Source organism: Vigna unguiculata, chromosome 6 (assembly GCF_004118075.2).
Source record: "Vigna unguiculata cultivar IT97K-499-35 chromosome 6, ASM411807v1, whole genome shotgun sequence".
In the NCBI taxonomy this organism is placed as follows: Eukaryota; Viridiplantae; Streptophyta; class Magnoliopsida; order Fabales; family Fabaceae; genus Vigna; species Vigna unguiculata.
This window is the reverse complement of record NC_040284.1, coordinates 29,674,663-29,746,751: the sequence shown is the minus strand read 5'-3', so window position 1 is coordinate 29,746,751 and position 72,089 is coordinate 29,674,663. Positions and strand designations below refer to the sequence as shown.

General features: G+C 29.6%; 6 protein-coding genes across 6 annotated transcripts; 2 read left to right on the top strand and 4 right to left on the bottom strand.

The window, feature by feature from the left end:
• Positions 1-10,864: 10,864 nt before the first annotated feature.
• Positions 10,865-15,492, bottom strand: LOC114188752 (la-related protein 6A). Its single transcript, XM_028077385.1, has 11 exons — positions 15,063-15,492; positions 14,744-14,825; positions 13,662-13,756; positions 13,494-13,565; positions 13,340-13,419; positions 13,174-13,258; positions 12,267-12,314; positions 12,116-12,181; positions 11,900-12,037; positions 11,402-11,495; positions 10,865-11,314 (listed from the first exon to the last, which is right to left on the bottom strand). The coding sequence occupies exons 1-11, from the start codon at positions 15,360-15,362 to the stop codon at positions 11,187-11,189; spliced, it is 1,188 nt and encodes a 395-aa protein (XP_027933186.1). The 5' UTR covers positions 15,363-15,492; the 3' UTR covers positions 10,865-11,186.
• Positions 15,493-17,543: 2,051 nt separating this feature from the next.
• On the bottom strand, positions 17,544-22,424 carry LOC114187779. The gene is made up of 3 exons (XM_028076146.1): positions 22,203-22,424; positions 18,424-18,921; positions 17,544-18,327 (listed from the first exon to the last, which is right to left on the bottom strand). Exons 1-3 carry the CDS (start codon positions 22,291-22,293, stop codon positions 17,735-17,737), a joined length of 1,182 nt encoding a protein of 393 aa, XP_027931947.1. The 5' UTR covers positions 22,294-22,424; the 3' UTR covers positions 17,544-17,734.
• Positions 22,425-28,349: 5,925 nt separating this feature from the next.
• Positions 28,350-30,546, top strand: LOC114188604 (sugar transport protein 1-like). The gene is made up of 4 exons (XM_028077175.1): positions 28,350-28,479; positions 28,550-28,854; positions 29,385-30,014; positions 30,103-30,546. Exons 1-4 carry the CDS (start codon positions 28,350-28,352, stop codon positions 30,544-30,546), a joined length of 1,509 nt encoding a protein of 502 aa, XP_027932976.1.
• A 5,125-nt stretch (positions 30,547-35,671) lies between these two features.
• Positions 35,672-44,863, top strand: LOC114188846 (phospho-N-acetylmuramoyl-pentapeptide-transferase homolog). The gene is made up of 8 exons (XM_028077505.1): positions 35,672-36,043; positions 36,142-36,216; positions 37,110-37,327; positions 37,976-38,423; positions 38,715-38,779; positions 39,869-40,056; positions 41,869-42,077; positions 43,801-44,863. Exons 1-8 carry the CDS (start codon positions 35,897-35,899, stop codon positions 43,981-43,983), a joined length of 1,533 nt encoding a protein of 510 aa, XP_027933306.1. The 5' UTR covers positions 35,672-35,896; the 3' UTR covers positions 43,984-44,863.
• A 6,959-nt stretch (positions 44,864-51,822) lies between these two features.
• Positions 51,823-53,968, bottom strand: LOC114188144 (cytochrome P450 710A11-like). Its single transcript, XM_028076689.1, has one exon. The coding sequence runs from the start codon at positions 53,758-53,760 to the stop codon at positions 52,216-52,218; it is 1,545 nt and encodes a 514-aa protein (XP_027932490.1). The 5' UTR covers positions 53,761-53,968; the 3' UTR covers positions 51,823-52,215.
• A 14,358-nt stretch (positions 53,969-68,326) lies between these two features.
• On the bottom strand, positions 68,327-70,179 carry LOC114186676 (60S ribosomal protein L18a-like protein). Its single transcript, XM_028074653.1, has 5 exons — positions 69,992-70,179; positions 69,768-69,851; positions 69,547-69,610; positions 69,273-69,387; positions 68,327-68,463 (listed from the first exon to the last, which is right to left on the bottom strand). The coding sequence occupies exons 1-5, from the start codon at positions 70,137-70,139 to the stop codon at positions 68,398-68,400; spliced, it is 477 nt and encodes a 158-aa protein (XP_027930454.1). The 5' UTR covers positions 70,140-70,179; the 3' UTR covers positions 68,327-68,397.
• Positions 70,180-72,089: the final 1,910 nt, after the last annotated feature.

Here is a 72,089-nt window from a genome sequence, read left to right as displayed (position 1 = left end):
GGTGAGATAGGGACTGATGACAGGATCTTGGTGCATAGAATTTAGAAGTGGCAGATGACTAATACTGCATTGCATCACAAAATGGTAAAGCCATGAAAACCCACTACCCCCTTCCTTTCATGCAAACCATAATGATCCTTCCTTTTTCTCATCAAGAACCTCAAAGCTTTTTATCATCACACCACTCACAACAATTTCTTCTTAATTTTTCAGTATTAGTGTTTTCTGAGACTGCAAAAGTGACCGCAGAATACAACTATTCCATTCTTCAGCGTTATGTGTTCCTCACCATAAACACTAGAATTCAAATTTCACTCAAACAAAATTGTACAGCGGCAGCATTTATGTGAAAAGATGCTTGAATATGTACATTGCAAAGGGATGTGACATGTGAATTCTTCATTTCATGATGCATCCCATTATCCATCATCCTCGAGTGAGTGACATGTTCCTTTTCTAGAGACTAGCTACAATTAAATGTTCACTCCAACATGTATCCGAATATATAGTGCTTCACCAGATAAGCCCCGTCCCAATAGCTTCTGAAATTTGTGGCATTTATTGCCACTTTTCATCGAACATATGGCCCACATAATTAAACTGAGGTCTTATAGGTAACAGAATACCTTAAACATGGTAACAGGAGGAGTTATTGAAAGAGACACAAACATTATTTGAGGTTTATCTCAGTTTCGTGGCTTTTAGCATCGTTTGTCAGAAAAATAAATTAGAAAAACGAAGAACAGAAACCTTATTTGACGGAAGTTAGTGACCCACCATGTGAGGCAAGCACATAGATGGATCCAAGTACGGAACTTAGCCATGAGTGTCCAGAAGATGGATTATAGATATATGCAAATCAAGCTTCTATTATTTGTACGTACCTTCTGCTACTCAGTGCTTAGAGCACAGAAAAAGAAGGCGATTAGGGCGCTTTTTCCGGAATTTGCTTTCTTGTTTTTTTCTACTGTACGGAATATATGCTCTTTTTTATGTTAAAAATTGAAATAAACAACCATAAAAATGTGAATAATTGTTTTGGCGTCTTTAGTTAACTATTTGTGTATGGAATGAAAGGATAAATGAATAAGTGACACTAAATGAATAGTCCCAAAAACTAAATTAGGAAATGACAATACCATCTTGAAAATCATAACAGGAGAAAAATTCAACCTTTGAACCAAAATTACCAGACCCAAAACCATCTCTATAGCAATGTAACACCAACCCACAAAAAACATTTCGTTGGATCTTCCACCACACCTAGAAAATCATTTTCCACACAAAAATAACCGAAAATTTGAACACACCGGGATTGTGAAAAATCTAGTGAACCCAGAATCAGAAATGAATAAATATGGTAATGATTTTCTTCACAAAGGGTATCGAAATCCAGATTGAAAGATGGTGAAGATTTTCTTTCCAAAGAGTATCAAAATTTTATGATTTCATTCTACATCCAATAAATGAAAGAATAAATTAGTTTTGTATTCCTTTTACTTTAGATTATTTTCTCCTTTTATTATCAAAAAAAAAAAAGATTCAATTTTTCTACGAGATAAAACAAAATGATAGACTAACCACATCTCTAAACAAAATACCCAACAAAAATCAGGAACATTCATAATACATATCTTGTCTTTGCTGTTATTTCTATATTTTAACACATATTTCTGTATCAACCTGATCCTTTGCATGCAGTTGTAGAAGACTGAATACAATCACCGTATATGTAGATATATCTTATATTTTATTAAAAAAAAAAATTAACTTGTACAATATGTGCTTTATTTAAAAAAATATAGAAAAGTTTCTCGAAACCTACTTAATATGGTAAGTGTTCTTTTGGTCAAGATATGTGATTTACCTGTGTGTGACAAACCAGTGGATTGATGTAGAATTTCAAATTTAACTTTAACTAGTGTAGAAGATGATCAATGGAGACAATTCAGAGAGGGAAATCCACTAGGAACACACATGTTTTTCTTCTCATAAAAATTAAGTGATAAATAGCTTTAAATGGTTTTTCATACTAGCTTTTATGACCTATTTATATTAGCCTTTTTTTAATATTGGAGGATCAAACACTATGATCCTTTATATGTGCTTGCATTTCCAAACTATTATTATTGATTATTGAATAAATGTTTTATTTTATAATTAAAAATATATAATATATCAATTTTTTATATAAAAGAAAAGTTTAATTAAAAATATTTTAATATCTAATTTATATTTTAAATCTGAGTTAGATTTAAAAATTTTCTTAATATATTATTATGAGTTTGAACTTATCTTTGACAAAATTTGTGTTTATTAAACCTGTAATGCAACCTCACCTTACAAACAGTTAGTTATGCTATTATTTAAAAAAAATTAATGGTTTATATTATTATATTAGTTGATGATAGATAAAAATATAATGTACAGGTTGATGTGGTTGACTCGGATAAAGTATTATTGTCAATATTGCATAACAAATAGTAGTTAAGTTTAAGTGCACTTGTTTTAAGCACATTGCTGTGTTAATCTTAACCTGGATATATGTACCAAGTTTACACTGAAATATGACCGAATTTCACTTTGAAAACTGTACTCGTATAATGTAACCCTGTGATATAAAAAACAGTTCCCTTATCTTCGTAGCATTTCAAAATTTCACAGATTACTAAAAGGATAAACTAGGGATATATAACAGAAAAACTTGAATAAGAAAAACGAAAAACAGGTTCTGTTATGTATCAGCACCACTTTGCAAATATTAAAAATATTTCATTAAATGAGCATTACATAAGCATCAATTTAAAACTACCTACCCATACCCCATACATAAGTGCTCCCATACATAAGTGCTTCTGCAGAAACTACCCATTACCCATTACATAAACCTGTTACAAACTAAGAAGAATGAGTATGATTAGAAGAACTAGTATGATTAGAAGAACTAGTATGATTAGAAGGAGGATTGTTAAACATATTTTGAACTTCATCAGTGCAAAAAAATGTCAAAGCCATGGCTATTTGACAGCATATAACAACTATCAAAGTATGTCTTCCCCCTCTCAACCTAATAAAACTATCTTCATAATTTCCCATGAGCAGAAAAATTACACCACTAGCCAAAAACAGAATAGTGGCTCTTGCACCAATCTCTGGGTAATAATTACATAAAACAATGACTACTATCCCTCCCAACAGAAATCCAAACACTGCTCCTAGTAGTGTTTTGAGTAGTTTTTTCAGTTGTGCATGCCCCTCATTCCCACCCTCAAGTTTATAAATTATATATTCATTTAAAGGGACCAAAAGGGTACCACAAATTAGATTTAAAATAGCTCCCTTCTTTATAGTGTTAATCTCTGTATCTGTTAAATACAGAGAAACTATCAAAGTAAACCCACTAATTAAATTTCTAAAGAACTCTCTTCTTACATAATGATCAGAGGGTGGCTGTGGCTGTGTTTCTTCATTTTCCACATCTGGCTGCATTTCAAGTTGGCCTTCAGTTATTTCTGGCTGTCCTTCTTCATCTTCCACTTCAATCACCGCTTCTGGCTGCACTTCTTCATCAATCACGGCTGCCTCTGCTTGCACTGCTTCAACAATCACGGCTGCCTCTGGCTCTGGTTGCACTGCTTCAACAACTATAACATCCATTTTTCGTTTTCGTATCAGTGATGGCATTATATTAAAATGATCACTCATATAAATAGTGAATGAAGGATATTAAAGGACAAATTATACGAATAACTGTCTCTGTGCTCTCTGCATTTCTTGTTGCTCCTCCTTCTCCTCTACATTTGTCTTACGTTACTGCTTTGCTACGATGCTGCTTTGCTGTACATTGATCATGTGTTCTTGTTTCACTGTGCATTGCTCCTCCTCCCCTCTGCATATGTCTCTGCTTTGCTGTACATTGATCATGTGTTCTCGTTTCACTGTGCACTACTCCTCCTCCCCTCTGCATACATCTCACGCGGCTGGTTTGCTGTCCATTGCTCGTATCCACTACCCTGCCATCACGCTCCATATCCTCTCTTTTTTTCTTTTGCAGGTGGAGCAGGAAGCAGGTGGAGCAGGAAAAGACAGCGTACCTCTTCTTTAAACTTAAGGTTAAGAAAATATATAACTCTTCTTTAAACTTAATAATATATTATATTTTTTCTGTTTTCTTTGAACTTAAGGTTAAGAAAATTATTATAATAATTATTATTTTTAAATAAATAATTTATTTATATAATTATAGTTAAGTGTAATAATTATGTAATTATATATATATATATATAATATTTAAAAAATATAATAATATTAGATTATACTAATAATAATTCCATTATTTATATTAATAATATCAATATTAAATAATATTCCCATGTTTAAAATTTACCATTAAACTTTGGAATATTATTATATTAAAATAATATATATATATATATATATATATATATATATATATATATATATATATATATATATATATATATAATATATATATATATATATTAAAATAAAATATAGATATATTGTTTATTAGATCTCGTACACAATAATAATAAATAATATTTAAATAATTAATCATAGGTATTTTTGATAACAAAATAGTTTAAAAAAATAATACTATTTTATACTACCCTTTTAAATGAAAATAATGAAGTGTAATATTATTATTCGTTTTCTGAATGATTAAAATTAAAAAATAACATTTGAATATGACTTGGTTTAAATTTTAAAATTGACATATATGATTAAAAATTTGAATTAAATTTTTTAGTTAAATATTATATTAAATGAAATGCTTTAGTTTTTCTATTTGTAGATTTATGGTAAAAAAATTATATGTTACTATATTATATGTTATTGTATTCATTTAGCTTGTAAATATATATACTAAAAGGTATTTAGAAATTGAAAAAAATTTATACTTCAAATCACTCTATTTAAGTATAAAAAATTTAATTATTTAAGTGAAATATAAAAAATAATAAAATTTTAATATTTAAGTGATGTAATTTAATGTATAAATTATAACAAATTAGTTTAACATGTATATATAAGTATATATATAAGCTTAATTATATTATATTTGATTATGAATATAATATTTAATTTTAGAATTATATAATATAAGAAAGTTAAAACTTAATTTTTGTGTATATTTTTATAATAATAGTTATTAACTATAAATAAGTAGTATTTTCTTTACATTGATTTCTTAAAATTAATGTAGTACATCATATAATCTTTGTAGTTATTTATAGTATTTTGTTGATTTACTTGTGATTGATGTAAAGAATGACATTAATTAATGGATGGGTAGAAGTTCTACGATTAAGATATTTTTAGTTTATTAGATTACTTTTAATTAATTGTTATTGTGTAGTTAGGGTTGAATTATTATTCTTTATTTATTATTGTTTAGTAAACCAGTATTAAATAAAAAATGTGTTTCCTAAGGTATTATTGATTATTTTGTGGTAGAACAATATTAAATAAAAATTGTGTTTGCTAAGATATTATTGCACTGGTCAATTTATTTTTCTGTTTTCTTTTAACTTAAGATTAAGAAAATTATTTTTTTAAATGAAATGTATATATATTTCATAATGAAATGTATATATATTTTAAAATGCAATGTAGATATATTTCTTATTATGAATATCGTACAAAATGATAATACATAATATTAAAATATTAAAATAATTAATCATAGGTATTTTTGGTAATAAAATACTTTTAAAAAAAATTATTTTATACTACTCTTTTAAATGAAAATAATAAAGTGTATATTATTATTTTTTTCTGAATGATATTAAGATTAAAAAATAACATTTGAATATGACTTTGTTTAAATTTTAAAATTGACATATATGATCAAATTTTTAAATTAAATTTATTAGTTAAATATTATATTATATGAAATACTTTAGTTTTTTATTTATTTGTAAATTTATGACAAAAAAATAATGGTACTATATTCATTTAGTTTGTAAATATATTACAAAAAGATATTTAGAAATAGAGAAAAAAAACCAAATAATACTTTTAAAAATAAAAGATAAGACAAGACAAATAAATGTAAGGAACATATGATCTAATAATACAAAATTTAAACTATTTAAAATATCGGTGCATCATAATCGTTTTGTTTGTTTGTTTTAAGTAATGAATACTACAAATAGATAAGACTATAGATCAATACTACAAATAATAAATAATGATAAGACTATAACTTAATATTTGACGATGACTTTGTTTGTTTGTTTTAAATTATAAATTTGACACTATAATTGATTAGTGTTTTGTAGTAAAATAATATTATTATATGATTAAAATTTACAATTAAATTTTTGAATTATATATTATATTAAAATAAATATGCAATATGATTTTTTTAAAACAAATACAATACAAAAAGTTAATAGTCAAATTTTTAAAATAGAGAATAATTAAAAATGTATTGACATTTGGAATCAGAAAAATATAAAATTAAACTTAAAATATTTTAAATAAAATAACATGTAAACATAATAAAATGTAAATATATTGTGAAATGGATGTGATTCCTAATAAAAAAGTTAGAGTATCATGATTTTGATACTTCTTTACATTTAGAGGCCTTTGTTGTTGTTTTTTTTATAATTTTTGTTTCGAGAAAATTGTATTATTGTTATTACATTTATATAAATACGTTATATATATATATATATATAAAATATGTAGGTGTAATATAGATATAAAAAGTTGAATAGTATAAAAATATATTTAAATAATTGTATTTTTATATGCATTTTTAAATGTAAACATTTTGCATATTAAAATATATATAATAATAATTAAGTAGATGTATAATTATGAATTTAAGAAATTATTTTATATAATGTTGACATAAATAAATAATTGAAATGATTATTTCTTGTGATTAAAAGTTAAAAATAATAATTAAATATTTGTATTGTATTCTAAAAGCTAATTACATGTTTGATTAAGGAATTTTGAATATTATTTTAAAATTATTTTGAATTGAATAGTTATATTACAATTGTTTTTAAAATTTGTAATTATTTTTTATATAATTTTTCTTAAAAATATATAGATTAGTTATACCAATTTCAATTTTTAAGTTGAAGCAGTCTAACTAAAGACTTTTTTTAAGATGTGAGAATGGTTGGTGTGCATTTGTGCAGATTTGTGCAGTTGTGTGAGTTTCTCTAGCTTATCTACTTTATTATTATTGTTAGTTGGAATACTTTATACATAAATCTTATAAAAACACAATATTTGGTAAAATTCCAAACATAGAGTGTACAACAAATAAATATCTACGATGCACACTCACTTCTTTTTCATTAAATATAATATTATTGTTACTATTAATATATTTTATCATCACAATCAAATACTTTAATTATTTTAATGGTTATATTAAATTGTTATTTTTTATTCGACTAAAGGTCTCAGATTATAATTTTTAATTTCTGTGTCAAATATTTTTAATTAAATTCTTATCTGAACCTCTTCAATCAAGACATGACCACAAGTTATATACAAGTATAATTATTTAGTTATAAAAAATAATAGTATTTAAATCACTTACTTATGTAAATAAAGTGAATTAGTATGTAAATAAATTTTTTAAAATATTAATATTCAAAATTAATTGAAATATATACTGCAATTAAAAGACATAATAAAATTTATAGATAAAATATATTACATATATATATAAATATAAAATTATTTAAAGTACATTAAAGAAAGTTATTTACATTTTAGAGAAACATAGAGTCTGTAACGGAATTTTCAATACAATTGTTTTCATGCAATAAAATTTGAAAAACAAACTTCTTACAACATTCTTTTCTTTTCTACCGTCAAAGCCATTATGAGAGAATAATCTGTGTCACCAGCCAAATCCAACATTAGAATATCGTTAGTACAACACTTGAGGGTGAGTGTTTTTGCTTTGCCTACATAGTTTCCAAAGCGAACATCAATACCAGTTTCAAAAGTTTAAGTAATTGATTAAACTAATCACGTGACTGTTCGTCTGATTAGAAAAATTGATTAAAGTAATTACCTAGGCAACTATTTGTACATCAATGTTCACGGTCCTACGTGCTTCTGCTTGGCCACTGATTCTTACTTCGTTGTACTTTTGGCACCCCACATAAATTTGGCAAGCTACTTTCCCTTTGATAATAATAATAACAATACCCATAATAATAATAATAATAATAACGATAATAACTTTACTAAAGCTACAAATATTAATAATAATAATAATAATAATACTATGATTAATAGAAATAATATACCAATACAAATGGTAAAACACACATTAAATAATTATTTATCATCTAATTAAACAAACACATAAAACACACACATATAAAGAAATGATAAACATGATTGCTTGTATTATTAATCATCACTCATTATTAAGTTCACCAACAACCTGATCAAACCACATACTCATTCATTCAAATTTGATAACTTGAAAGAAAAAGAAAAAGTTAAGTGCTACTAAATAGGTAGAGGGTTCTATGGGAGCCCAGATTCTCTACTGGTTTTTTTGGTAGTGTCCTCTATTGAGCATTAAAAGTACACTGTACTGATATTTTAAATATCTTTTTAATATATTTTAAAATGTCAAAATAATGGTAATCAGTGTATTATGAAGGTACAATAGAGAAACAGTACAAAAAAACCAGCAGAGAATCCAAATTCGTACTCTTACTTTCCCCATAAAATTGCAGTTTTCCATTATCACACATCTCACCCTATAAATACATATATGCTCACAAATTAATAAAGAAATCACAATCCCTACTACCCACACACCCAAATTGAAAACCACAAGTTGTTCAAATATTTAGACAACACCCACATGAAAGATAAAAACGATAAAGGAGAATCCTACCACCACAGAGAATATGGAATGAACTAAAATAACCCACCCACCAAGTTAACCTCACAACACAATATATATATATATATATATATATATATATATATATATATATATATATATATATATATATAATGAACTCTACTTAAATAACAAAACCCTCCAACCAAATCATATACAAAAACAAACAATCACATAATTAAAAGAATAAAGTCAAATATAATACCAAAATCCAACAATGAAAACAAACTGACCTTCGTTGCTGATACTTCCTACAACCTGCTACTTCGATAAACCACGAACACCCCCTCTACTTGGATGAAAGACGAACGCACCCAATTCTTCCTCCCTTTACCTAACTTTTCCTTCCTTTGCCCTGCATTGATCAATTTACTTCAAATCGAAATGAGAAATCCCAAATATGAAAATTTAGAGATTTATAATTTATGCCCTAATTATTTTTTCTTTTTTATTTAACACCTATTATATTTCATGTCAATAAATTAGTCAACCACACGGTATTTATTGTACATTTGTCTGTATTTAATACACATCTAAAAAAAAAAAAGACTCAATTGGAACAACTTTGAAATTGGAAACCCAAAATGAGATTTTTTTTTTTTTTACAAAAACAAAGACTTGGCATAAGATTAAACCTTTTATCAACTATGCGACCACCGAGTTAACTCTAATTTTCCATCATAATTCTAGACTTTTAGATACATCAAGAGCCCTCCATGCTCTATTTATTTATTATGTTTAGCAAATTTGACTTCCACGTCATTTTTGTCAACCGAAATAAATAATTATTCAACTGCGTTTTTTTTATCCGAGTCCCATTTTAAGCGAAAGGAAAAATGAAAGAAATTTTACTGACAAATCCTGCAAAAATTGATGATAGCCCGCTAATCGACAGAAGAAAAAAAAGTGTGATGACAAATAATTGATCAATAAAAAAATTAAAGGCTAAAATAATAATAACTTATACTTTTAACATAATCTTCGAAATTTAGTATGATCAACAATTTCTCTCTAGTGTGTTTCTAAAAGTAGAAAATCGTTTTAAAACTAGATTTTGTATTTAAGAGTTTGGAAGGCGGTAAAAAAACTTAAATCCGGTTCTGGTATGGATTGGGAGTGGGTGAAAAAGGGAAGAAAAGAGGGCAAAAGTACTAAAAAATTAAGTTAATTTGAATGTAGAAAAAAAAACAGTGAAAATAAATGAAAAAATTGTATATGTATATGTCAGTATAGTGAATTGAAGAATGTCAACTTTACTTTATCAGAAAAATGGGTATGGAGGAATGAGTAATTTGAAATCATAAAAATACAAATTTAGATGCATGAACACAAAGTGGTCTAACTATATAATCGATGTTGAGAAGAAAAAAACCACACCTTAATTTTTTTTTCTTTTCTTCACCTTGAACAAGTCTTCGCTTACTCTATTCTTCTTACCCTTGCCACTCAAACCTTCACTTCCAAACGAAAACAATGCAATTCCTTTCTGCACCCCCTTTTATTCTACAATATGGCTGCCTATTTATCCGAAGACACTGCTAGGGAGAACAAGAACGACAAAACTGCTAGTGCATGTTCAAATTCCCCAAATATGGAAAATAAGACACCTCCATATTGGGAGTTTGATGTGCAAATAAAACCTAAAAACCCGAGATTCATAAAGGCATCGAATTTAAATTTGAAGTTATAAGATCATATTATGAAAGTTAATAACTGGATCATCTAGAAAAATATGTGGTTAAAATACAATAAAATATATAAAACTATATAATGTAATTCAGTTTTTATTTCAGAAATTAATTGTTCTTATTCTTATATTGAAAAAATAAAATAAATGTGGAAAGAGTTAACTAACAACAAAAATAATGTAATTTTGCAGTTAGTCCCACGGTTTCAACAACTGGAAATGACCAATTATAATGTCCAACAAGAAAATTTGAGTTAGTAAACACTTGGCTTTTTTTCAACACCATTAACAAATTTGTCGGTATGATAGTTACACAGATTCCTCGTAAGGTGAGGATTACCACGATATAGACACTTCTATCTTGCCCAACCTAATAATCTTAAAAATGGTATGTACTTCACCACCACCGCTCGCTCCAAAGATTGAGATACAAAATTAAAGAGTTCAACAAACCCACTTTGACTCAAGCATAATAAGGACCCAAGTCAAAAGTAGTACCATGGCTAAAAACACTGGAACACATAAATACTGCTAAATACAATCCCTCACGTGTGGCGTCAAATCTTGCAGCTAATTAGAAGCAGGGACAGGAGGCCGACCTCGTCCAATTGCGAAGCCCCTTGTTCCATCTGGCATTCTTGGTCCAGGAGGAGGCTTGGATGCTTCGGCAGCGTGAGTTGATGGTGTACTTCCATGGCCTAGAACAATGAAACAGGTTATGAATACCACAAGGATTCAAATAATAATAATATTATAAAATGAACTGTCAATTAATAAAAGGGTACCCAGTCCATTTCCAGCGCGATATTTATGTTTTCTTGATCTTCCTTGATTTTTATACCTCTGCCCACCTTTATCCTTCGAAAGATGCTCCCCATCCTGAGTTGAAAGGAAAGCACAGAGGCATGTATTAACAACAATAACAGCAGCAACAATAAAGGGTTCTGAAATCGTAAGAGAATAATAGCAGCCAATGGATTCTATAGTAAAGGATGTACAGTTGCAAATCCAACCAGTAAAATTAAAATATTTCAAAATCGAATGGAGGGGATTCAAGCAGTTCCAGCATGCTTCTTATATTTGAAAATAGAAACAAGATAAAAAAAAAATGATTTCTCAAGCCAAACAAACCTATCATTTCCACACACAAAAAAAGAAATATAAAATAACAATTAAGATTTTATCCTTGAAAGACGAGGAGCCAACACTACTATGGTTTCAAAAGATTACTGACAGATAACTACAGGAGACTGCTAATAGTGAAAAACAAATGCAACACATACCTCATCCTCGTGTGTATCTTCATGATGCTCACTTGAGCCATGATTTTCCTCATCCCCTATTTGTTCAGATGCATGGCTTGAGCTATTCTTCTCAGAAGTAGGTCCTTTCCAAGCTTGTTTTTTGTGCCCATACTTTCCCTAAATAAAAAAAAAAAAAATTGTGATAAAAAACCTTTTACAGTCAATTAATCAAATGGGGGAAAAACAGCAACTAACCATTCGCTTGAGAAGTTTAACATGCATCCCATTTCTCCAGTCTTGTTCATTATTTAACATAGCCACCTGACACAGGATTGGAGTGGCAAAGACTAGTTAATCATCCACGCAATTATAGTCTCAATCATAATATACATAGACTGCAACTCACAGCTTTCTCAGCAGCCTCAATAGTCTCAAATTCCACAAGAGCATGTAACTACAATAAGAAAGTGACTTATTGTGAGTATAAAGTGAAATAAGGAAACAAATGGCAAAGAATATAGAACCTACGAGTTATTACTCTAAGGTTGATATCTTCTAATGGGTTGTTCAAGAAAGAATACAAAATGGAAAGCATAAATTGATGTTTCAATAGTCTGCATAGTCTCTGCCCAAGTGTCAGCAGGGTTGACGATGTTAATATACACAAGATTAATTTTATACAACCAACTTATGGTGGATGATGAATGACATTCTGAAAATAGAGATCACGCTCCAGCAAGATTTTATTTTTTGTCAAATCCAAACAAGCAGCAAAACTGATATCCAACTTAACAGGGAAAAAGTAAACACATTAGTAAGCTATGACCTTGGCTATTTTGGAGAAGAACTGCTAACAAGGTGCACACATTTCCGTAGTTTAAGGGCAGAAAAAAGATATATGTAAATTCATGCGTTATAAGAAATACAAATCATGGCTACAGGAATTTTCAAAATAATCACCAAAGTGACTCTGTAGATTGACAATAGTGACTAGTAGAGTGACTGAATTAATTATGTTCATCATGACCAACAAGGAGAATAGGTTTCTTTTTCTATTTCAAGGTGGAGTTGGGTTCAGACATGCACCATTCAATAATACATTTTTTTCACAGGGTAACCGTGGCTGAACTTTTAGAGACAAAAAACACTAAACCACAAAAGGACTTCTAAAAGGAAATGCAGCAATGCTGTAATCATTAACAAGACAGATGAAATCTTCGAAATGGAAATTTTGGTAAAAGGGAATATTGCAATGAAAAATGTGAGAGCAGTACAAATTTTGGGTCAGCTGTTAACATTAGATAGTTTCATACCTTATTACTGATCAACATTTCTTGCTTTATATGTTTTGTGGACTCTGAAGTAGAATATGGATCATTAATTGTTATCCTCTTTATACTGCACATTGAAAGAAATGTTAACGCCATTGCATATTTGGAAAAATAGATACACAGACATAACTTAAGGAAGAAACCTTACTTTCCAGCTTCATGGAATATTCGTTGAATGTTCTTCTTTGAATGATCTTCTGGCAAATTCTCTACCAAAACAGTAGATAACTAGAGCCAAAGAATAAGATCCAGATAGCAAAGAACAAACCAAATAATAGTAGCAGTCTCCTTGAAGTAAATACCTTATGATCTCTAGACTCATTGAAACGAAGTGGATGAAGCCGCTTGACCCTTTTCCCATCACTGCTAACAACCTGCAATCCCCATGAGAATTTTCTTTCCTTAGGTCTCTAACTCTAAGTATAGATTGCAATGCAGTTCAAGTAAAAACAAGGAAGGAAGCATCATACAAGCAGTGAAGACTCCTTCAGAGCAGCAACAATAAATGTCTGGTCTCGGGTGAGCTTCTTCATTTTTCTAAAAGAAGCAATTACGGATACAGGAACTGCATGAACATAAAGTAGGATTAGATTATTGCATATACAAACAAAAGTTTGTAGGCAACGGACAAATAATAATGACAACTATTTACAGCACTAGGATTAGTTAAATTAACACAAAAATCAATAAACGCTTCATTTGTTATCAGAATAAATCACCATTTACAAAATTTAATGCATGCAAAACTGCATGTATTGGATAACGCTTTTCAGATTAATACACGCAAAACAGCAACTCCCATTCTGCAAGGATTTCAGCAACATTTACATATAATGAAATACACTATCAATATCAGTTTATTACTAGGGCATCATCATTGATTATGCCATGTTCGATTTAGTGTGTATATGCTGAAGGTGGGGTGTTACAATTGCTACACCTTTCCATCTACACCACCGATCATCGTCCTTTAAAAAAATGTTTGGAAAACCAAAAAAATGGAAATAAGCCCATTTAACTTATGATCATCTCTGGAAAAGAGAAAATGTCTTATGTTCATTGGCAAATACATCTTTTTCCCTCTACCATCTCTAGAAAAGAGTAAATATCAACATCCCTATTTGTCGAGTGGTATAACTGAAAAACTAGTACATAAAAACAGTACTTAATAACGAGTCACTAAACTAAATATAAAGGTTAACAAAATCGTCACACTGCCTATTCAACTTATTAATCCTTTTTATATAAGCAAATTCGAAAGCCAGAACACTTAAGAAACAATAAAATTCAATAATTAACTTCCCTTTTGGTCTCTCACAAGAAATATAAATATATATTATAACCAGATCGTTCCACAATTCAAACTAACATATTCAACTTAGCAGCAAACTATTCTAATATTCAAACTTCAAAAAAACTTGAAAATAGTTAGATTAAGGAAATACACACAACTTGAGAATCGATAAGGCCGTAAATCATTTGAAGACCAAATTGTGAAAACTACAACAATTAAAATCAAATTGGTCCAAGACACTTAAAAGGTTTCCCTTACCAAACCCTTCCTTGTTCTTCTTGACAAAACCCAACATATACTTGTCATTAGGCAGGTTTTCATCGCTGAAATAGTACTCCACCTGTAAAACCAACAAAAAGAAGTCACTAAACAGAAACAAATAAGATACCGAAACAACAAAACCTAGTAAACACGAAAAAACGAGATTTCTAGGTTTTCAAGTAAACATGTCAAATTATTATATTCTCCGCACACGATACAACAATAACTTCCGCTCTTGAACAATAGGTCAGTATCAGAGGACGCCATAAACAAACCTGTTTATCGTCTGAGAACAGCAAAAGAAAGAAGGAGATACCTGCTTAATGATCTTGAGTTTGAGATCCTCCGTCGAGACAGCGGGCAAAGCGGCGTGATCGCGGTGCTCGAGGTGTTCGTCAGGGTCATGCTCGTCATCGTGCTCGTGGTCAAGGTCGTGGTCATGGTCAATCTCGTGACCGTGCTCTTCGTCTGAAACCATCGCGTGATTTTCAGTTTCCGCAACGGTGAGATCGGGACCAGCAGAGGGATCCACGAGCGGGAGAGGCGAGGCGGTGGCATTAACGGCCGTTGTAATGGCGGCGGTGGTCGAAGGGGGAACCTTTTCGCCGCCTTCCATTGAGGAGAGAAGAAACTCTCCCCGCCTTATATTCCGGTCTTTTCTGTTTCGACAGTGTTTCGAGTTCTCAGATCAGATCCTTATATAGGCAGAGATACTTGTTTGACATTTTGGTTCGGTCACCACCATCACCATGTTCAAATTATGACTTTATTTTTCTTTTATGGAAAGATTAACCGTTTTATTTTTCATTTTTTGTAATTTTGTCCCTATGATTATCCATATCTAACTAATAACCTATACTTTTTTTTTTACCTTCTTAATTTCATATTCTTGTAATGATTAACAAGTTTATAATTTTTCTATACAGAACAGTTATTTATAAAGATTAAAAAAATACTTTTATCACACAATTGTAACAATTATTAAAAATGAAAGCATTTTACCAATATTTTGTCTACATTTTTTTTTTTACTTTTTAGCTTAATGGAAAAATTACACATACTATTATTATATAGTTATAATTTTATAAAAATTAATAAAACTATATTACTTGTATGAACGTTTTTATTTACATTTTTTTTTCTAATTTCAATAAAATATTTTAATTACTTTTATTATAGTGGCTGATTTTTCTTATAACTAAAAAATGAAAAGACAAACACATAAGTACATGTGTTTCTATTATTGTATAATAGAAATTACTCAATTTTTTTGCTGAATATAAATATTTTTCCCATATACAACAAGATGCATCATCTTAATTTTCTGTTATTGTTTCGATTCAATTTTTATTGGAAACTATTTATAATTTTTTTAGTTATAATATTTAATAATAATTTGAATATTTTTTAAATAATCCTTCTTTGCATATATATATATATATATATATATATATATATAATTTATTTTTTAATTTTAAGAAATATAAACACTAAGCATTTGTGACTTTGCTAGTAGGTATAGATGTTTTCAAAGAAAATTAATAAATGGCTTTTAAAGTAAAAAAAATTTACGTATTTCTCGTTTCACCAAGAAGACTTAATGAGCATGTATTAGGGTATTGAGTTTTATTGGAACAAGCAAAAATTAAATTAGTATACTTTTTAAACATTACTATAAAAGTTAATAAATTTAGACAAAAATATGAATTTTTTGTTACACATTTTCATAGTATTTTTTTAATACAATTAATTAATAAAAATGGTTCTTGGTATAATTTTAAAAATAAATACCATGTAAATCAATCACATTTACACAATTATCATATAAATTAATATAAGAACATTTTTCATCAAAATTAGAACAAGTTCAAATAACATATGTACACAGACGAGTTTATTGTCATTCTTATTATATAATAAATAATTTGCATTATCAAGTTGAAAATCAAAATCTAATACAATAAATTAATAGATAAATAGTTTAATTCTATTATATTGAATTTAACTCAAATACTAAGATTACTTAAGTTTGATTTTGATTGATTTAGGTCAACATCCCACGACATTTTAAACATTTGTTTTCCATCTAGAGTGAGTTACATTTGAAATAATAAATCCATGCCTTTCATCATTTAAAACTTTTAACTAAAATTTAATCAAATAAAACAAGAAACATATGATAAAAAATAATTAAAAATATAAACGTAACACAAAGATAAAAGAGTATACGTGATTAGAAAATAATATATAGCAAGAAAAAAAATTATATTGATGTAGATTTTGTGAGAGATGAATTGTCACTTAAAAAAGACTTAAACAGTCTAATAGTTATCGTTGATCCCATAAAAAAAACTTTAAAGAATGAATAAATAAGGTGAGGAAGATTTAAACTAACTAGTCGTATCAAATATCTTAAAAAATAACGATGTTTATTAGTATTATTATTTTTTTCTTAAATCGTATCTTATTTAATACTAATAAAAATTTAATATTCAAATGAAATTTGAACCAATTGTTTTAAACTAAACTTGTCTTTTTATATTCATTTTATAAATTAAATAACTTGTTTTTTTTTTTCACTAATAAGTAGGCCTAACAAAGTTTTCCGATACCTTTTTTATTGACTGAAACGAATCTAAACAGACCTTACTAACCCATTTCACCATCTTGAACCAGCTCGAGAGATAAATCATAACTTTATATTATTATTTTTATTCACATGTCTATCTTTAGTCATACCCCAAAAAAACATTAGAAACAATATTTAAGAAAAAGTGTTGTCCAGCAAAGACACAGCTAATAAAAGCATGAGTGATACCCAAGAAGACATCTCTATTTTTTTTTTCTTGACATGAACTATATAAACTTAATCTCAGTTCACATACAATATTGTTACGATGGAGAATATGAGCGTTACCTACAATCTCAACCCAAAGTAACCAACTCTGCATGGTTGCAATAAATAAAGCCAGAGCAAAAGAAAACCTTTTACACAAGAACCAAAGCAAGACCCAAAATCGCAAGCCCAAGCCTGAATAAGGCAAACCCACGAAGCCCGTTGGAGTTAGAAAACCAGACCCTGACATCATCGACCACAGGCCCACACAGAGAACTCATGTCATCACTTCTGGTGTTGTAGTATATGCTGTAGAAGGCGATTCTTGTTCTCTCAGCCTTGGCAGTGAAATTGAGGTTAGCAGTTTGGAAGGTAGAGTTGGAATTGGGGGTGTAGTGAATGTTCTGAGCCTGGTCACCGGCAAAGGCCATGACAGCAAGAGGCTCTTTGCATTTGTCATTAGCATGTCCCAGTGAGAAGGTCAAGCTGTAGGGTTTGTCAGGTTTGGTCTCAACCATTTGGGAGATTATGCCTTCTTTTCCTGATAGCAACTCAACCGCTCTTCTGCCTTGTGGAACAGAGTAATGATCGGAATCAATGTAGCGGACGGCACGGTTGGATTCCACAATCCAACCTGGTAGAGAGGAGGTTTCTTCATCCAAATTTGTGGGAAGCAACACACCCAGTGAAGTATTGGTAAACATCCATGGCCCCTCTTCAAAGTCCCCATTGATCACTGCGTTTTCTGCAAATCTCAACACAACAACACAACAACACAACATTATAATCACGGGGTATGAAAAATTGGGGATCGATTTAAGATTTGTATATAGAATAACACCTTTGGGGGATTTGGGGGTGAAAAGCTTTTTGATGGCTATGTTGTCGATGATGGGGCCACAAGTGGGGTCATCCTCCATGCCGGGATTCTTAAACACCAACCTAAAAGTGTCTTCCTCCGCGTTGAAAGAAACGGCGTAAGGGTTCCAACCCTGGACGTTGTACAGTGTCTGGAGGTCTATGGTCTGCGATGCAGACGCAACCGACACGTTGATGGACTCCAACTGGGCGCACGTGCGAGCCGCACAAAAGGTGACCGAGTAAATCGAACCTTTCTCCACCGTTACCTCCTGGCTCATCTCAGCGTCATTGCCCAGCCTCACCGCGTGTCTACCCTGCGGTACGATGAGGATCATCCCACCCTGTTTTTGCCCCGACTCCACTAGCTCAACGGTGCCGTTTGTCTTCCAGTTAGGCACTTCGCTGGGCCCCTCCACTATCGCCTCGTTCGGAAACCCATTTGATGGGGTAGCCTCGAAATCTCCATTCGCCACTAGCCCTGCATGCATAATGCATCACACTTTATTTAATTTTTTTCTCTATCCCTTTCTCCTCTTCACTGCACCACTGTTTTCCATTTATAATTACATTCATTTCAAATACCACAATGCATTATCTTTTGTATCCACAGTTTCTATTAAAACACGTCTAAAACTATTTTTTCCCATCATGGGCCACGCTCTAATATGAACTCAATTGCTTTAAATTTATATTTCCTTTTTCGGTGATGAACATTTAAGTTTCTTTAAAATTTAAATGTTACATTACATCAAGCTGGTTCTGATACTTTTTTAATATAGTTCTGAAAAGAAGTTCCCTTAGATTCGACTCTTCTTTAGTTAAAATCATTTACTTGAGAGAAGTTATTAAAATTTACTATGGTTGGGTATTAAAAGAAACACTCCTTTTAATGATTTGTGCAATCTTTTTTCCCTTAAGCTAACGTTCAAGTTGAGTTAAGGTCAATATCATTCTTAATACCAATAAAAATAACATAAACCATAAACAAAGTAACGTTAAAAACTTAAAACATGGGACCCAACACAGATTAGACCTTAACACGATTACATTCCAATCTCAAATAATTCGAGGTTCCTCCAAAATCAATCCTAGCATCATTCGTTTTCCTTGACAACTTTATCAAAAGATTAAATAAAGTACGAAGTTTGCAATGTGAAAAATCTATCCCGTCCCTCCTCTTATTACTTTCTGAGACATACATGGCACAGTAGGAGACGAAAAGTAGCGATATCATTAAGTACGTTTAGGTGGTTAAAGTGAAAAAATATTTAAATAAAAAACATCCAAAAAATAGCATAAGCCATGGCCCATTAGTGTTTGAAGCAAGCAAAGCATCAAGCACAACATAAACACAATTTATTTTAAGGTGATAAAAAGTATGGGGCCACATATTGCTCTCAAGGCATTTTCAATAGGTAAGAGCCGGCACAATTATTGTCAAAGTGTATCCACAAGCACATGTTCCCACCCCATCCCACAGGTAATTCCAAGTTCCAACCAAACGCAATGCAATGAAATGCAAATTAAGATTTATGCTGAGGTAGAATGTAACAAGTATCTGCGTCGTTTTGCAGTGATTGCACCTTACCCATATCATACTTTCCAATTTATATCTGGTCCCGTCCCTGCATTTATGTTTTTCACAACAACAGCACCAACTCAAATACAAAAACACAATAGACTTTCACTATAATAAGAATTCCCTCATCGAAGAATGGACCTCAAGAATGTGAAAGCCCACATCGGAACAACAAAAGAAGGAGCAAACTTTCAAAAATGCCAACTTGCGAAGTAGCTTAGAAGCACACAATGACTCAAATAGTAACAAAAAAAGGGATCAGACTAAGCTACCACTCAAAAGGGCCTCAAAATGAGTATGACAACTAGCCATGGGGACGACGAGGATGTGAAAGCCAGCAAAAACGACAGAAAAACGATGTTGACATGGAACAAATCGATGTATGGTCCAATCGAAAATTTATATCATATAATCCTTACGATCATTTTCTTTACAAAAACATCAGTGACACTTAACAATGTGTCACATTTGGTATCCATCCATGGTTAAAGTCCTAGAGTTCGTAATTGAATCCACTTGTGGGTCCTAACGCATGCTGCCACTGACTAGGCTCCGCAAATCCTTTCACTCTGACCAAAGGTGAACGAAAAAAAGCACTTTTTTTTTTCTTACCGTGTCTTTTCTTATTTAACTGAGCATGGGAATGGTGGAGGATAGCGACCTACGCGACAATAATAGAAGTAAAAGTAATTTTGGGGTAGCGTCCTTTACGGAAAGGTCCTCGCACTTTGGTCAAGATTGGAGGAAAAAAACGTGTATTGGGTGGCGGGAACACTGTGTCAATTCGGTCATTTCGCATCCCTAGGCTAAAAGCTCTCTCCTTTCGGACCCATCTCCTTCTTTAGTCAATCTCTACTACACTGGTTATCATTTTCCTTCTCCTACTATATCAAACCACTACCTAGTTTCATCATATATTTTTAAGGTACCTTGTGGGTGCTTCCTTTTTTATTTACATTGCTAGTTTTCAGCCCCACATGCTACTATGCGTCCATAATTGCACGATGTGATGTTATACGGTGGATTTAGATATCTAAATGTCACAATACCAGCTTGTACCCCCTGCCCCAAAAAAGATCATAAGCAATCAAAGACTTTTTATTTGGTACTAGAGTCAGTTCTTCTAATTTAATAAGCTTAAATGTCACCTAATCTTTCACTTCATTACTATATTCATCAAATTCCTATCACCAATCATACAATGCTCTCGTAAAAAATATATATACAATGCTCTACTCTTTTTATGCAGTACTGACTTGCACAGCCACACTGATATGAGTATCATCAAAAACTGTTTATAGAGAAGCAACTAAAAAAACACATAGATAAAGGATTAAATCGTTTTTAGTTAAAGTTTCAAGTTTATATTGAAAAACACTCCTCTTTTCTAGTATCTGTAGTTTACAGATTATGGATTAGAAGCATACAACGCGTTAACTTTCAAATCACCCAATGCTATTTTCTTTTTCAATTTTTTGCCGTCAAAATTTTCTTTTGTTGCGTTCCATCATTGGGTATAACTTTAACTAACATTCCTGCTATCACGGACTGTAGAGAAAGATTAGTAGGGATATGACACAAAAGTAGAAGCTCCCTTCAGAAAATGAAAAGCGAAATTAAAATAAGAAGATTGGTCATAAAAGTAATGATAGCTAGTAAGAAAAAACAATTTATCAAAACAAAGAGGAAGGTGGGCCTTCTGTGTTGAAAATCATGACCGTGGTGACCTGAACATTAAGTTCACTTCACTTAGATGTAAAACACCTTAAAAGCAGTACAGCTATGTTAAGTTATTGAAGGTGCAAATATGTTAAACATAAGGGAATCTGTTCCTAAGTTTGAATCAATAGATTCACTCTCTTCTTTCTATAACTGGCACATCCTTAATGTTGAACTCCAGAAGTTAAAAATGGTAGCAGGATTACTGACGAAAACAACACCCAGAAATTGCCCCATCATCCCCACCCAGAAAGCATCAGACACAAATTACAAGCATTTCATCTTTGTACCACGCATTGGAAAGGTAACTAAAAACCCACAGAAACCATAGAGAAGTTTACACTAAAAGAAGAACATCTATACCAAACAACAATTGCAAAAGCAGCTAGCGAAATATCAGATCTCGGGTCATGAAAAAGAGGAAAACTTGAAAAGTAGCAGAAGTGAAAGAGAGACATTACCATCTTCTGCGAAGGTTGTGAGAGACAAGTGGGAAAGGGTTAGAAGTGTGAAGATGGAGACCCATTTCATTGTTGTGGAGCTCCGAGCCATGTATCTGCACGCCCAGAAATATTCTCTCTTTCTCTCTCTGATACGCGTAGGGTACTACTACTGTGTTTTTTTGAGGAGTGCAAGGCAAAGGCACACAGAGTAGAGGAGTGTGTGTCCTTTTTATACAAGATTCTCCACCGTGCCAAGCTCTCTCTTTTCCCTTTGGCTTAGGTGAAAACTAGTACTTTATTAAAATAAAGTTTGTTTCAGTAATTATTAGTACTATATTTGACAAAACTTTCTTCTCGTATGGATGCAGTGTGAACGTGAATTTGATTTTTTTTTCTTCTCCTCTAATTTTAGGGAACAGTGTTGTTAATATAACATCGATATATTTTATTTGATGTAGGGTACACATTGTGTTTTTACGGGTTTTGAGACCCCGGTCTCCCGGTGGGGCCCTTAATTTCCACCGCCGTATAACGCCACACGACAGTATTTATGTAAGTATATATCTGGTAGATACAGTGTTCATACTATCGTATATCCCGTGAGTTTATAATTATAATAATGACAAATATTCTAAACAATACGATTTTGTGTGAGAAAGAGTAAAATAAAAAATATATATATTTTGTCTGAATAAAAAGAAGAGAAATCACATAAAATAATGAGGGTTTTTTAATATATCATCTTTTTTTTTCTGCAGTTTTATACAATCATAGTATATTTCAAATTGATTACAAAAGGTCTCCATGTCTGCATGTCATGTTTGACTTGTGATCTTAAAAGCACTAACCAGGGAATCAGTACCGTTTGTTTCTAAAATTTTGTTTTTAGAAGTATAAAAGAAATGTAATTTCTTTCTACGATGATTAGTATTCAGCAACTATATTTTCGAATTTCTTTTTTTTTTTTGCTACACCAAAGTTTTATATAACAGAATTCCATATAAATACTTTTCTTAACAGAAAATATCAAATTTCTTTTAACAGAATTTCTTTTCGAATTTGTAAATAATTTTCTTAATTCTCCAATAATTAAAAAAAATATCAAATTTTTAATTATAAGAAGTTAATCCAAAGCTTGTAAGAATAGCTTTTGGGCTTCAAAAGTTTGGCGTTGGAGGCAGTATGGGCTATATTTGCGGCCTTATTTATTAGGGTCCATCACGAGAATCATCTGGAACACTTGATCTTGCTGTCCAACTGTAACTCAAAAATCAAGGTGATAACCATTATTCAGCTAATTAAGAAACCAATCTCTTTATCTAAAAAAATGTACTTTTTGAACATTTTTATTCTTCCTTATTTTGTAATGGTAAAATTTTATCACTAAAAAAATAATTATTATATCCTCTAATTTTAAATTTTAATTAATAACTTTTTATGTTTCATATATTTTTTCTATTCAAACATTTTATTATTGTATGTTTTTAATTTCCATTTGTCATTTTCTCTGAAAAAAGTGGTTCAATAAATTTTAGATTGATGAAATTGGAACAATAATCAAACATGCAAATAACAACTTAGCTTATAAAATTTATAATTCTCAAAAAAAAATATTTTTTATCATTTTATTTTATTTTTTAAGATATTTATCAAAGGAAATATCTGTTTTGTTAAATACAATTTTAATATATAAAATCACAAAAAATAACAATGACCAAACAATATTTTTCAAAGTATATGGACCAAACAATGACCAAGTTTTAACTAGGGACTATTTTCAATTTTAGGTCAAATTTAACACACAAAAAACATATTTTTTTCCTAAATTTTATCATCTAAAATTAAAATTTCTTTTATAATCGTTTTTTGAAAGCTTTTAAATCTTTATCTTTTACATTATGATTAATGGTAGTAGTAATAAAAAATATATTATTATTAATTCTTGGATAAATAATTTTGTGATTTTACATTTTTTATATTACATTATATTATATATATATATATATATGAATAAAATAAAATAAAAAATTTCTATAACATATCTCTTTTATTTATCATATTTTCACAATTCTTAGAAATTCTCAACACTCATAATATTTTGTATTATGGTTATATGACCTCTAATATTACATATTGTGTTGTGACTCTTAAAATTTTATAAATTTGTATCTCAATTAAGTCCGCATAAACTCTCACGATTTAAATACATACTTAAATAAATGTGGATCGTACTTCATACAAATATTGAAACGTTTAATCTCAAGCCACAATTGATTTAGAAATTAATTTATTAATAATTAATAATTCTATACATTTGTTTTTACATTGTCCAATAAAAGAAATATTTAAAAAATGAAATAAAATAAATTAATTTCAAATTTAAAAGAGGCTAGAATTTCTTATTACCGTCAAAAATTTTAATTTATAATACTCTATATTTGATGATGAAATTTATTAATTGTATTCAATAAAGAATAAAAAACTAAATTATTAAAATTATGACTTTGAAGATAATCCGTTAGAATAATAAAGGAGAAAAACGGGTGTCGCAACCGGAATCGCGACGGGACGACGAACCAAAACAGAAAATAGGTTTAAAAAAGATTTGGAGTCGCCACCATAGTTATTCTGGAAAACTATGGAAAACCATAAAAATAAAATAAGCCTACGAAAAAACAGATTTTTGGATCCGGGAGTCGGTTACGTGTAGGGAAGGTGTTAGCACCCTACAACGCCCGCCCGAAGGCGGTACCTTTAATTAAAAATGCAAAGTTGATGTGGTTTTCAAAATATTGATTTTCCCCAAAAATAATGAGACAAAAATAATACTAAAAACAAACAAAAATATTTTTTAAGTTTTTGGGCCCGACAAGGATTGACCTTGGTCCTACGTATTCTCATTAAAAATGAGAAATCAGGTTACGTAGTTCTTTAAAAGCTTGTTTGTTTGCAAATGTTGATGTTTTTATGTTTTGAAATTTTATATTTTTTTGGCATTTTCGAATTATTTGAAAATAGGTGTCACACGACGCGAGCGGTCGGACAGACACTAGAAGGGAAAGAAAATTATTTTTTGTATGTTTAGAAAAAAAAAAAAAGCGTCACGCGGTGCGAGCGACCGGACAGACACATCGGAGTGAAAGAGAACATTTTATTTTTTATTTTTTTGATTTTTCATTATTATATATTTTTTTGCAATTTTGATAATTTTCAAATATATTTGTTTTTGTTTTTTTTTTATAATAATAAAATAAATAAAAGGATGAAAATATTTAAGAAGAAATAAAAGTGGAAAATAAAATGTGGGGTACATGAGTGATTAGTGAGGGTGCACAAAGTAAATACAACAACAAACCCAACAATAGGCAAAGATATGGGTGCATGAATATCACACGTGGGAGGTGTATGAAGTAAGAGGTGGGGTGCGTGCAGTAAATAAAGGGGTGTGCTAGGCAAACACAAGATGGAGGTGCAGAGATTAAAAACGGGGGTACACGAAGGAGTTCCTAAAGTAAAGAGGGTGTGAAAAACAATTAACACAATCCAAATAGGGGGTGCAGAACGTAATCAACATTCTAGCCCAAAACGAAATAATGGTTGGTGCAAGGTGAAACTATGGGGGTGCAAGGCGTAAAAACAAAAAAAGTCAGATGTGGCAAGTGAAACCAATTCACCTAAACCCTAGCTGCTGAAAAAAAACAAGAGGCAAGCCCCTTCCCTCTCTCCCTATCAACGTCCGCACGGGTCATTGCCCACCGACACACCACCTTCACCGTCGCATCACCACGCCACCGCACCATCATGCGACCGGCTTGCCGGCGGCCCCGTTGACGTCGGAGACGTCGCCCTCGTTCTCGGCGGCTCAACGATTTGTTCTCGCGCATGCATCGACTCCAACCCCGAAAGATCGTCACCTCGTCATCTCGCCACCACCGGCCACAGCCGTCGCGGGCGACACCGGTGTCCACCACGGTCGTTGGCGACGAGAGCCTATGCGACCTTCACTCTCCTTCCCCTCATGCGCAACTCGAACTGCTTCTGCGCGAACCCCAGGGCCACTGCCATTGGTGCTTGTACTCCGTTCAAAGCTCTGACTCGCCACCGGCCTCGCCGCCGGCGATGGTTTCTACTTCTTTGTTCATCTATGCGCTATGATTAGACGCGGCTGATTGGGGAAAATGAGACTTGAGTGCTTGGCACTGGAATGGGGTTCCGGTTTATTGGTGACCGTGTGGGAGGGGTTGGTTTGTGGTGTGAAAGAGATGATTGAAGGTGAGGTGAGGGATAATGGATTCTGTTTTGTATTCTTGGGCAGGGGAATGGTGTGATGTTGAAGTGGTGAAGACGTGAATGGGGGATTTGTATGGGTATTTTCTTGAGTCTCTGTTTCGTGTTTTTGTGCAGATGGATGATTAAGATGAAGGGAGCGTGACAGTGATGGAGGAAGCAATACGAGGGTGGTTTTTGGAGGATTATTAGTGAAGAAGATGAAGGATGGAATGTGTGCGAGTTGTGTGAGGATGGAAGGGTGAAGAAGATGAAGGATGGAATGTGTGCGAGTTGTGTGAGGATGGAAGGGTGTGGCGGCAGTGAGAGAGGTTGGTGATGGAAGAGTGTCATGGTGTTTCATTTTCAACCGTTAAAGCAACAACAGTTCCCACATACAAGCATATTCATATTTGAATCATGAACCAATAACAATGAAATACAGCCATCCCCACATGCAACTAATCATCATGCTCACACATAAATATTAAAGGTACAATGCTTACTTCTCAGAAGCTCCTGCTGGTGGTGCTCCTGCTGGTGGTGGTCTTGGGTCTGCTCGTTCAAGTCTGTTGCCCCCTTGTCTGAGCTGTTTCCACTCTTTTTTTTCTCTTCACCTTCACCTTGTTCTCTTTTTGTGCTCTCACCGTGCGTGCTCTTCGGATGCTTGGAAGTTGTGTGTGTAGGTGGAGGAGAGTAGACTTTGGGTTGTTGTTTTTTCGGTTTTTGCAGGTGAATCATGATGGTGGCTATTGTTCCCTGTGAGTAAGTGTTGGGCCTCTCGGAAAAGATAAAGGAAAACGTGTTATAGGAGAGAAAGATTTCTTCATTGTTGGCGGTTGCGTGTTGATCATTGAGGAAATCCACAAGAACGACAACTTTTTGATTAAAAGAGAGGATATGTATGAAGATTAATGCATGGAACCGAGGGTTAATGCATGAAATCTACGTGGAGAAGCGACAATGTAAAGAGAGTTGCAGCGGGTAGGTTGTGCTGGTGCAGAGAAAAAAGGAAGCCTTTTTTGCATGTCTAGAAAATAAGTTGAGAGAGAAAACATGGGACCCGTGGCAATGTGGCAACGTGTGATTGGAAGAATCTTAGAGTGCAAAGAGAATAAAGGTGGGTGTAAAAAATAAGATGATATGAACATGATAGAAACTTGTTACACTTTTAACAGAATGAAAACAAGGTAAAAAATAAAGAAAAAGAATGCTGCAGGTACATAAAAAAGAAATTAAGTTGTTACGAAAATGAAAATGGATATGCATAAAAAAATGGAAAACGACTAAATAAAAAGGAACAAGATAAAAAGCTAATATGAAATAAAAGTGCAGTAAAACATATTAAACTCAAAGAACATAAAATAAAACAACAAAATAAAAACGAAACTAAATAAAAAGAAAGAATAAAATAAAATAAAAAGGGTTAAAATGGATATAAAAATAATATAAGATAATAACAATAATAACATTAATAAAATAAAATAAAGTGAAATAAAAGCCATAAAATAAAAACAAAACGAACAAAATAAAAACAAGATGAAAATAAAGTAGAAATATATATTTATGCTCAATTAAATATTCATTTTTTGTATTAATTTTTTTACTTTCTTCCTAATTATTATTTAGGTCAATATTTATTTTTTTTATTTTTTACTCGAACGAAATTGGGTGTTGACAACTGGGATTAGACAATATAATCAGGGAAGATAATAAGGGGAGAAAAGATATTAAAATGCAAGCAGTTAAAAAAAAGAAGATATTGATAGATATATAGATATACATGAATAAAAATCCAAAAGAATATAGGCTATAAATTAACGTCTGCACTTCTTGGAGTGATATTGTTTGCACTCTCTCCGCATCCATTAATTCATATTTTGGTGAAAGTTTTTGAGAATGGCAGGAACTTTTTTATATGGATCTTCCGTAAAAAGCTATCCAGGAAAATTTACAAACTCGGTTTTCTGGACTTATTTTGTGACTATCTTATGGGGATTACTATTTGGTTATAATTTGGGTGTATCAGGTATGCTAACATACCTATCTATCTTTTTATGAATTGTTGTTTTATTCATTACTCACATCAACATGTACAGGTGGCGTAAGTTCTATGGATTCTTTTTTGAAGAATTTCTTCCCAGAAGTGTATCAACAGGAGAAGAACATAAAGCCCTGGGATGATCAAACATTGACATTGTTCACATCATCTTTATATTTGGCTGTTCTGGTTGCATCAGTGTTTGCATCCACTGTCATTCGACTTATCGGGAGACGCACTACCATGATCTGTGCCGGTGTACTCATTCTTGGAGGTGCTGAATTAAATGATTTTGCACTAAATGTTCGGATGTTAATCGTCGGCCGCATTTTAATTGGTTTAGGAATTGGATGTGCCAATAAGGTAATATACCTATATATTTTTATTAACTTTTATTCACTTTTTTATAAATTATAATTAATGACATATTATGAATATTTAAAACTTCTTTAATTTTAAAATTAATAAACTTAATACAAAAAATTAAGTGTTGAGGTGATTTTTATAATTTACGTTACATACCTTTATAAAAACCATTTTAATTGTAACTATATTACATTTATTGTATAATCAATGATAACAATACATGTGTTTATATACCGAATTCTTATATTTTCTTTAAGAAAATATTACTTAGATAACATGTCAGTGTTTTCTTTCTCAAAACATTATCTTTTTTAATTTAGCTGATTATTTGATTTTTTTTTTAATTTAGTATATTATTTTATGTATTTGTAGACTTATTATGAACCGCGATTACATATTTTTAAAATTGACAAATTTAGTAGGTAAATTATGTGTTAATTTTTAATTAAAAGAAAAATATTTTAATTGTCATTATATTAGATATTACTTATGTCATGTATCATGATGTTACTTTTTTTTTTTTTTAGTCTTTGTCAATATATATATCGGAGGTTGATCCATATAAACACATAGGAGTTCTTAATATGATGTTCAAATTTACAATTACGGTTGGCATCTTTGTTGCAAATGTCATCAACTATAATTATGTCGAGGAGGAGAACGGGGAAGGATGGCGTTATAGCTTACGCTTTCCAACAATTCTTGCTCTTATTATCATCTGCAGTGCAAGTTCGCTTCCAAGATTACCAAGTTTTTTCATAGAACATGGTCTTGATGGAAAGGCTAAAAGTAAACTTATTGAGATTCGAGGAATTACAGATGTGAATGAGGAGTTTGAGGATCTTGTGGCAGCAAGTGAATGCTCCAAAGCAGTGAAACATCCTTGGATCTCTTTATTAAAGAGACGGTACAGACCCCAACTCACATTTGCCATAGCCATTCCCTTCTTCCAACAACTTACTGGCATGAATGTGATTGTATTTTATGCTCCTATCCTGTTCAAGACCATTGGTTTTGGAGTCAATGCTTCTTTCATGTCTACCATGATCACTGGAGGTTGCCACGCAATTACCACTCTTGTTTCCATATTCACGGTTGATAAATTTGATAGACGAACTCTTTTCTTAGTAGGAGGAATACAAATGTTTATTGGCCAGGTAACATCTTTTCTTAACACTCTTTTGGTGTTATTTTGGTAGTATAATGTGATTAATTTGTTTGTTGTTTTGATTTGGCTTCCCGTAGATATTCGTAGCAATTGCATGCAAATTTGGACTTGATGGAAACCCAGAAATGTTGCCAAAGTATGCTACTGTGACCGTGTGGGGCATATGTGTGTACATGACAGGATTTGCATGGTCTTGGAGTCCTTTAGGATGGTTGGTTCCAAGTGAGATTTTTTCACTTGAAGTGCGTTCAGCTGCACAAAGTATTAATATCTCTATGAACATGATATTGACCTTTGCCATTACGCAAATTTTCACCATCATGCTTTGTCACATAAAGTTTGGATTGTTCATCTTCTTTGCATGCTTTGTCATTGTGATGAACATATTCATTTACAGTCTTCTACCAGAGACTAAGGGAGTTTCCATAGAAGAAATGTATGTTGTGTGGCAGAGTCATTCTTATTGGAAGAAGTTTGTTGAACCAGATGCTGAAGTTAATACTACTAATGATGAGTGTTAGGAAACTATTCTTATATTTTACTTTTTTTTATATATAATATGAACTATTTTTAGTAATCCAGTGAGAAATATGTATTTTTTTTCTTGGTTCTAATTTTTCAACCTTACCATGCATGCATGAACCTTTTAGTTGTTCGTTTGAATTGTTAATCTTTTTATATACTATTTTTTTTATAGTATTATCTTTTATTTTGCTGAAAATTAGAAACATATTTAGATAAAAGTATATATATATATATATATATATATATATATATATATATATATATATATATATATATATATATATATTGTCTTAGATATTTTTTTAATATATTCTATATATTTAACATCTCAAAAAAATTTATTCATTAATTAATGTCATTCTTTACATCAATGACAAGTAAATCAACAAAATACCATAAATGACTAGAAAGATTATATGATGCACTACATTAATTTTAAGAAATCAATGTAAAAAAAATAATACTTATTTATAGTTAATAATTATTATTATAAAAATATACACAAAAATTAAGTTTTAACTTTCTTATATTATATAATTATAAAATTAAATATTATATTCATAATCAAATATAATTATAACACTTAATATGATAATACAATTAAGCTTATATATACTTATATATACATGTTAAACTAATTTGTTATAATTTATACATTAAATTACATAACTTAAATATTAAAATTTTATTATTTTTTATATTCCACTTAAATAATTAAATTTTTTATACTTAAATGGAGTGATTTGGTGTATAAATTTTTTTCAATTTCTAAATACCTTCTAGTATATAGATAATAACATATAATTTTTATATATAATTTTTTTACCATAAATCTACAAACAGAAAAACTAAAGCATTTCATTTAATATAATATTTAACTAAAAAATTTAATTCAAATTTTTAATCATATATGTCAATTTTAAAATTTAAACCAAGTCATATTCAAATGTTATTTTTGAATTTTAATCATTCAGAAAACGAATAATAATATTACACTTTATTGTTTTCATTTAAAAGGGTAGTATAAAATAATATTATTTTTTAAAACTATTTTGTTATCAAAAATACCTATGATTAATTATTTAAATATTTAAATATTATTTATTATTATTATGTACGAGATCTAATGAACAATATATCTATATTTTATTTTAATATATATATATATATATATATATATATATATATATATATATATATATATATATATATATATAATTTTAATATAATAATATTCCAAAGTTTAATGGTAAATTTTAAACATGGGAATATTATTTAATATTGATATTATTAATATAAATAATAGAATTATAATCAGTATAATCTAATATTATTATATTTTTTAAATATTATATATATATATATATATATAATTACACAATTATTACACTTAACTATAATTATATAAATAAATTATTTATTTAAAAATAATAATTATTATAATATTTTTCTTAAACTTAAGTTCAAAGAAAACAGAAAAAATTGACCCGTGCAATAATACGTTAGCAAACACATTTTTTATTTAATATTGGTTTACCAAACAATAAGTGCAATAATATATTGGGAAACATATTTTTTATTTAATATTGGTTTAATAAACAATAATATTTTATATATTCTATATATTTAACATCTTAAAAAAATTTATTCATTTATATAAAATTTTGATAATCTTAAAATATTTGGTTAAAATTAGAAATTTAAATGAAAACTTTGGATTAGATCAAAATAAAAAAAATAAAAAAAGTTCATAAATTTATAATTTAAATAATTTAGGTTGAAAGTGAAATTTTGAATTTTCGAATTTTTATTGTATCTAAAGAAAAGTTTAACGATCAATTGCATGTTGCATGCAATATTACAATCTTGTAATCCAATTTTTTATTCGAATCGAGTGTCTGTGAATAAAAGGCAAAAAAAAAATATTAGGTACGCTATCTTTTCCCGCTTCACCTGCAAAAGAAAAAAAAGGCTACGGAGCGTGGTGGCAGGGTAGTGAAATGATATACAGTGTGAGACAAATGCAGAGGAGGAGTAATGCACAGTGGAACAAAAAATGAAGAGAGCACAGAAACATCCGTAATAATTTGTCGTTTTATATCGTTCACTCGTTATTTATATGAGCATCATTCTGATACAATGCAATCACTAACACTAAAACGAGATATGGATGTCATACCAGTTGAAGCAGTGCAGCCAACTGTGATTGATGAAGAAGTGCAACGAGAAGCCGTGATTAATGTGGAAAATGAAGAAGGGCAGTCAGAAATAACTGAAGGCCAACCCGAAATGCAGTCAGTGATCCATGTGGAAAATGAAGAAGCACATCCACCCCGTGATCACTACGTAAGAAGAGAATTCTTTAGAAATCTAATTACTAGTTTTATGTTTATAGTTTCTCTGTATCTAACAGATAGTGAAATTAAAATTATAAGAAAATGAGCTATTGTTAATCTAATTTGCGGTACCTTTTGATTCCCTTAAATGAATACATTATTTATAAACTTGAGGGTGGGGGTATGAGAGAGATGCAAAACTGGAAAGACTACTGAAAACAATAGCAGGATCAATATTTGGATTTCTTGCGGGAGGGTAATAGTCATTTTTTCCTGCAGTTTTTTTCTAGAAATTGGTGCAAGAGTGACCATTCTGTTTTTGGCCAGTGGTGTGATTTTCCTGATGCTGGAAAATTATGAACATAGTTTTATTAAGTTGAGAGGTGGAATACATACTGCGATAGTTGTTATATGCTGTGAAATAACTATGGGTTTAACATTTCTTTGCATGGATGAAATCCAGGATATGTTTAACGATTCTTCTAATAATACTCGTTCTTAGTTTGTAATAGGTTTTGGATTTATGTAATGGGTAGTTTTAATATTTGTAAAAACACTTATGTAATGGGTAGATAATTTTAATTTGACGCTTATGTAATACTCATGTAATGGGTAATTTTAATATTTGATTATGTAATGAAATAATTTTAATATTTGCAAAGTAACGATTATATTTTTTGTCATATGATAATAGGATCACGCCCCAACAAGATTTTATTTTATGTCAAATCTAAACAAGCACCAAAACTGATATCCAACTTAACATGGAAAAAATAAACACATGCTATGACCTTGGCTATTTTTTATACACATTTTTTTCCTTTTTAGCTTAATGGAAAAATTACACATACTATTACTATATAGTTATAATTTTATAAAAATTAATAAAACTATATTACATTTTTTTTTCTAGTTTCAAAAAATATTTTAATTACTACTTGTAGGGTACTACTACTCTGTTTTTTTGAGGAGTGCAAGGCAAAGGCACACAGAGTAGAGGAGTGTGTGTCCTTTTTGTACAAGATTCTCAACCGTGCCAAGCTCTCTCTTTTCCCTTTGGCTTAGGTGAAAACTAGTACTTTATTAAAATAAAGTTTATTTCAGTAATTATTAGTACTATATTTGACAAAACTTTCTTCTCATATTGATGCAGTGTGAACGTGAATTTGATTTTTTTTTTCTTCTCCTCTAATTTTAGGGAACAGTGTTGTTAATATAACATCGATATATATATATATATATATATATATATATATATATATATATATATATATATATATATATATATATATATATATATATATATATATATATATATATATATATATATATATATATATATATATATATATATATATATATATATATATATATATATATATATATGTTTCGGGTGTAGGGACCAAGCACCTACAATCAACACTTAAATTACCTTTTTTCTCCTCTTGTCTGACGTCCTCCTTAACGAGCTTATATAGTTCTTTCTCTTGTCGCTCGGTCGTCCAGTCAAGCTCTTCTCGGATCCGTCCACAGTTAACATCCAGTTCCTGCATTTCCCTCCGTAGCTCGGCTCTCCTCCCGTTCGGCTGGTCGGACGATCGGGGTACCTGTCTAAAAGGCTCCGATGCTTAAGTCAGTTTAAGACCGATCGGTAGGTAGCAGTAAATGCTGTAATAAAATGCGAGTTGAAGGTGCTTACCAACTTACCTTGGGCTTCTATTTATAGTTTTTGGTTTGGGCCTGTGATTAGGGTTTCTTAATCATGGCCCAATTGCGTTTTAAACCTGATTATTGATCCAGGTTTTGGTGTGGCCGCCCGACCGATGGGTCGTGCGTCTTGTCGGTTGTCTTCATAAATGAGGGTCCGCCTGACCGATGGTCCTTGGTCCGCCAGACCGATGGTCCGCCGGTAGACCATACTGTACAATATATATATATATATATATATATATATATATATATATATATATATATATATATATATATATATATAGTCTGGATAAAAAGAAGAGAGATCACATAAAATAATATGAGGATTTTTCAATATATCATTAGTTTTTTTTTCTGCAGTTTTATTCAATCATAGTATATTTCAAATTGATTGCAAAAAGTCTCACTGTCTGCATGTTATGTTTGACTTGTGATCTTAAAAGCACTAACCAGGGAAACAGTACCGTTTGTTTCTAAAATTTTGCTTTTAAATGTATGAAATAAATGTAATTTCTACTATGATTAGTATTCAGGAACTATATTTTCGAATTTCTTATTATTTTGCCGCAACACCAAAAGTTTTATATAAAGAAGTCCATAATAAAAATAATTTGTAAATACTTTTCTTTAATTCTCCGATAATTAAAAAATATCAAATTACAACTTTCCAATTACAAAAAGATATAATTAAAATTACAGAAAAAATATAAAAGAAAATATAAATTAAATTTTTATTTTAATTAAATTAAATTTAATAAAATATATTTTTAATTTTAATTTTAATTAAATTTAAATTAACAAAATATAAATTAATTTTAATTTTTAGCGAATAACAAATATTCACATATTATTAAAATATTTTCTATTCACTACTTTTAAATTTTAAATAATAAATCCTCGTAACTACTAATTATTCAAAATAAATTTTATCCGTAAATATTTGAAAAAAGAAATTGTCATTTACGGTGATTATTGCTGCTAATAATAATCTATTTCTTTAATATAATATTTTTTTTAATAAGACTACCTCACCTCCCCTTGTCTCTATTCTCAAACTTCGTTTTCATGTATGTACAGTGTGAACAAAACAGAAGTGACCCTATCAAACGGTTTCGGCGACGCGATGATTTCGAAGTATCGCCATTTGACACTTTCCCTCCCTGATTATATAAAGGGCTCCTTTCCAATCCCTAACATGGAATATGCTTGCGTCCATTCCATTTCACTCTACATTTTCTTTCGATGAACGTTTCCTTCAGATCTGCTTCCTCTTCAACGTCCTCTCTCTCGCATCGCATCCATGCCTTCTCACTCTCGAATTTTCAACCACCGCCATCTCTCTCTCCCTCTCCATCTCCATCTCTCTCGCAACAAACACCTATCTCTTCCTCCAACCACTTCCCTCGCATGTTCTTCCCGCTCCCGCTTCGGTTGCGCCACTCTCCAGGTACTCTTTCTATCTATCTATCTCTGCGTTTTCGAAATTCGATTGTTTGAATAGTTTGATTTAATTCATTTGTTTATCGTTCAATTCCTTCTATGCAGCTACATCCTTTGATCATTCAGCAGTATGAATGCGGCGCTACGCGTAATGTCGTTCCTACGAGAGCCTTCGACGATGTTCGTTTTCGCTTCTCCAAAAATCAATTTTATTTTATTCCTGTAGTTTTACTGTGGTTTTACTCTTACAACACTTAATAGTATTCTCAGACCTAATAATATGCTCAGTTGAGGTGCGTCCGTTCAGAAAGTCTGACACCGTGGTTTCTGTAATCTTTAGTTTGAGAGATGAGATGATCACTTCGTCCATTTTCAGTTTTGTTTTATTTTTCTGTAGTTTTACCGTTGCTTTACTCTTACCATTCGTAATTGTATTATCAGTCAAGGCCCTTGTTCTTCTGAAAGCCTGAAACCGTAGTATCTTAGTCTCTAATTTTGAGTTTGAGAGATTATTACTCCCGATCATTTTCAATTTTCTTTTATTTTTCTATATTTTTACCATTGCGCTACTCTTACGATTCTTAATAATATACTCAGTCGAGGTGCTTGATGTTCTGACAGTTTGAACCCATATCATCTCTTAGCCTGTAATTTTTAGTGAGAGATAATAGTTTGATAATGTAATGAAACATTTGCACGGGTAATAATTGCAAAATTTGTCGATGTTGAGAATTTGGTGCTTTTGATGCTTAGGTCCTTAAAGCACGTATTATCATGCTAATCTTGAAGGTTTAATTCTAATTCTGACATTACCAAACGACTAAAAGCACCTAAAGAATTGCACCTGAATTTTGTCTTTCGACAAACAAGTGCTCTTGCTTCTTTCACTAATGATTGCTGTGAAACTGATGTGATATAATGTGCGTATTTTCTTATATGCATACAGTTACAAGGCTTTATATCTGGAGTTTAACTTAGCAAGCCCCCTTTGAGGCTCTAGGAGGTCATTTTTTGCCAATTATTGTGATTTAACTAGGCTGATTCAGTGTCATGACATTTATTATCTTTTGCAGGATTCATTTGACATATCAATGCTTGATGATTGGAATTCTGCTGAGGAAAGTTCTGCGTACGTGTTCTCTTCCAGTGATGGGGAAGACAATGATGGTGAAGTTTTTCTCACTCCGGTGAATGACATTGATTTGCCTTCTGTTTCTGCATCAAATGATGATGCTGTAACAGTGGCTACTCATAGGTTTGCAACCCTTGGGAGGGGACAGAAGAAGCCGAGGTGAGTATGTAGAAATTTATGTAATTGGTTGATTTGGATACCTTTTCTTGCCAATCCGAATATTTCATATATTGAAAATATATTTCTATAGCACGACATGGTTTCTAGAAATTAGGCATGATCTGTGTAGCACTGACACTGCATGTTGAAGCGGTGTGCAGGTGTCCAACCCATGTTGGATATTGAGTCATTGAAACTCATACTACACATGTCAGACAATATAATTATAGTGTCGGGATTTTTTAATTTTTGGGTTTTGACATGTTGAGGACACAGCTTGGATATGGCTCCAACACCTAACCAACACTTCCATTTGGAGGGACATGAAAGGGAACACCACTGACAACAAAATTTTCAATTTTTAAAAAATAAAGGCGGGCAGATAAAACTCAAGGTTTCCGTATACACAGTCACAAGCATGTTGTGTAGGTTGAAGACGAATGGTTTGAAGGTGAAAGATATTGTTCAGTAGTATAGTGATGTCTCTTTGTGTTTTTTAGACTCATTATCATAAGAAATGCGTTTAAGTATAGTTGGCAACTTAATGCTTGATAGCCTTTCCTGTTATCTATTACTTAAATCTTTACAATTATCCTTCCATTTGTGTGGTGTTATGGTAACCGAGTTCAGGTTTTAATGTGTTTGCAGGGCCAAACTAGGGATTTTCATCACTATGGGGCTTATAATTGTCTTGACATTACTGCTCTTGTATGTGGATTGGTGTGCGTGGAGAATTGTTAGGCTTCCCTTATCACCTTTTTACTTAACCCGCCCATTTCTCGTATCAGCCTTTTTGGTTTCTTTTGCTGGCTATGTGGGCATCCCAATTTTTCGTCTTTTTAAATTTATCCATGTAATCAAGCAACAAGGGCCTGCTAGCCATCGAACCAAAAAGCTTACACCAACATTGGGTGGTTTGCTTTTTGTACCTATTGGTATAATTGTAGCTCATGTCTATGCTAGTTCCTCGTCAACAGCAGTTTCTGGGGCAGCTGGCGCAACTATTGCATTTGCTGCAGTCGGTTTACTTAGTGATATATTAAGCCTCACCAACCATCGGAGAGTTTTGCCTGCATTGACAGAAGTTCTTTTGCAGGTGACGGACTGGTTATACTTGTATTAGAAACATTGCTTTGGAGCCCCGCCCCCCTCCCACCCCACTAAAAAAAACTCAATTAGTCGTTGAATGATATTTTTCTCATCATTTAGTGCTCACATATTCAAATTCCTCAGTAGTACAGATATGCCTCAGTTTTGTTCTTTTGCAACAAAAATGATGTCAGGGACTAGATTGAAAATGAAAATTTAGAACTAAAATAGGGTTTTTGTTCAAACATATTACAGCTATGCTATTTCTTATTAAATCTGCATTTTCTGTGCCACTCAGGTAGCCGTTGGAACGTGGTTTTCATTTTGGTTGGACATCACCAGTATATCTTCACCCTATGGCATGTATACTTTCTTGTAACTATTCTGATCAGCATTTTTCTGATGGTAACTCACATATCTGTTCTCATAAAATGCATTTCACAAACAGTTGAAAACATTATTTCTTGCCCCGTTTGTGCTTGAGCTAAAAACTAATTAAAAATGTGAAGATTTTCATTTTGGTTTTCGTAAAATTACATAAACAAAATTTAACATTATCTGAAATGTTTAAGTTGAAATCAAATGTGACAATCTTGCTGTGATAATACACTTGTTAAGTCATAATTATTATTAGTGTGTTTGGTAAAGTCAATAAGTTAGTTAATAGCTTGTTAAGTCTAATATAAAAAATATACAATCTTTAAAAAGTAATAAGGCACTAAAAAGTTTGATTAGAATTTAATTACTTTTAAAAAAAATATCTAAAATTGTAATTACATACAAATGTTTTATATAATAAAACTTTAGTTATGTTGTTTGTTTATTATTTTAGATTCACCAACTAATTTATTAGTAAAATAAAAAGAATTTGTTCATTTTGTTTACTACTAATATACTTATTTATAATGTATTTGTATTTTGAACTTAAGTCATGATACTGATTAATATAATGTACTTAGCAGAGATACCGAAAAGAGAGAATGGAACGTCTTTTATCATGTTGATGCTTCGTGATTTTTCTGTTTTCTATTATTTGTTGGACTACGAACAAGTCATTGGTTATTTGGAAAATGCTACTTCTTATTAGAACTGAAACTAGAAAATTTGTCGAGCTAGCCTTCTTTAAAATTTTAACAGAGGGAGAGGGATGAGAAAAATTGATTTTATGGCGGGGCAGATCTAAGAAACTGTGTATGAAGATCTTTTTTGGATGCATGCCTATTTTTACACACAGGTTCATCCTTGCTTGACATTAACGACAAAAAGGATCTTTAAAACACTTGGAAAACTAAAAATTTGAAGTCTCGTGATAATATGTGTACGTTGTATAAACAGCAAATTGCAGATGACGATGCTCATCAGTGAGACTATAAGTTTGTTTGTTTATCTGTTTAATTGGCTGGTAACAAATTACACAATCTTCCTCCTTCTCATTTCCTTTACGACATGCAGGAAGATGCTGGTTCCTCTGCCATTGGGCCTCGTGTACTTGGGAAGATGTTACCAACTCTTGACATCATTTAGTTTTGTTTCCATGGGACATGGTGTTAAATTAGCGGATGCTATTGACGGATTAGCTGGAGGTACCGCTGCACTGGCGTTTACTGGAATGTCAATAGCTGTTCTTCCAGTATGTTCTGGTTAGTAGCGTGTTTGTTAATCAATGTGGACTTTGAAAATATCTTTAAGCCAGATTTTCTTAAATCAATGCAGTTGTATAATCAATAAAAGGAGTTAAAAAAAGAACAGTATGCATTAGAGCAACAACAATAGCAAAGACCTATTTCAGTAGGTGAGGTAGGTTATGAGGATCATATGATGCCCTTGGTTCAGTGACCGGATCTTCAAATATTATTTACCGTGAGATCTTTTTTAACAACTTTCGACGATGTCTGTCTTGGACTCCTTTTCCCCTTTTCACATTTCTAAAAACCATGCAATCTACTGTCACAGTTCTTTACTCTGACCTTTATATCAGTTCAAACTACTATAACCGTTATTATCATTTTTTCCTTAATCAGCTAACACCAATATCAACATGTCTATAATAATTTTATATCTTGCCCTGTCTTGTGTAGTCAAATATTCATCTTTCAAACCATGCATTATGACCAAACTTACTTGAGCCTGGTGACAGTTACTTTGTGATATCTTTCTCTATTTTAGCCATTCACTTGTATCTTGTTCATGTCATCTTCTCATTAATTGTCATCATTATCTTATTCCTATTTAAGGGAAAACTTTTGTTTTCAAAGCTTAATTGCTTTCCTTGATTCTTCAATTAAAACTATAAATATTTTTCGTGTGTCCTTGGTAAGCATATCAAAGCGTGTAGATTAAACTAGTAAGGGTTGCAATCCTATCCCTGATTAAAGTCATCCTTCGTCTTTCCGCCTACTGTTCTAATATTTGTAGTTACCCGATCATGCATGTCTTTTATAGCTTGGAAGTTAGCATTGCGAACACCTTTCTCTTCCATAGTCTTTTTCAATACTTTCCTTATGGAGTCATGTTTAATAAATTAACTCTCAAATTTAGAAGGAATAATGTTTTTTCCATATATTAATAATGAGGCCACTGGACCTATAAGTACATGAGTCTGCTGGTTATTGTAGGAAATATGGAGGGCTAATTGAATAATTCTAAGGAAGCAAATCCCAATAATTATAGTATTGTTTCTAAATACATAATCCTAGTATTAATTGCAACATACAACTTTAATAAAAAAATAAAATTATAACAAGGATAAAATATATCACTTCAAAGAATACATCGTGAGCAGCACAGTTGGGACATTCACTAATTTTGAGTTGGCTACTGAAGATCGAATACTCTCTTCTCCCTCTACACAGGCTTGGGAGTGGCTATAAAATTGTAGGCAGATTTAATAAACGATAATTATGGACATATGATATGAACAATATCATTTTGGCTATTTTATTGTTGCCTTGCAGCCTTGCACAGAGCTGGTAGGTATCCTTTAGGTGATTGCAATTCTTCTGAAAACTTTAGGAGAGCCGTATCCTTATTTGATATTATTTTTGCCGCAGTTTCTCTATACTTCATCTTTCTAATGACAATAATGTCCTTCGTGGCCAATTCATGAGTTAATCTTGTTCATTTAGTTATTTTTAACATCATGATACCCGCTTCGGCTTTCACTGATCAGAAGGGCAAATCTCAGTTCTCTTTAGGTGTCTTCAATTGTCAATTAATGATGGCCTTGCTTCTTTCTGTTCTTAATACTCATAGATCTTATTTCCAGTACAGAAAGGAAAGTCTCAGTCAGTTAGTTCTCTTAAGACCTAGTGATGTTGGCGTAGCAACTTTGCTATTTGTATGATGATACAAAAAATGGTCATTTTTATACTATGTAGAATGAATATTTCCTTATATCATAGACTTACTTCATGTATATCTTTTCTTTTTCTTTTGTAAACATGCCAAACCAGATCTTGCTATATTTGGGGCTTCAATGGCTGGATCTTGTGTTGGATTTCTTCTACACAACAGATACAGGGCGTCTATAATTATGGGTCACACAGGATCTTTGGCACTTGGTGGTGGGTTAGCTGCAATGGCTTCATGTACTGGAATGTTCTTCCCGCTACTCATTTCTTCCGGAATTTTCGTTGTTGAGTCATTATCAGTTATCATCCAGGTCTGTCCCAAGCTTGAAATGCTTCCTTACGTTATTGGTTTGTTTAAATTTTCTTGTTCTTTTTATGAGTGAAACACGCCCATTAATTTGCTCAAAGCATTCCTCTTGTTTTTTTCCAAAGAATTATGCCCATCATTTCCGCTTTGTTTAAATTTTCTTGTTCTTTTTATGAGTGAAACACGCCCATTAAATTTGCTCAAAGCATTCCTGTTGTTTTTTCCCAAAGAATTATGCCCATCATTTCCGCTGCATGTGACGCTTATCATGCTAGGAAAATTAAGATGGAGTGGCAATGGGTATTTCAACTTCCACAATAAAGTGAATGTGTTATCACATTGAGTTCAAATTTACTTATTGTTGTACGTCTCAAATTTACATGGGTTATTGGTAAAAAGCGTGTGAGAAGGAAGAAAACATATTTATTAACTTCAGGGTGATGGGGCCATTACAAATTTCTAAATCCACATATTTTAAATATTTTAAAAGATGGAGGAAGACTAAATTGATGTAAAGTTTCAAAATGGATTAATTTTAAAATTCATTTAAAGTTAAGGGATAAAAATATATTTAATTCAATTATAAATTTTCTATTTCGGTTGTTTTCTATATCTTAGGTATAGAAGATCACATTTAAATTGTTTTTTATGTGGAATTGCATATGATTTAAGTCAACTATTTTCTGTTAATAAAATGCCATTTAAAATTAGTGGATTATCTTTTGATTGTACATATCATTACATTTTCTCCATACCATATGGGAGGGAACTATTATTTTCAATTACTTTTGTACATAACAGTTACGGGATGTTTGATACGTAAAATGCGACGATACCTTCTAGCTTTACTTATGTAGTATCCTGTTTCGTTCCTTTCAATCTTTTTAGTAGTGTTTTTAATTTGCTTGTCTGAAAGGTTTTTACCTCGACATCATTTTCGCTTGAGGTCACTCTTTTGCCAAGCACTTTTGGAAGCACTTTTGGAATGTGTTTATTTTCTCTTAGGAAAACATTATTCAATTATTTTTATTAGAATCTGGATCATTCATTAGTTGGTTACCATCGTGTTGCTTATTCTAACACGCCATGTGTTTCTTCTTTATATTTGTCCATATATGTAAAATTTATATACCATCTTTCGACACCAGCAAAGCCCGCCATAATAATTTGATATTTGGTTTGGCTGTTTGCTAAGGAATACACTTGGCGCACACCTTCCCACATCGTATTAAGCTTGTTTAATTTCGCTGTTCCTGTTCCTGTTCCTTCAATGTATATCATATTTATTTTTTTTCTATACATTAATTTGTTAGACCATAGTTAGAAGTAGTTAATGCATTCCAGCATTTGTCTCTCCTCTCCCCTCTCCTCCAAAAAATATTGTATTGCATATGCAGTGATTCCTTTTTTTTTATGCACGAAGTTGGACTCAAATGACCAATTGTTTTCCCTTTTCTCTGGGCGTGGTTTCCCTGTTTCACTGGCTGCCTGACATTGAGAAGTTAGTTTGATCATAATTAAACAAAATGGAAGGAATGAATATGGAGGATGGGCAAAAGATCCTGCATAGTCATAGAAGGGGTGGTTAGCGATTGGGTGGCTTGACTTGTGGGTAGCACACACTCGAAACTAGGGGAAAAAGTAGTGTTCCATGTAGACAAAGTTAAAATCTCAACCGTAATAAGTAAAAGTGCTTACTTTAATGTCTATGTTTTTTTTTATAACAGGTATTATACTTGAAGATAACTAAGAGCTTCCGAGGAGCAGGTTGGCGCGTTTTGAGGATTCCTCCCTTTCATTACCGCCTCCAATTACGTGGGTTCAGAGAACCAAATATTGTATTAGGTGCTTATCTTATATCATCTATTTTGGCTTTGCTTGGCGGCTATGTAGGTCTAGTTTCAGCATAACATTTCATAGGGATTGTTAAACAAATGAGACAATTGAACAGTTTCGAGTTTTGATGTCTGACCTTAGAAGATGGGAAAATATAAAAGTGATAGAGTTGCAATCCGTACCTTCGGTTTCAGAATACATACATCACGCCATCTTAACCATTGCTTGATATCAGTCTTAAAAAAGGATTATTGCTTGTTATCATTCCAACAAATGCCAACTACTTCATTGCATAAACAATATTCTTATAATATTATTGACACCTATCCCCACTGTTACAGCATTACTCACATGTCATATCAAATTCTCTTCTAACCATGATCATAAAGGTCTCAATCCTTAGATATAGACATATATGTATCCCATGCGGGCCTTGTACATAGGCGCCCTTGTGAAAATCATGGGTCTAACATGACAATAGTATTTTTATCATTTTCTTCATCAGAAGTGTCTTTGTTTTGAGTCATGCTAACATGCCATTTTCCATCGAAGCAAGGGAGAATATTAGAAGAAACTTCCTGAGCCATATTCAACTGACAACTGATGTCCAATGCGTTGTCCTGCTATACTAGTGTTAACAACGAATAGGCTTTAAATACTCTATTGTAGTGTAGTACAGTGGGACACATCTTCATGCTCACCATTTGACGAAATGCTCGTCATAGAATATCTATGCAAGAGAAATTTCTGTCTTCAGATTTCCTTCTGTGCTAGCATTCTTTCTATGATTCTGTGTTCATTTTTTAACACGTTGCAGTTAAGTTTAGAAAAAATATTTTATTTTTTTTCTTTTATGAGAAAGAGACAAGGCATCCTTCACATGGTCGGCAATCATTTTTCAATCTAAGTAATCATATATGATGCCATTATTTTTAAATCATCAGCTTCTATATTTTTTTCTTCCATCTCTTTCTATTACATCATAGTAATTATAGAATTTTTATTTTCTCTCTCTATATGTGTCATTAGGGTATTATTACTGTTATGGGTGTTATAGAATTTGTTGTCTCATAATTTTTCTTCACACACAAGATTAAAACGAGTACTTAACTTAAGGGTATCAAACATGTATTACATAGATTAATTACCTGTTAAATATTATTTCATATTAATTTATTTTAAAACTGTATTTCAGTGATTGTAATGAAAAAAACAATTTAAATAGATTTAAATCTAGTTTAACAAAGTTACAGAAATAGTTGTTTATAATTTTGAAAGCCTAAGAACATTGTACAATGTTTCAACAATCATGCATTGAAACAAATTTTTATATGGTACTTTTGATAATAATTGTTATCCATAATTTGTGTACTGTTATGTAAAATAGTCATCAATATATTGACTTAGTAGATGATTCTTCTTTCTATTGGTGTCTATTACCATAATAGTAATACGGATGATTGGTGTCTATTGGTGATCTATCAATATAGTTTATTTTGATCTCAAAGTGATATTAAGATTTGAAAAGAAATTATATTTATGTGCATGAATTGCTGCATAATTAGGGTTTTCTTTCGTTTCTGACATCGTTAATTACGAAATAAATCGACATTGCCATAAACTCTCATGTGAAACAACTTAACTTATGCAACACCACTTTTGTAACATTTAAACCAACTTATGCAAAGAGTAAACTTCTCCATGAATATCATTTTAGCAATAAAATCTTCCCCAAAAAATGTTTCCTACTTAAAAATTGCACTTCTTTTTTCTCAGGTACACCTTTGTTGAAATCAGAATCTTCCTAATTGAACAAGATGTTTTAAAAAATTAATATAATTTTATAAATAAGCAAAAAATAATACGTTTTTTAAGTTATTTCAAAAATTAAAATTTATAAATTATAAATGTTACATTACATTTATATTTTTTATATTTTAAAATAAATTTTTATTTAAATTAAAAATAAAATTAATTAGATGAAGTAATTTTAATTATAAATTTTAAAATATTATTATAATATATATAAATTTTAATTAGGTTAAATGATTAATTTAAAGAGATTTAAATAACATTGTTTTATTTTTAAAAGAATAGAATTCAATTAAATTAATTTTAAATATTATGATTGAATTAAACATAGGCGGTGATACATGACATTGATACTATCATGACGCAGATACACAATTTTTTACACCGACACGGTTGAAATAACCACTATAAAGAAATTAAAAATTAAAAGAAAAAAAGTCAAAAATACTACATCACTTACACAAAAACAATGTTAACATCGTATACCGAAGAAAAAAAAATAGAAAACAAAAATTAAGAGAGGAGGTAACATAAATCAGACACAAGACACATTTGAATTTGTTGAATAACTCAAAGGACCAACGATTTATTAATTATACTAAAAAGTATTCTATTTTCGCATCTCAGTTCAACCACAATAGTTATCCTCCAATAAAATCTAAAAACTTTTTCATAATATTACATGCAAATTTTTCTTATATATAATTAAATAGTTTAGAGCTCAAACATAAATTAAATTTAATAAACTTTTTAATATATTTACATTAAGATAAAAAAGTAAATAGATGCGCAAAAATTAATAATATTACTGTCTCTTGTATTGACCAAAAACACAAAGTTTGTTAAATTTATACTTTCCTAAATATATAAACATTTTGTATATGTCGTAAATAGCATAATAAAACAAAAAGGATATACCCTTTTAACCTAAAAATGGTGTCTGGCATGGGTTTTGGTTCCACATGTGTGGGGTGTAGTAGGGAAGAAGCCAAACAAGGGTTAAAGGGAAAGCTGCAAATGATAAGACACTTCATACAATCCCTCTGACAAGAATGCATGAAAACATAATAATCCCAATTCCATGAGCTTAACAATGGTGTCTCTGCAACCAACATGGGATAACATACCATGTGCATGTGATGTGACTCAGATCACTTTTAACACTTTCCATATCGTACTATTTAATTCACACTTTCCAAATAATTAGAAAAAAAAAAGTGAAAAATAAAATAGAAATTTAAATGGACAGGTGAATAATCCAATGAAAATTTAATGCCTATAGATAGACAGTACAGAATGTTCTACAGAAGTCCAATGTAATAGAATGTTCACTAGAAAGGTAGCTAGAAGAATCTTTCATTCTGTTAATTGTGTGAATGTATGGCAGCTGCCTAAACTCTAATATTCTATGTCTTATGTTTTGTATATTCTTTCTTTGTTTCTTAATTATATGACACATTTTATTTATTATAAAAATATATAAGAGATTTTAATAAAAAATTCACGTTTGATTAAGTTTAAGATAAATTTAAACATGTGATTGAATTGGATCGAGTAAATACATGATGTTTGATAAATTAAATTAAGTAAAATGACTAATTATAATTGAGTTTCGAATGCCAACCTAACTAAAAATTATCTTTCAATATTTATTATTTTATAGATATATTTCATATTTTAAATTTTATTTTTAGTATGATTTTTTTATTAAAATTAATAATAAATTATATAAATCATGAATTATTATAATTCTTATTAAAATCACTGGTGTATTTTTTTAATTAAGGAATTTTATATTAATTTTATTTATTTAAAATAAAAATAAATTAATATAAATTTTAAATTCAAATAATTTGACTAAATTAAATGATTATATATATATATATATATATATATATATATATATATATATATATGATCTAAATCCAATCCAATTGATGTCCAGGCAGACCTAGTATGTAAATATTAATAAGGTTTATAAAATTAAATTTAAATTTATTATTAAATACCTTTATTTAGAATTTTTTGTAAATACTCTTTATACTTTTCCTCATTAAATTTAGCTTAAATAACATGCTATTTTGAAAGGATTCATTAACGAAGAAATTTACATAGCATTTGTTTTGGATTTTTTTGCAACAAAAATGCCCTTGCAGATCCTAAGCTTCTGTATTGCTTATTGTGAGATATTTTTACTACTTTCCAATTTAGATGCTGCTATTAATCTTCATTTTCGTGCTACTAAAAACTGCATTTTGTTTTATACATTATGATTAATAAATACTGTAAGAAGATATTAATGTTTAAAATTTATTTTTTACATTATTGTTGAATGAAAATTAGTTTATACAATTTTTTTAAAGTAGAAAAATTAATTTTTTTTTTATATAACAACGGTCAAATATATGATAATGGATTCATTAATTTCTATCTCCTTTGTAAATGCATAATATATGACATTCAATAATACAATTTTCTATGTTATTAGCAGTCAAATTTAACAACATTTTTTTAATGTGATATATTCCTTATTTATATTGTAGGTGCCTATGATGCTTCAAATTATTATTTTTGAATACTTTTGAAATGTAAAACTGAAATATATACATTATGATGTATAAACTTATTAAAATTTGTCTCTTAATTCTTTTCCATTAATAATCTGACTGGATATTGTTTAGTAATGCAATATTTAATATTTTTATCAGTGAAAATTATTGTAATGTATTAATTATGATCTTTATCCAACATGAATTTAAATAAAATAAAATTAGTGTAAAAAATAATACTGAAATTAATACATATCTATCTGTCCATTAATAGATGTTAAAACATACATAAAAACAATATTTTAAAAATAATTAGTTTATAAAGGGATATGTTAAAGTATAAAATTTAAACATGTAATAATGTGATATGAAATAAATTAAAAAATATGAGTAATTTGTCTTTTAATAGTTATACCTTTTTCCTTGTTAGTCCGTATTCTAATTATAAAAATTCAAAATTAATTGTAATATTAAATAAGTTTTAATTTTAATAATTATTAATGTAATTTTATTTTATTTAAAGTAAAAAAATACTCATAGATATTATACAATTGTCATTTATATGTCATGTATAATTTTGGAGAATGTTAATTAGTACTCTAAAAATAGGGTTTAAAATGCAGTTAATAAACATTAAATATTGTAAAAGTTTAAGTTATAAATAACTGTAATATTAAATGAATAATAACTTTAATAATTATTAGTCTACTTCTACTTTATTTAGAAAATAAAATTGTCAGATAAATATTATACAACTATAATTTATAATTTATTTATTATATTAAAAAATTAAATATTAAAATAATTATATTTTAATGTTTCTAAAAATTAAAATATAATTAAATGTAAAAAAAACTTAAATTTACATAAAATAAAAATGTTATTTATTTTTTTAATAAAGAAGACTTAAAATATTTAACATAATATTCCCATTTAAGTAAACAAATAATGTTTTATTTTTTCTAATTAATTTTGTTATGTTTATGTATATTTTAATTTTTAGTAACATTAAAATATAACTATTTTTCTATTTAATTTTTTTATTATTTTTTCATCAAATAAATTATCAATTATAGATGTATAACACTTGTAAATATTTTTGTCATTTAAATAAAATAAAAATACACTAATAATTATTAAGATCATAATTCATCTATTACATTTATTTATTAACTTTTAAAGAATTCAATATTTATTAATTACACATTAAATGGTATCTTTAAGAGTCTTCACAGGACACGATTAACAAGATTCTATAACTTTTATGACATAAAAAAATTAAAAAATAACTAAATAAAAAATAATTTTAATATAATTATACTGTTCACATAATAAAATTAATGTCATCAGAAATTAATTTTCTGTTTTACTTTTAATTACATAATAATTTAATATTTTTATATTATTTAATATGATAGTGCACTAGTCATTTTTGTTATATAAATTAATGTATAAAATTATAAATTTAATTTAAATATTGTTGTACTATATTTCATTAAATCAAAATAGTGTTATAATACTTATTTTTAATATAATTTTATTTAAGTACATTACAACTATATTAACATTATTCTATCATTTAATTATTTTAACTTTTAATTTTATAAATCAAATAAAGTAGCAATTATTATAATACTTATAAATATTTTTATCATTTAAATAAAATCAACTACAGGTTTAAAATTTATTAATAGCACTTAATTATAAATTTTATTATTATTAACTATACGTGAACCACCGATGCTCTAAAGACAACTTGTGCTCTAAAGACATTTTTCTGCGAATTCAGATTTTCTATTTTTTTTTATTTTTTTATTGTTTTCTATTAAACATTAAAAATATATTATGTTAATTTGCATTTTAAATATTTTTTTAATATATTTTTTTAACACAATTTTTTAAATGAACCTTTAAATATTTAAATCATTTTCATTTTGTATGTTTTGTACGATGTGGAGAGAGTAAAGAGTGAAATAGGTAGTTTCGCGAATATTAGATTTCTTAGTCTCTAAAGCAACTTTAAAGACCCACAAAATAAAAGGAATAGGGAAATATCTTTTGTAAAACTAAATGTTTTTATAAGCACGTAATTATAAATTTATAATTTTCTATTAATAAATAAATTATTTTGATAATGTACTTTTATATTATGTATTTTAATATTTCATCTTGTGCTATTTGTCAAATACTTTTCGACCAAATTTCATATTTAAATTAAAGTAAAATATCATACTTTTAAATAGATATCATATTTATATTATTATAATGAAAATAACGTGTCATGAAAAACTATCTTTTATTAATATCAATACTTTTAAGTTTAATATTAAAATGATAAAACATACGGTATAATGGCTAAAATGATAAAAAAGTGTATTCTGAGTCAAAGCAGAGAAATATATTTTATAATATTCTATTTAAAATTACTTAAATAAACATTCACAATTGATATCTTCTTTATCATGATCCACATAATTGATTAACAAAATTAATTAAAATGAAATTTATGCATTTAATTTCAATAAAGAAAAAAAATAATATATATATATATATATATATATATATATATATATATATATATATATATTCGATGCTATGATTTAAAACTTTTTTCGAACTTATATTATTTCTTCTTTTATATAAACGTATAACGATTATAGTTACAAAACAAATAAAGCAAATAAGTATAAAGATATAAAATATTAACAATTTTGTAAAGTTCCAAGCAAGGTCATAAATAGATAATGATTTTATAAATAAATATAAGAATTGTATTCGTGTCTCAAAAATGTTAAAATATCAAACAAAATCTGCGACAACAACTGAATAACTTCTAAAAAATAACGTTGAATATTTTTTTCCTTAAACTACTAACACATTACTGATAGTAGAGAACAAGCGAAAAGAAAAGACAAATAAAGAAGGGTGGTGGTTTTCTAGTTTATAACCGGACAAAGAGATTTATAAGATTATTATCGAAACTTCAAGTTTACTAAGCTCACACCTACTTATTTTTAGTGCTATTTTACCCACTCCAAAGCTATTTGCTTCTTCCATTTCAAGAATTTCAATTCTAAACCCTCACTTAACTATTTTTGTTTCTTAATATGAAAGGTGAGACAAGTTTTTTCATATTTGGAAGTTGCAAAAATCTATTCAAACATACGCTTTTTTTGGTAAACGATTACGTAACATAATCCACTCCCCAAAATTGATTACGTAACATAATCCACTCCCCAAAATTGATTATGCAACCTAAACTCGATTATACACTACATTAACCAAAGTAGATCTGTTGTCCCCTTCTCAGACAAATTCAATCACGGATTTATAATAACAATGATGATATTAATATTTACTAATATTTTTCTCTTTTCAAAACCAATCAAACACCGTTTTTATTCTATTCTCACTTCTTTCTACTTTTCTCATTTACCCATTTCCTTATTTTTGAGTTTTCCACAAATGGAAGAAATATGAGTTTGAAGGTGGTGAAAAACTAGGTAGTAGAATCACGATCTATTATTGCAATAATAAGTGGCAGTAATAATATGAGAATAGTTCACAGGGACATATCAATTCAATAAATTTTGGCATCTTTCTTTCTTCAGTACATAATTTTATTCACTGCTAAAAACCACCAATCATCCACCATCCAATCACCTCTTACATTCACATACACAAACTCTAGCAAGAATAACCATAATTCCAACATTTCACAAACCCAACCCAACAGATAAAAAACAAAAAACAAAAGTCAACACAATTTTTTTTTTCTGGCGGCTAAACACCAAACACCAACGATTTTTTTTTTTTATCATAAAATATATTCAAGGTCTCCTAATTTTCGGTCCAAATGGAATTAAATTTAAAAAAAAATGGTAAAAAAGAACCTGCATGCGATGAATGAGAAGGAAAAGCGAAGGCTGTGAAAGGGTATTAGGGTCATTTCACGAGGTCTTCGACCGCAGGGAAGGAGGGATATCGTGTGCAGCGTTGGGAGAGAAACACCCTGCAATCGTCTCTAGGGCATATGGTGGGCACGTACGCGATCTCATCACAACCGTCCGTCCTGTCCCTCTTGAAATCGATCAACGTGGCGAACAACGCGATGAAGAGAACAAGATGATTCAATGCGTACCTTTGACCCACACACTGGTGGGGCCCGGCACCGAAGGCCAGAAAGTTTCTTTTAAATACTTGGTCCTCCTGTCTCTCCTCCGAGAACCGCTCCGGGTCGAACCGCTCCGGTTCACTGAACCCCTGAAACGAAGACTCGAATGCCGACGGGAACACGATCGTCCCCTTGGGTATCGTGTACGACTCCGTCAGCGCGAACCTCTCCGCCGCGATATGCGGCACCAGCGTCGCCGGCGGCCGGAACCTCACTACCTCACGGGCCACCGCCTGCGTGTACTTCATCTCCCGGAGCATCTCCGCGGTAATCAGCTCGTCCGACTCCGGCGACCAGACTCCTGCCACCTCTGCCCTAACCTTCGCCAACACCTCCGGGTGCGAATCCAGCAGCGCCACCGCCCACAGCAGCGACGACGTGGACGCGTCCTGCGCCGCAAAGAGAAAATCAAAGAGGTAACCACCAATCTCGGCGTCGGTGGAGAACGGTGCCGCCGGCTCTCCGGTGAGCTTGGCCTCCTGGATTTCCCTGAGCGTTTCCTGCATCCAGTAATCAATCAGACACGAAGGCTCTTCCCCTTTCTGCATCCTGGCTTTGCTCATCTCGGTGCAGGTGGCTAGAGTTTCGATGAGCCGGTCCACGGCGAGCCTGGCGTTTCGAAACGCGGTGCCGGGGAAATCAAACGGAAGCTTCATAAGGCCAACGTTGAATAGAAAGTAATCCCTCTCGAAGCGCTCCCTGGCTTTGAGGCCCAAGTAGGGGCCCACGAAGACGGTCTGGGAGGTGTCGAGATTCATGTCACGGGCCAGGATACGGAGCGGAATGGAATCGGTATGGGCTCGGGCTTTGGCAACCCAGGACTTGAGGTGATCGAGGATGATAATCTGCTGGAGCGCGGTGTAGGTGGAGAGGGCTTTGGGGGTGAAGTTGGGGGCGATGCGACGGCGGAGATTCTTGTGTTCTTGGCCCATCATGTAGATGAGGTTGTGTTCGCCGAATAGCTTCTTCCCGAAGGGGTGACCGACGAGGTGGAAAGCGTCGGGCCTGACATTGGCGAAGACCTTGTGGGAGAGTTCGGTGTCTCTGATGAAAACGATGAAGTTGCCGATTATGTAGTTTGCGGAGAAGCCTAAAGGGGTGGACTTTGCGAGAGAGGACTGAAGGTCCCAGAAGCTGGTTGGATTGCGGACCAATGGGATTGCGTTTCCTAAGAAAGGCACGACGAAGGAGGGTCCTGGGATGGAACCCTTCTTGGCAAGGTAGGAGATCTGTTCGAGGAGAATGAGGAGGAGGATGAAGCATACGAGGTAGGATGCTATGTCGGTGAGGGAGAAAGAGGATAAGAGAGGTGTCATGTTGATGGTGTTGTTGAGCGTGCAATGGTGAGGGAGGAGATTTATTTATTTAGACTAAAACTGAGAATGTGGGAAAAGGGTGAAGAGGGAGAGAAGTAAAAAATGGTGAGATTTAATTTAAGGTCAAAATTAGAGTTTGGAGAAGAGAACAGAAGAGAAGAGGGTGTGAAGAAGTAGTTGTGGATTGGAGTAAGAATGGAGAAGAATAGAAGAGAAATAAAGAGAAAAAGAGAAGGATTGGGGAGAAGAAGAGGTGGTGGGAGTAGGAGAAGGTGGGTCAATGGTGGGGCTGACATCCAGCTAGGTAAGGCCACCCTATGACGTGGGAAACATCAAACATCGTTTACGACAACCCAGCACACATTTTTTCCTTTTCATTTCAAATTTCACCTCTCTCTCTCTCTCCCCCCTGCTCTCAACTTCTATTGCATTCCACACTACACAAAATAACGTCTTTTTATCAATTTTAATATATCAAATAACTTTTTATTATGTTTATAAAAAAACCATTATAACAGTATCTAAAACTATATATACCAAATAAATAAATAAAAATTAATAGAATAATCGATGGAGTTTTGTAGAGTTACCCGCTCTGTATAATGTACACGTGTGTCCTTTTTGTAAAGCTTTCGGTTGTTTTTGTTTTGAATTATGGTTGGACCATTCTGTTTTGTCACTACCGCTATTAAATTATCCAAATCATACAACAACAGTTACACATACTTCATTATACTCATCATTCACATAATTCTATTCATATTTATTTTAAATATACTTCTTTATATTGGATATTCATTATTTTGCTGTCGGATTTGTACCAAATATTCTTCATCCAAAATAATGATTAACTTTTTATTTAAATAGACTTCACCAATATATGAAGACAAAATATTTTTTACAACCCATTTTCATTAAGAAAATTATCTAGCAGTAAAAGATAATTTGTAATTATATTTTAAAAAATAACCAAATAATATATAATAATAATAATAAATTAATTAAGATTTTTTTAAAAGATGTAAAACTATCCATATACAAGTTCTCCATTAATAAAAACATATCACTGTGTATACACTTATTTTAACTTATTAATAAAATAAATGCGAGGATCGAACCCACAGTTTAATCTGCCACGTCCTTGTTAAGGCGAAAAGAATATGTCACATTGCTCATTTATACAAATAAATTAAAATATGCCTCTTGTTTTTTAGTTTTCCTTTTTTATCTAATTTTTAATTCTATTAATTATTCGATTATATATTATTTTCTATTTTTAATTAAAAAGAAGCTTCTAAAATAAAAATCCCATCTTAAAGAGAAAATATATTCACTTTAAATGTTACCCATTTAAATTTCATAATTTAGCTTTCTTAGAAATATATTATTATGATAACAAAAATACAACTCTGCTTATTAAGTGTATTATTAATTAATTTAATAATATTATACCAAAAATTCAAAACATTTAACATGCCGTTTAAATGCAGTAAATTTTATTGCCGCGCTACATCAATGAAATAGAATGATGAGATGTTTGCTAAAGGTTTTTCCTTTAATCATATAAAATATTTTTAAATTTATATATTTACGTGTTAAGTTATTTTATAATTAATAATTGAAACTTGTAAATTTTAATGATTTAAATTATAATATTATTATATATTTATATTATTAAAAAAATAAGATATTAAGAAATTATTTTTTATTTTAATTTTTAATTTTGTTTAAGTGTTAACGGGCGGGATAGGTTAATCTGAATTTTGACCATCAAATTAATGAGTTAGATAGATTAGGTCAAAACGGTTTGACAAGTTGGTCTATCGGACTCAATCCATTTTGTCACCTCTAATAGAGAGATGAAACTTAGGTTGTTTGTTTGAAGGCATGGAGATGTGAAAGTGAAAGGATTTGGAGTTTGTAATGATTTGATAAATGTGATAGATAAAAAAACATGTTTTAAGAAATAAATTTGTTAGATTACAATTTTACTCTTATGGTTAAAATTGTGTTGAATTTTTATTTTGGTCAATGTTTTTGTCTAAAAATATTAAGTTAGTCCTCCAGTCTTTTTTAATCTAAATTTAGTTTCGATTTTTAAAAAATTAATGAAATTTGGTCCTTTAAGTTAAATTTTAAATTTTTTAAAAGGGTTGAAGTTTTTTCATTAAAAATTGACACTATGATTATGTTAATTACACCAACAACTCATCCTTATTCATAGCTTCAATTTTGATGAAAAAACATTAATCCATTCTAAAAAAGTTTTACGAAAATAACTAAACTATATCAATTTTTCAAAACTCACGATCAAACTGACACTCAACAAAATTTGGAGGACCAACTTAATATTTTTAAATGAAGTAAGGACAAAAAAAGTAGTTAAATCTTAAAATTAATATAAAACTAAATGTTATTATTATTAGAATAGTTATTATTATCATTATTAATATTATTAATTTTATTAATTTTAATATTACTATTATCATTATTATTATTTGTAATTATACAGAGGATTTAATATTATTAATAATTATAATTTAATTATTTTTCATGTATTTTAATTTCACAATCAAAAACATTAGTACTTTTATACTGTCATTGTTCTTTATCATTAATATTTTATTATTATTCATAAAAACTATATTATTATGATTAGCCTTATTATTAATAAAATTTATATTATTATTATTGTTAATTATTACTACAGGTTATTAAAATTAATTATTATACATTATTATTATTATTATTATTATTATTATTATTATCATAATCTATACTAGTTTAATTTATTACTTGTAAATATTGAAGTATTTCACATATTTTATAATTCAAATGTGTAAACAAGATTATAATAACAAACCGATTATTAAATAAAAGTTATGGACAAATTGGTAAATTAGCATGTGATGATGTAGTTTTCTTTACAAATTTATGTAAATCTCATCTATTACGAGGAAATGGATTTTATCCCCTCTCTTCTAAATTTATCCTTACATATTTTTGTAATTCTTTTAAAACAAATAAAAATTATCTCTCATTCCCTTAATTTTAAAGAATACATCCATAGAAAACAAACAAACCTTAGATGTGTGAGAAAACAAACAAACCTTATACATTATAATTTTTAAACTTAAAAAATAATAATTATAATCATTTTAATCAAAAGATATTAACCTTTTTTTAAGTATTAAATCGTGTTATAGATTGACATTTGTTGTTGAATATATTAAATAGGGTAAAAGTTAAAAAATTAACCTAAAATATCATTTAACACATAAAAACACTTCAAATACTTAAATTTCAAAAATTTCTTCGTTTTTAAAATTTGAAAATTAGACTCTATCAAAGATTCTGACATATTTTCAAAAGAAAAAAAAAGGGAAGGCCAACATCTTGCTAAAGCAATTTAAGAGATTGAAAAACAAACTTTTTAAATTTAATGTATTTCAATATACACTAATTTGAATTACTACAACATGTTTTCAAATATTTAAAATTAATTTTTAACTAATTGAAACAAACTCTGTATTTGAAATTAAAAAGACGCATTTTACTTGTTTTTTAGAAATATTTAAATATGCTTATCACGTGCATTTTTATTATCTTGCGCGCGTTAGTAGGTTGGAATTTTATTTCCATCTCCAAATATCTAAACAGTGATTGCTGTGTTTTGGTGATTACATCCACAACTTCCACGAATATCATTCCTGTCTATTTCAAATTGAAGTTTTGGACTTGCCAAGTAAGGAATAAAATTTGAAGAAAAAACAAAGAAAAAGACTGAGTATATTTTATATACTATTTAAATTTAAAAAATAAAAATAAACGAGTTTTCTGCCTTAATTATTATTCAAATAATTGAGTTAAGGGTTATACCCTTGAATTTTACGATGATTTAATTAGGAACCGTAATTAATAAAGTTTTCTTCTGTTGCTCAACTGCTATTGTTGAATTAATGGGAAAAGGACTTTCTGGAATTTCTCCATTGCATTTGATCTTCCATCGGACTTTGAAATGTATCGAGTCAAATACTTGGGCTACGTTATTCAGTTTCCATTTGAAGTTTCAAAGCTGACAAAGACTTAAAATTCTAATGGCTCTTTCCATGACGAACCGTTGCTAATGAGAAGAGAACCGTAAGCAAAAGTGGGTTGACAATTCGATATTATATGAAAAAAGAAGTGAAATTCTTTTTTAATATTGCTTCTGGCGACTATGATCGATGCCTTTCCCATGTTGATATTTGACAATTAAAACACTGTTTCATGTTCCACAAGACAAAGTTATATGAACAAAATAAAGTAATTATTTATTCAGGATTTTTATTGGATTGAGCTTACTTTCCCAATGTTTGACTTTTTTTCCCCTTGTTTATAGATATCAACATGGTTGCTTGCAATGTTTTACTTTAACTATCGGGGGACTAATAATAGTTGCTGATATCTACTTAAAAGTTTTCATCTGGAAGAGATGACTTTGATACTATGTTAGAAATAAACTTTAAACCTAACTCAACCCCACCAAAATCGATTTGTAAGGTGGGGTTTGCACCTCACTTATATGTTATGAAATTGCTTTATCTCTAGTTAATGTGGGACTTCCAACATCTCTAGTCACTTGCTCAAAGGTCTCAAGTCCCTATTGAGAGGTCCTTGGTCCATATTGAGAGCTCTCTAGTCACTTGTTGAGAGGTCTTTGGTCGTTTTTGAGTGGTCTCTGGTCACTTACTGAGAATTCCTTGGTCACTAGCTAACATGTCTCTAGTCTTTGTTGAAAGATCCATGGTCACTTGCTGAGAGATCCCTAGTCACTCATTGAGAGTTCCTTGGTCACTCGCTGAGAGTTCTCTGTTCACTTGTTGGGAGGTCCCTGGTCACTTGTTGAGAGGTCCCTTGTCTTCGTTGAGAGGTCCATGGAGGTCCTTACTTACCTACTGAGAGGTCTCTGGTCTCTTCTGCCAGGTCCCTCGTCTCTACTAAGAGATCCCTTGTCACTTTTTGAGAGGTCTCCAGTCTTTATTGAGAGGTCTCTGGTGACTTCCTGAGAGGTCATATGTCCTTGTGACATCCTTGGTCAATTGCTAAGAGGTCCTTGGTCACTTGCTTATAGGTGCCTGATCATTTATTAAGAGGTCCCTGGTTACTTGCTGAGAGGTCCATGGTCACTTATTGAGATGTCCTTAATCTTTGCTAAGAGATCCATGGTCTCTTTTGAGAGTTCTATGGTTACTTGCTGAGAGGTCCTAGTGCTTGTTGAGAGGTCTTTGATCTCTATTGAGAGGTCCATGGTGTCTGCTGAGAGGTCTCTAGTCACTTGTTGAGAGGTTCCTAGTGGCTTGCTGAGAGTTTCCTTGTCTTTGTTGAGAGATCCATGGTCACTTGCTGAGAGGACTGTGATCACTTGCTAATAGAGTTTGGTCACTTGCTAAGAGATCCCTGGTAACTTATGCAACACTTTTTAATAATATTTTGTGTACTTGTATGACCAAAATATTTCTATATATTCACATTCTTTATCTCTTAAAATCAATGTCTCCTTAATTTAAATATTTTAATTTAAAATTTATGGAGATGTATAAGAGGTAAGATGTGTCTGAAGACTCCCCAATTTAAGTTAACAAGACATTATATAATCGTAACAAATATAATAATTAATTAATAGTATGTGACTATAATTAGTGTTCTATTTATAAAATTTAAATAGACTCTTCCATGTATGAGTATATTTTATCTTAACATCTTATTAATACATCTCATCTTATTTTAATAATAAGTTAAGTTATTTCGAGATTATATCATTTCACATAGATAACAAATGTCAAAAATATCTGTACCCGCGGGTATCCGTGGATAAAACCCGCAATTGGTAGAAAACAGATATTAAAAATGGATACCCGCTACCTTCGGGTACGGGTATTTTTGATACCCGCATGTTAACGGGGCGGGTACGGGTATCATAGTATCCGTACCCGTGGATACCTGTACCCGCTAAACTTTAATTCACAATAAATACTCTTATATATATATATATATATATATATATATATATATATATATATATATATATATTAATAAAAAACATTCTGATCTAATATTTTCGAAGCTGGACATCTTAGCTTCTTTTGTTTTCATTCTTTCAGTTTCAAGTATTGGTACGTTGTCTTCTTCCAAGTACACCCCTTGACATTCTTCTTTTTCCCTTCTTTGAAATTGGACATATACACCAAACCCTATATAGACCGTGACGTTTATGGTATGTTTGTTGTCAAATGATGGAATCAAAATAATAATACTTGACACGTGACAGTTGGGGTTATTTATTTGATTATTTTTCAGGAATCAATCGGAGAAACTGAGCTTGTTGATCCAAACACTAATTAAAGAATTTTCATTATGTTGAACGTCATTTATATTTATTTTTATAATTATTTGCACTTGTATGGACTTGAGTTTGTTTGAATTTTATTTAAAATTTATGACAGTGATGTATTTTATTTTATTTGAATTTATGATTAAATATTTATTTTGTAAATATCTGCGGGTACCCGTGGATACCCGCAGATATGGAAAAAGTAGACGGGTACCCACATAACGGATACCCGACGGATATGGGTACGGATACGGAACGAATATTTATCCAACGGGTAGGGTACGGGGGAGCTACTACCTGTACCTTACCCGTCCCGTTGACATCCCTAGATAACATCATATCTATCTTGTACAAATAAGGTCAAAAGTAGTCAAAAGTATATGTTTCATTACTAAAAATTTTCATATTATATGAAAATTTTATTGCAAATTTGTTATAAACATTTGTAGGAAATGAATTTTTCCTGCTATTTTTTCTAACAACCTTAATTGATAGATAATTCATTCGTGAATAATTATTTTTTACAAAATTATAAAATTCGTAAATATTTCTTACAAAATTTGTTGCGAAAAGTGTTTTATACAAAATAGTTTACAAAAAAAAATTGACAACAATTTCTTACATTTTTTTCATAACAAAATTTAATAAGTATTTTCTAAAAAAAATTCAAAACAAAATTAATAGAAAATATGAATTTTTTAGCCGTGTTTTGAAAAATAAAGTTTTCATTTCTTTAATTTAGATACTCTAAATCTGTCTGATTAGCCTATATATTTTTTAGTGTAATTTAGATTATACTATATTATGAAACATAACTTTTTTTGCTATAAGTCATGGAGTAGTAATATAAAACAAATTTAGTAAGGATAATCCGTAACTGCTTATATGTAGTTATTTTATTCATCTTTATAAAATATAAAATTTCCACCTTATATTAAATTCTTAATAAGATAATAATTGTTAATTGATAACATAATCAATAAATTTATTTTAAAACACTATAAAAAAACTAATTAGCCATCATTGTGATATAAATCACCCTCTTTATTTTGTAAGTTATGTTAGTATTTAGCGAAAGCTAACGAATAACAAGTGGAAAAACTATAAAATTATGATAAAATTTTTATCGTTTCTGCATGATAAAGAAGTGTTTATGTATACGCCAGTACAAAAAAATGTCATTCAATTGAGAAAATATATTATTTTATAAATTAACATAACTTTAATATATATTTTTCATTCGAAATAATTTTAATTTGATTTTTTTTACTGTACATCTCAGGATTTAAGATCGCACAACACAAACATACCTTTCTCTATCGCGGGGTTTGAACGATAGACCATGTTTCAAAAGCAAGAGTAACAGTTTCATTTAGAATGCGACGTTTATACTTTCAAAGGGATGAACTAATTTATAGTCATAGTCATAATTATTCGTGCTTAAAAACAATATTTTAAATAAAATCAGTAATGTTAGGATAACATTTTTTCATATCTTATGGCTTAATAGAAGTAATTATTCAACGAGAATAATTTCTTTTAAAATTATTTCATCTTATTAGAATACAACTTTAGAAAGAAACGCACAAAAAAAAAAGTAAGGGATTTATACATAAACTAACTAACTCTTAAAATTGTAAAAAACTTCAACTCTGAAATGTGATTAAGGAGGGTTCCTGACTAGAATAAAATAAATAATAAACATATCTAAGAGGCAGAATTTCATAACATAACCGAGATTTGTTTTTCAATTTATTGGACCAACTCATATTTTCAGCTAACTATTTTATTTAAAAAAATATAACACGTGTATCACATTGGTGAATTGCATTGAGATAAACCCCATGTGTGGGTTGTGTGGTGTGATAAATATTGAAAGACATATTCTGAGGATGAGAAGATTCAACATGTCATTTTTTTCAAAATTTTCAAAGGTACTACTAATAATTTGCAATTCCACGAGGATTTTCTTACAACATGTTTCGGTACATTATTTAAAAAAAAATATATATATATATATATATATATATATATATATATATATATATAATTTTTATTTTTTAACTCTTAAAACACGTCCGAACAAAATAAAAAATAGAAGTCATATATAAATTTTTTTCTTTTCAAAATAAAATTAAATCAATGCTCACAATTTTAGAGACAGGTAGCCAAAACATGAACGTGACTACTCCAAAAGAAAGTTTTTATTTATATAAAATCATTTAGTAAAGGTTTTCACATGCGAAATTAGTAGGTGGTCCTATACAATACATATTATGATTGTGTGCCACCACATTCTGTTACCACAAAACAACAATTCAATTACTTAAAATATTGTGACATATAAGATTTTCTTTTTGTTGATAATTATCTGTTCAATCATTTATCAAACTTTTATGGATTAACTGAAATATTATTTTATAAGTAACAATGCTCGAAGCGAAAGATCAAAGATCTTACAATGTAAGAAGAATATACATTAACGTTTTTAAAATTTTGAAAGGTTAAAAGAGCACAATTGTGATTAATATTTATTTAACAAGTTGAAATGCAACTTCACCAAGTTATTCAATGGCATGAATAGATTTTCTATTCATCATCATGTCCTAATAAGATATTTTCTTTCGTAGTTTTATAATATAATAGTTAAAAAAGTTTCACCCAGGTGAAAAATATAATTTTAAAGAAGCTACCTATTATACCTATTATTTTGTTCCCTCAAAACATATTTGGTGTATGATGAAAATGAAAAATAAAAGTATAATTCAAATAAAAATGATGTTAGCTTGAAACTTTTAAAAATAATAATAGACATGGTTCGTATATGCTTCGTAAAAATAATAAATAAAAACTAGTTTTTCTTTTCTTTATAAAAACACACGAAAGGATAGAAGGAGTAATCAGTATGATTCAAACAAATAAATGTATGTAATGATATGTTTGGTGAACTTAAATTTTAATTTCCTAACTCATGTTTAATTATACTATTTAAAAAAACAATTCATTATCAATTAAATCTCCATTTTTAATAAATATAAATGAAGTTAAATTATGAATATTAGATGAGTGTAACTATAATTAATGTAAAAATAGTAATTTTATTTATAATTAATGATAAAATTGAAATTAATTAAAAATCATTAATTTTGATGAATTAATCTATTAGACCGTCTTTATCTACACTCTCCTTGTATTGGAAATATGTATTTTTATCAAAAATCAAATAATACATCAGCCATGTGTGTACATACTGTTGCATTTGAAAAAAAAAACATAAACAAAAAAAAATACTAAAAGTGATATAATTGTTGAATTTACAAAAATTAAAAAGTTAAGATATATTTTTTATTCTTGGATATTATATTTTATCTTTAAATTAAATATATATCTAATTTATCTATACACTTTTATAACAACCGGAGTTTTACACAGTGCTGTTATTTGTTGAAAGAACGTTTTACATGTATTGAATTATAAATAAAATATATATAATTTAGTTTACAAAGTAAAGACAAATTTTAAAATAATTAAAAAAAATTAGCACAAAATTAAATTAAGACATTGAACAAAAATTTCAGTAAATATAACATGAAAAAGTTCCTATTAATTGTTCTTGAGCGTTTATCAACATTAATTTATTTATATTCTTTTATAATAAATATATTTTATTTAGATTTTATGAAGTCTAATTTTTATAATGAGTTTTGTGTAATTCTCCATATTTTATATTTTTTAATAAACATTTTAATATGATGAGAAATAATTGATAAGCTTTGAAATTAATATAATTAAAATGTTAAAATTTATAATCACACCTAATATCATTTTATTCAGAATCTTTTTTGAAAAAGATATAACTACTTTTTGAAAAGTATTCATAAATGATCATTTGAATAGTTATTACGATTTATTTGTGTTATATAAAAGATACGTAATTTATATTCATTTATCACATTTGTGATCTTTAACAAGTGAAATGTGGTATCGAGATTTTACTTGTCTTTATGACTATTGTTAACAAAATTAATATGAAAAGAAAGTTCAAAATTGAAATTTATTAAAAGTATTTAATCTTTTATTTTCAATCAATATAAATATCTTCTTAAGATGTGATTCAGAATTATAGACATTTAATGAAATAGATAATATCATTTACTTGATGACATTGTGTTTACTTTGTTGAAAGCACAATATTTATTTATCAACATAAATATTTTGTGACGGAAAATAATACCTATATGACTTGTCAATAATTGTAGTGATTTTTACTGAGTGGTACGAGACATAACTGCATACATACTTTTTAATAAAAAAAAAAATTATAAAATTTTATTTAATTATTTAACTATTTTGGTATATTTAATAAATCCTCATTATTCAAAAGTTAAAATCAAACGTAACTTAAATATTTCTTATTTTATTCTTTAACCCTTTAAGTGAACAAAATCATGTTAAATAAAAATCTAAATTTTCTTTGAAAAAACGTTTTCATAAATATCATCTTTTAAAACAACTTTATTCATATAGAATCGTAAGAGAAAAAAATATTATTTTTTTCTTTTAAAAATCATTATGCGAAAAATTATCCAAAAGAATATTTGTTTTATTGGAATTCATGAAGAGAGTTGCTATTTTAATTTGCCACCATCATTCTTCATTCTTACAATTGAAGTTACACGGTGAAGTTGATGAAACGTTAAAGCCTAATGAAAAATATTTGCAAATAATTATTTGTTTTCCACAACTTGGAACCATTGATTAAACAGTGAATAAGATGGAGAATCGTGCGGGTCGCTATCGTTATTTGTCACACGCAATCTCATATTGTACTAAATTTGAGAAATAGTACGATTGGGAAAAATGGATCCCACAAAAACAAATATTCATCACATCAACCCCAAAACATATTTATTTATTACAACACAAAATGTATTTATTTATTACAACACAAAAATACCTTATCACAAACCAGAAAAAAATAAATACGAGTAATGACCACATGTCATGAACAAAAAACAGAAAAATAATTATATTCCTAGAACAATTAACGTAGCTGGTCCTTGCAAACTATGGGCCAATTCAATTCTAGGCACTTTATTTTATTTTTCTTAGTGGATGCATACTTACAAGGAATATCTATCTACTGCCCAATCTGCATGAAATATAAATTAACAAACCCATAATGAGTATAGTTAAAATTGTACTTTAATTACACTTTAAACTAAGAATAGAAATGTAAGATTTAATAAACTATTAAGTATGTAATAATTTTAAGTATTTTCAACTGAAATTTAATTAAAAAAATTTTGTTATGTAAAATATTCAATTTTTTTTTGTGTGTGTAAATATTCCATCACATGATTTTTGTAATTAATGAGATGGTGCGACTGTACAAAAAAATCACATTCATTATTTTTAATAAAAACGAAAATTATATCGAAGTAAAAAATTTTAGATATCACATTAAATAATTATAATACAATTTGAGACGAAAAAACTAGTAAACCTTTTTTACCATATAAAGCATGGAGGATACTCAGTTTTTTCTATTTCAAATTTTGAATCCAGAGTTTTCACTTTCTTTCAATATATTTTGCTTTGAAAAAATATTTATTTTTCCTGATACAAGTTTTTAAATCTTGAAAATATGGAAACAAACATGAAAATTCAAGAATTAAAAATTGAAACAGAAAATAAAAGAATCCAAAGCTTTGCAGAGACAAAAACAGCACTAGTACACCTTCAATGATTATCTAGGTTGAAAGTTAAAGTCAATAATGATTTTTAATTTGTTGAGAATATTAAAAAATGTATCGATAATACATACTCATCAAACCCGTATGGAGATGAGTTGGAGAAGATGTTTTTAAATGACTTGGTACGTTATAATTTAAAAATGATCAAATTTGTTGTCAAAGTTTTTCTATATTCTTTTAGCTTACGTTTAAATGCTGTAATGAAAACTTTTTTAAAAAAAGATAAACTTTAAACTAACTTTGTTTCTTCCTAATATATGAATCTTAAGACAATTTCGCCACGAAAAGAAGTTAGCTTACGCAACGAGTTTATATTCAAACTTTTAAAACAAATGTTATAAAAACAATTGTTCTTAATTGTATAATCTACTGAAAAATAGTATAAAAATATATTATTATGTATTCTGATGAATTTACTTATATTTTTTTTTTCTACAATACACAAAACAATGGAAAAATGAGGTTGATTGAGTGATACAAGGAGAAAAGAGAAAGTATCTTCATGAAAAAATATATTATGATTTGTGATTGTATATAATAGTATGATGTATATTTTAGTGTTAGTAATAAACGTAGGTGATTGGGATAAGAGATTTCATATTTAATACGCAGTTATTGATACATGATTTGGAACGTAATTATTTATAACAAAGATAATTACAAGATCCATGGTTTTGTTTAGAAAAACTAATATTTTACGTATCAGCAAGGATCGATGTTGACCAATTCGCAAGTTTACTGAATAACGGAGTTGATGATAAAGTAGAAAATAGATTTGGACTTTCAGTAATGTTTATAATATTATTGATGCAATTATTGTGCTTAATTATTTTTCTTAAGATCATAATGTGGGATGGTCATCAGGTACAGGTTGGTCAACATATTCCATATAAATTTAAATTAAAAAAAAATATATGTATTTAACAAGCGATGTTTAACATAAATTTATTAAAAAAATAGACAGAAGTGATATCATTTAGAAAAAAAATGCGTGAATTTAACTATGATTAATAATTGACATAATTTATAAGAAAAAAATTGTCATAATTAAAAAAATAATAAAGATTCAAAAAACAAAATTGATATTTTGTTTTAAACAAATGTTTTATTCGTTATATTTAAACTACGTTTTTTTTCTTTTTCTTTAAACACAATGCTAACAACAAAATTTAAGAAAAAAAATCTTATAAAGATTGGTCCATAGGTCAGATATTATGCAGGACAAGAAGAGAAATTACTACATTTTTTACGGAGAGTAAGTCAATAAAAAAATCATTATCCATTTCTTATGTAAGATAAGTGTCGGTCTAATTTACTTTTTGCGGGTTAAATGCAAAACGAGTTAAAATAAGATGAACCGGCTCATGTCGGTTAAAATTACTTATGTAAGTCAAATATAAAACGAGTCAAAAAAAAGACAAATCGGCCTGAAACCACCCTTAGCTTTTCTTTTAATATTTCTCATCTTTTTACTTAGTTTTAAGTTTTGATATGTTTTTTCAGTTGTTTTTTAAGTGTTCTTAAAAAAAGAAGAATATAATAACTTTTTTTAGTTTAAAATACAATATTTATACGATTTTTTCTTACTTTTTTTTCTGCATGACGATATATATGTATAAGAAGACATGTATTATGTTCGCTAAAATCTTAAAAGACTTGAATCTAATTTTGATTCTTATTGTTTTGTGATGCTAGCAATTCTTATTCTTATAAAAAATTAATTACGTATTTGATCATTTAATTTTCTAAAATGAAAAATGTTTGTTCATTATTAACATATTTTTAATAATTTTATAAAAAACGTTATTATATTTTTCAAGTATAACAATATCGGGTGACAAAACGAGCCAGCTTGACCCATTTTGAGCAGGTCCACCAAAAATAGGTCGGGCCAGGCTAGTCCGCCATTAACAAACGGGTTGGATATTGCAACCCATCCCGTCCTAGGTGGACTGACGAACTGGCCCACTACTTCTTTTATTTTATTTTAATTTTTAATTTTGTTTTAACTTTTTTTAAATATAATTTTTTTTGTAGATATAAATTTATTTATATGATATAAAAAGATATTATTTTTTAATTATTTTTATTTTTAAACATAAAAAAAAGGAGTTGGCGGACCAAGGCAGATTGGTCCACCAAATTGACAAGCTAAGCGAGCCAGACTACAACAAATTGATGGACTGGAAACTCTAAATCGACTTATCATTTTCTTGACAAACTGACATACCTAACCGCTTTAACATCTAAATATCAGTTACTAACTTACACATATTATATTCAACTAAAATTGTTTGATTTTGAAAACCTTACATAATCAAATGAACTATTAACAGCATGGAAGGACTTCTAATTATTAACAAAATTTAAACTAAAATATAAATAAATCATTAAATAATTTGCAATAATTAATAGTATATTTTTATATACTTTTTTTACCGAAGTTAAAAGTAATTACAATAATTCATGGTTTTGTGCACGGTAAAAGATAGAGTAAAATTTTGTTCTTCATGTCAACTTTTGAAGATCTGCCTGTGTGACACCAAGGGCAACCACCATCATAGTAACCAACGTCTGTAAATTCAAATACATGATTTAAGTGAGAACATTAAAAGTAAAACCATTTAAATATACACAATTAACATAAATAAAATAATATTTAAAAAAAAACTACACTCATCATCTAAATACTAATTTTCCATTCTACTAATCTTTTCTCATTTTCATTTTCACCAAAATAATCTTTCAAACGAATAATAACACCACAAAGATTCACCATCCTTAAATTTTGTGACATTCTAAAATATTTGGGAGACTAATCCCATATTCTAAAGTTAAACAATGTGGTGACACATTAGTTTTAAAAAGGCATATTTAGAAAAGTTTCTTATAAGGTGTAAGGTATATAAATATTTATTATTACATTTTAATGATAACAAAACAACTATAGTACTTATATCATTTTTTTTATTTCATTTGCCACATAAAATCAAACCTTACATAGTAAGATATTAGATATGTGCTTTTATAAGGGTGTTCCTTGAAGGTCCTTTTAACATAGAAGGTCGTGTTTTAACTTTCAACCATTACTTGATGAATCTCTAGCGTATATGACATGTTTTTATTGGTTAAATGGGAAAGGGTATCAAAATCCTCTCTTTTAAAAGGTACCAAAGAATGTTCAGCAAATTTTAGAGACATGTCATTGAATTTATGTCATTGCTCATGTATTGTTACAATGCATGAATCAAGTAACATTATGAGAAAACAAAATGAAGAATTGGATTTACCCATTGCAATAAAAATAAATATAATAATTTGTGATTGATGCATTGAAGAAACCTAAAGCAATTGTAAATTGAACAGTCTGCAATAAAACTTACAGCCACTGCACATGCAATTAGTCCAGGTTTTTCTCGATGATCCATTTGCACAAATACTAAAACAAAAGCTCCAAGGTACCAAGGAACACCACCAAGAAACCAACCAATTATGAACCTTGCAATACAAAGAAAAGAAAAAAATAAATATTGAAATAAATATCAACAAGTTAAGGATACTGGTTTCTAACTCTTCCTTGTGATATTTTCTGGATTCAAGTAAAAAATTGAAAAATCAAAATGCCAAGAATTATAATAAGAGGGAAAGAAAACTCACAAAACCCAACCTACACCAAGTCCACAAAAGGGAAGTCTATGTTTTCTTTCAGGAAGGGCATAAACTTGCACAACATAAAAATAAATTGTCAAAAAATTCCATTCCATAAACATGCTCATGCATTAAAAAATAAAAATAAAAAAAGAGACAGAACATTTGCATTAATCTGATTTGTTTTTAACACACGAACATTACAAGATGTAAATTAAGAATGCATGTACCTGGAACAACATGATACTCTTGCTGTTGGTGATGAGAGGAGGAAGAAGACGAAGGGTATTGAGGAGGATAATAATTTGTGACGCCTTGGAAGAAGACGAAGGGTATTGAGGAAGAACACGAACATTAAATAATAAAAAATAAAAAAGAGACAGAAAATTTGCAAATTAATCTGATTTGTTTTTAATACACGAACATTAGAAGATGTAAATAAGTATGCATGTACCTGGAAAACCATGATAGCCTTGCTGTTGGTGATGAGAGGAGGAAGAAGACGAAGGGTATTGAGGAGGATAATAATTTGTGACGCCTTGGAATGTGCCATAATAAGGGTTGTCGCTCACAATTTCCTTGTTTTCCCCCTTCTCGCCCATCGTAGATACACTCTCACCTTCACCAAACCCTAATAATCAGATGTTGTTGGTGTGGATGAAATACACAAATTCATTGATTGGCAATTATATTAAAAAAATAATAACAGATATTGAAGAGTAAAAATATTTATTTTAAGGCTTAAATTCCTTTTTAGTCTTCATTTTCGTAGTGTTTGTTGCAGATGGTCCTCATCTTGACATAATGTTTTAAATGGTCTTCATTTCTACCGAATGTTTAAAATGATTCTCATTTTCGCAATTCATTTGGTCCTTTTTCTGTAACGCCGTTTAAATCATTAACGGAGAGCATTGTACGGATGACACAATTTGTATTAGGGTGTGTTACGTGTATTATACATATGGCTAATTAACGTTAATTTTCCTTAGGTCCTCTTGGTAAGATCTGGTAATATCATTTTATGTGGTGGATGGACGTCAGGATAGAGAGTTCTTTCCCATAAGACTTCACCATTGACTGAAAAGATGATGGATTGATACATTTCTTCATAGGTGGATCTCCTGAAGCATATTGGTATGAAGTACTCAGCATTAACATTCATGAAATTCATTGCTGCAATAGCATGGCAGCAAGGGAGCAGAAGCCATTTCCTACAACTGCAATACTGAGGACTTCTTATCAATCTGCTTCAGAAGATCCACCTACAAAGAAATATATTAATTCATCATCTTTTCAGTCAATGGTGTAGTCTTATGGAAAAGAACTCCCTACCCTGACGTCCATCCACTATATCAGAGGATCTTATCAAGAGGACCCAACAAAAATTAATATTAATTAGCCATATGTACAGTACATGTAACACAAAACTGTGCCACCTGTAGAATGCTCTGTTAATGATTTAAATGACGTTACAGAAAATGACCAAATAAAACACGAATTGCGAAAATGAGAATCATTTTAAACATTCGGTAAAAAATGAGAACCATTTTAAACATTCTGTCAAAATTAGGATCATCCACACTACGAAAATGAGGATTAAAAAGGTATTTAAGCCTTATTTTAATAAATATAAAACTAAAATACTTAAATCTAATTTGAGATCTTATAATTTTGTCTATGCAATTTTGGTTTTCATTTATTTGTCTATGCGATTTGGGTTTTCATTTATGATGCGCAACTACCATACGTGCACGTATCTGACACCTTAATACGTTTAGTTTTAAAAAAAATAATAGGATTCGATACGTGATAAATGCGCATGATATGAATATTGAAAAGTGTACAATAATTCATAAAAAAATATAATAAATATATGATTGTCATTATAAAAATATCACTATAAGAAAAACTTTCAAATAATGACCAATTTTAGTAACAAAAAATATCTTAAAGACTAAGCATTTTAGTAGTCAAAATATTGATAGCTAATGTTAGTGATCAATTTAGAAACAAATTCATAATAAAAATTATTTTAATTATCAATTTAGTCACCAATTATAATTTTTTTGAACTATTTTAGTTGCAAATAATTTTTAGTTTTTAAATTGGTACTTAAATTGGTCGCTATATAATGACTAATTATTTTTTGTAACTAAAATTTGTCATTATTCAAAGATTTTCTTGTATTGTACTATGACTTTATAAATTAAATACTTTACTACTTCATAAATAACGATAAAATATCCTAAAGTATCGGACACGGAACTAAGGTAAAATATTGGTGCATCATAGGTTTTCAGGAAAAGTATATTAAAAAATTTTCAGTTTTCTAAAACTGAATATCATTTTTTACTGTTAATAATCCATTCACCGTTATAACAATTTTAGATACATATTTACAAAAAGATATTAACAACCATGCTTAATTATAAGTTTTACCGTGTAAATTATGCTAGTATTTTTTGTTAGTGGGGAGATAATATTAATTTAAATAAAATAATTTGAATAAAAAATATGTTTAATTATTCTCATAGTCTCTTTCTCTTTAAAAC

Coding starts and splice junctions, on each gene's coding strand:
- LOC114188752 (XM_028077385.1), bottom strand. CDS start 15,362: ATGGAAGGCGGCGAAAAGGTTCCCCCTTCGACCACCGCCGCCATTACA. Junction 13,566..13,661: donor TGAAGGAGTCTTCACTGCTT/GTATGATGCTTC, acceptor TGGGGATTGCAG/GTTGTTAGCAGTGATGGGAA. Junction 12,038..12,115: donor TTAAACTTCTCAAGCGAATG/GTTAGTTGCTGT, acceptor TTTTTTATTTAG/GGAAAGTATGGGCACAAAAA.
- LOC114187779 (XM_028076146.1), bottom strand. CDS start 22,293: ATGGCTCGGAGCTCCACAACAATGAAATGGGTCTCCATCTTCACACTT. Junction 18,922..22,202: donor CACAACCTTCGCAGAAGATG/GTAATGTCTCTC, acceptor TTATGCATGCAG/GGCTAGTGGCGAATGGAGAT. Junction 18,328..18,423: donor CACCCCCAAATCCCCCAAAG/GTGTTATTCTAT, acceptor TGAGATTTGCAG/AAAACGCAGTGATCAATGGG.
- LOC114188604 (XM_028077175.1), top strand. CDS start 28,350: ATGGCAGGAACTTTTTTATATGGATCTTCCGTAAAAAGCTATCCAGGA. Junction 28,480..28,549: donor TTATAATTTGGGTGTATCAG/GTATGCTAACAT, acceptor CAACATGTACAG/GTGGCGTAAGTTCTATGGAT. Junction 28,855..29,384: donor GAATTGGATGTGCCAATAAG/GTAATATACCTA, acceptor TTTTTTTTTTAG/TCTTTGTCAATATATATATC.
- LOC114188846 (XM_028077505.1), top strand. CDS start 35,897: ATGCCTTCTCACTCTCGAATTTTCAACCACCGCCATCTCTCTCTCCCT. Junction 38,780..39,868: donor ATATCTTCACCCTATGGCAT/GTATACTTTCTT, acceptor TACGACATGCAG/GAAGATGCTGGTTCCTCTGC. Junction 42,078..43,800: donor CATTATCAGTTATCATCCAG/GTCTGTCCCAAG, acceptor TTTTTATAACAG/GTATTATACTTGAAGATAAC.
- LOC114188144 (XM_028076689.1), bottom strand. CDS start 53,760: ATGACACCTCTCTTATCCTCTTTCTCCCTCACCGACATAGCATCCTAC.
- LOC114186676 (XM_028074653.1), bottom strand. CDS start 70,139: ATGGGCGAGAAGGGGGAAAACAAGGAAATTGTGAGCGACAACCCTTAT. Junction 69,611..69,767: donor AGAGTATCATGTTGTTCCAG/GTACATGCATTC, acceptor ATGTTGTGCAAG/TTTATGCCCTTCCTGAAAGA. Junction 68,464..69,272: donor TAATTGCATGTGCAGTGGCT/GTAAGTTTTATT, acceptor TTGAATTTACAG/ACGTTGGTTACTATGATGGT.